The sequence below is a fragment of the Mesoplodon densirostris genome, chromosome 2 (genome assembly GCF_025265405.1).
Source record: "Mesoplodon densirostris isolate mMesDen1 chromosome 2, mMesDen1 primary haplotype, whole genome shotgun sequence".
NCBI lineage: Eukaryota > Metazoa > Chordata > Mammalia > Artiodactyla > Ziphiidae > Mesoplodon > Mesoplodon densirostris.
In genome coordinates this window covers 121,498,660-121,559,607 of record NC_082662.1, presented here as the reverse complement: position 1 = coordinate 121,559,607, position 60,948 = coordinate 121,498,660, and the positions used below count along the sequence as shown (strand labels likewise).

Here is a 60,948-nt window from a genome sequence, read left to right as displayed (position 1 = left end):
AAAATATGCTAGCACAATATTTAAGCCTTAGCACACACATACAAAAATTTTAAATAGATATATCATACAGTCTTCAAAAAAAAAAAGTGATCCTTAAACTTTGTACTTATAAAGAACAAAAGACCCACCCATGACATTCTATCATGTGACAACTTATCAATGGAAAATAAAATTTACTAATCTCTCCTTTAGACATAATTTTTAGAATTTTTCATTTATTCAGATGTCAATTTTTATGCTTTTGGTCAGTACTTAAAGGCTATATAAAATGTATTTATAAAGCTCAACATTTTTATGCAAACTACATGTTAGACATAGAGAATCCTTACTAACAACCAATGATCTATAGCCCATATTTAAAGAACCACCTTTGTCTTTTTTTTTTTAATATGGCATCTTTTAAAAAAAATATTTATTTATTTGGCTGCACTGGGTCTTAGCTGTGGAAACGGATCTTTAGTTGCGGTATGTGGGCTCTTTTAGTTGTGGCATGAGTACACGTATTTGCAGCACACATGTGGGATCTAGTTCCCTGACCAGGGATTCAACCCAGGCCCGCTGCACTGGGAGCATGGAGTCTTAGCCACCAGACCACCAGGGAAGTCCAAAAACCACCTTTGTCGGTTTAATCCTCTAGCTGAAAACACAGAACAAAACTGGAATAGTAGTGATTAACTCACCTGGGGAAATGCAGGAATTATATTCTTTTGAAATCACAAGTGCCACCAAATATTTGAGCAAAAGAGAATAGCCAATGATATACAAGGGTTTTCAAACTTTACAGTTTGGGCCAGATAATTCTTGTTTATAGGTGGTTGTCCTGTGCATTGCAGGATGGGTAGCAATATTCCTGGTCTCTATTCATTAGATGCCAGTACTACTATCCCACCCTCTCAGTTATGACAACAAAAAATGTCTCTAGACATTGCCAAACGTCCCTTGGAGGATGGCAAAACCATCTCTGGTTGAGGGCCACTATTATAAAGTGATAGGAGGATAAAGTTCAAAATTAGATATTCATTAAAAAAAACTAGAAGATTGCAGTCACAGAGGTATCAATTTGATTTTTTGCATTATCTCAAAGTTTCTCCAAAGATTCACATTTTCCCAATGGAATAATTCCCTCAAGGTACAAATGACACTCCAGAGACAAGAAGAAAAGTTCATTTTATTGTCCAATCATTTTCTTAAAAAAATTTAATTTTTGATAAAATAAAACAAACTTTTAGTACCATAGAAACCTTTCAACATGTACAATGACATATTATTACTATGTACAACTTCAAAAACAAACGCTGCCAGCTCCAAGTAAAGTGATGTTGAACACCCTGACTACACGTAAGCTGTAGGAAATTTCCTAGATGGCCAATGTTTTCCTTAGCTTGGAAAAAAAAGTATACAATTGAAAAATATAAATAAGACCTTCAATCAGTTGAGAATCATAAAAACACTTTCTGAAGTTCAGTCATCTGGATCTTGGGGAATATGTAGTAGTTACGAGAGTTCAACAATTAAAATGAAAGCCTGTGGATATGGAAAACTGAGTATTCCAGGAGAGGTCCTGTAGGTTCACAGTCGGTCTATCAAAAATAAAAGCTATTCTTATTGTGGTGGAACTTGGTATCTGGCTCATATACCATTCTTCACCAGCTCATGGACTCCATTCTCATCAATGATTAAAGGTGCATGGAATTCTTTATCTGCCACATAACTTTCTAGTCCCTACAAGAAGGGTTGAAATGAAACACAGTTAGAAAACTGGTGGACACTAGTCATGTAATGCTGGACTTAATGGCTATAATAATGATATAAAGCATGAATGCCAAGTTGGGTTGAGATACAGAATTTACAAGTCAATAAAAAATCTACTTAGTATACTTTTTAAACTGGGCTTAATGACCTATTTATGGAAGCATAAAACGAACAACAAAAAGAGGGAAAGTTATTCTGATTATAATAAAAGTTTTAAAGTTAATAAGATGATAATCATTCTTCCTTATAATCATCACTCAGTAGAGTTAACATTCTAAGCAAGGTGGCTGTTTCTGATGCTAGAAGTGAACAATCTGACAAGGATCTCCAGAAAAAAATATTACATATTAGAATAAAGGGGTCCCTACATCCCCCAGTCTTAAAGGTGAAAGTACTAAGCATATGAACAAAACAGGCCCACTGAAAGGAAAAATTACATCACACTAAAAAATGACAGATGATTTACCTAAAAAACAAGGTTTATTTTTTAAAAGCCCATTGCATTTCAATGTGTAGGTGAAATGAAGTAAACATTAAACATTCTGTTCATGGCAACTAATGGACAGATGCAAAGCCATAACAGGAACTCTCAAAGAGAAGGTTTCTCATTCCCAGGACGAGCTCCTCAGGGCAGGGCCACTGGAAAATGACGTATTTTCTCTAAGGACAACTCTACTTCAACATAAAACAATATCACAATCCTACTTCTAAAAGAATAGGGAAAAAAGCAAAAAGCAAACTTACTTCTCCAGCATAGGAGATAAGAGGAGAGATTTCACATTGTATTGGTACATCATTGGCATCCTTCAAGCTAAGAAAAAAAAATCAGACACGGTCAAGATTCTGCTTCCCATGTTACTTGCCAGAGCGAAGATACAGACCATAATTTCCCTCTGAGAAACCTGCAGATAACAAAATTCTCCTAAACAAATAGAACAGATCCTACCCTCATGATCACTTAATTCCCTGAGGAGTAAGTTAACATGAAATCATCATGGTCCAAAAGACACTATCTGGGGTAATCACCAGTAGCTCTTCAAAGTACTTTGCCAACATTGACATACTTATCCCTTAATGTACATATCATTTTTTATCATTTCCAAATTTTAAGTTCATAGAGAAGGGACTAATTACTGAGTACGCACTGTGTTCCAGGCTCACTGTGAGGCATTTTGAATCCTTCGTATTTCATTTTAACCCTGCCACAGCCTTGCATGTTACGTACTAACGTTGACCGACATTCTAAAGCTGCACTGTCCAAGACAGTGGCCACTAGCCACATATGGTTATTTAAACTTAGATTAATAAAAAATTTAAAAATTAATTAAAAATTTAAAATTCAGTACCTCAGTCATAATAACCACACTTCCAGTGCTCTGTAGCCATGAATGGCTAACGACTACCAAATTGGATAGCACAGATATAGAACATTTCCTTCATTACAGAAAATTCCATTGGACTAAAAGGTCAGTTAAATTATTTCCCAGTACAGCCCAAATCTCCTAGATTAGATTAGCTGAGCTGATTTATTCAATGTTTCAAGGTGCTTCTCGGTTACTTTCACCAAGGTCCCTTTTTTAAGAGCTAAGGCAGAATGCACCCAAGTGAAGGCAAGACCAAAGTCACCACTTGCTTCCTCTAGATCACGTTCTAACATTTACAGCCACCTGCGATCCTGAGTTTCTAAATTACGTAACACAAAAGTCAATAAATAGTGCTTTTAATATGCTTAAAGTCACTAACTTCAAGGTTTTTCACCATTTCAAGAATTTTACCAGTAAGATACAGGGCACACAAAAATCTACTCTTTTGCAGGCTCAAAACATATTGTCCTTTGTTTTACCAAATATGTAGTCTGAAGCTTTGGTGGGGTCAATAAAATCAGAGGGCTTCTGACGTTAGCCACACCCAATCTTTCTGTCAACAGAACCATTTAGTGAGCCTTCAAGGCACTCTATACCCTACTCCAACTCACTTGTCCTGCTACTTCCCACTCAAACCAGGCCAGACACATGTACGTTAGATTATTCCAAGTCATTCTCAACTATGGTCCCTTTAACTATCCAAATCATACCCACCCTCCAAGACATAACTCAAGCCCCAACCTTCCTTTGACCACTGCATTTCATAGTGATTGCTCTCATTCAGTTATTTATAAAAAAATAAATAAATTTATTAGACCTGTGATAAGTCACTGCCTCCTAGGGTAATTATTATTTATACCACACACTTAATACATACTGCCTGATGATGTTACTTTACCTTTATGTATGTGCATCTTGAATCTCACAGTAGGCTGTAAGAAATGACTTATTTCTCTTGTGTAAGCTACTTCAGCACCTGGGATACTAACAGTACCTGAAGGTCTGTGTGCAGGCCTACAAATGCTTGCTGGCTGAATGAATAAACGAACTATTGAGGGTAGATGGATGGCAGACTAATTCAGGTAAAAGATGAACTAAAAAGATGGAGCACATATCTCTCCAGCCAGAGATGTAGATATGTATCAGATTCTATCAAAAGAGCTCAAGAGATCTGGTCCAGACCCTCTTGGAGTCCTATAAAACCAAATGGGAAAATGAGGACCCATTCCATTGATAAGATGTATATAACCTAGCCCCACCTGAACCCCTAAAGGATTTGGTGTGCCAGGAACTGAAGGTGTTTTTGAACCGGAGGAACACATAGCCAACCTGAATATAACTTCCCTTCTAATACCACAAAGATACCAAAAAAAAACTAAGAAAGTTGGATGCCCGAGAAGAGAAAACAGAGGAACTCCTGTCACCAAATGTAAAATCTCAGGAGATAGGCAAATCAGCCCCACACAGCTCTGTCCCCTAATTCTTTAGTCAAGCATCTTTCTGGTAGCTAACACTGTTGAGTAGGTATTCAGGTAAAAAATAAAAATAATGTCATTTTGTCAAAATTCAGCATCCTTGCTTCCATTCTTTCAGAATACCTCCAAGCTGTTTCTTCCCTCTTTTATAAAAAAATACTTTCGGGCTTCCCTGGTGGCGCAGTGGTTGAGAGTCCGCCTGCCGATGCAGGGGACACGGGTTCGTGCCCCGATCCCGGAGGATCCCACATGCCGCGGAGCGGCTGGGCCCGCGAGCCATGGCCGCGGAGCCTGTGTGTCCGGAGCCTGTGCTCCGCGGCGGGAGAGGCCACGGCGGTGAGAGGCCCGCGTACAGCAAAAAAAAAAAAAAAAAAAAATACTTTCTTTTCATCTCCCATTTTTAAGTAATCTTTTTCTACTCTATGAGGGCATCCTTTAGTCCTAAGAATTTCAGCAGGACCTATTTCTAATTCCATGATCTCATTTGGGGCCAAACTTTGATTTCAGTTTAACTATTCAACAAATGGTTAAAATGAAGTAAATGGGGATGGGGGGAGTGTGAAATAAAAGAACTCAAACAAGAACTAAATAATGTTTAAAACTTTTTGTATCTTAACTGAGATAGCTGGATGTTGTTTTCAGTTGTATAATTAAGAAGCTGTTTCACTTTACAGGTTAAAAGCTGTGGTTCAATCAGAAGGAAATTTAGGGTCAAAAATTTATTTTTTTAATTGTAAAAGCAGCTTGCTTCCACATATTAAAGACGATGGATGGGACAGACAATGACAAAGGGCACTGCGTCCCAGCTGCTATGGCATGAGGGGCAATAGTTAGCTATGGCTGCTATAAGAAACTAGCCAGCTCTGTGAGTCCACTTCCTTGTCTCCAGGGCCACATCCCAGAAACACTGACACTCACAGGGACTTGTCTCTACAGGGCAAAGATGAGTGGCACAGGCAGGAAAAAACACACAGATGAAACTGACATCACTGCTACTCTATTTCTGAGAAAACTCCCATCTCCAGATCCTTGCTATGTACACATTTCCCAAATTATCTTAAAAACTTAAAACTCAAACTAAACCTTATTACTTTTAAAGTGTAACAAGAATACCAAGCTGTCTCTTTAGCTATAAAGATAATGGCTTTTTCAAACTCTGTCAGTACCCAAACAAGAGAAGATACATGCTACTTCTAGCTAAAAATTATCAACCATTAAGACAAAAAGACACTTTCTTTAGGAGCTAAAATTAACACAGAGAGACCAAAAATGGAGCTGTTACTATGAGAATAAATCAGAAGAACAGTTTTCTCCACGTTAAGAGCCATCAAATATGTCAAGAGCAGTTAGCCTTTATACTGACAGCATATATCCAATTTGATAAGACACATCTGCAGAATGTTATTTTTATCTAGCTTATGCTAAAAGGGGTATGCTAGGATCCAAATTTGTTCTCCCTGGCCTGTAACCTGCTCTAGATTTTATCTTTTACTTGTTAACTTGTCACTACAGGCTCAAATACCTATGGTCAAATTTTTTAGAAAAGCATGCTCCCCATTTCCAGCATGCACTGAGATTCTGAGTTAGTGTCATCCAGCGAGATACCTGCCACCAAATAAGCAGTACCCCCACCAAAGCTTCAACCATCCACCCCGCAGACCACCAAAAGGCAGAGAGCACTAAACTACAATGCCAGTTAGTATGGAGGGAAGCACAGCCCCATCACCATGCACTGCAGGCAGGCTGGTATATTTACTTGTGATTGACATCAGCTGTGATGGTCTCTGACTTTCCATTTGTAGCACTGCTATGTAGGAACAAATAAGCATTAATGGGAAAGGAAACATACCAAACAATAAAAATGAAGTGGAACTGCAAAATATACTTGACTGAAAGGCATGTATTTATGATAAATTATAAACTTGGCAAAGGAGATCTGTGCGGGTAAAAAAAATGAAAAACAACTCAGTGGTCAAAGATGAAGCATGAGGACAATCTGACATGGCACAGAGCAAGCCTGTTGACAAGACAGAGCCTGAAAGTAGCCTTGGACTGCGAGACAGTCTACCACTGCTCCTTTTTGTAAAAACATAGTTATGGACCAGTAAGTTCCAATGCCCAATGTTCTAACCTTTACCAAGGCATTCTAGAGCTTTTGTGCATACAAACAGTCTTTTTATCCCTTAAGAATATAAATTCTATGGCAGAATGTTTTTTACAGAAGTATAGAAACATCGAATGATTTAGAAAGGGGGAATTCTAGGTGCCAAAAGGGGTTTTATCAAAAAACATAAGACATAGCTTAAAAGTGCTTTATCTCACATTTGAATAGCCCCAAGGATCTTCTTTTTTTTTTTTTTTAATTCTAAAATCCTAAAACGTTTCCAAAGTTTGAGTATCAGTGAATGTAAGTAGCATGCACATCCCTTCCTGGCACCTCCCTCAGCAATCTGAAAGTGCCATGATGAGAACTGAAGTATGCCTATGTCTCATAGGCAGCCTGTGGGTGGCAGGTCTTTTGTGGGTTGGAGGGCAGGGGCTCGTAGATAGCACTTAAGTGAGGCCACAGATATATGGGCAGCAAAAATCAATCCTCTTGCGCTGTGGCATAGTGGCCTCTGATGGACTTTAACCATGGGGCACACCAGAAGAATTACCTACTGACCATTATTCAGTAGGAGTCAGTTCACTGACACAGTAGAGAGGCATCCAAAAAACCAAGAGCTTTAGAAGATTCCTCTTTAAGGGGAAGTAAAGCTATTGTTCTCTTTGTAACAGGCCAAGCCTTCATTACTTCACATCAGGATCTGCCCACATCAATGCTTTGCTTTTTTAAAAGTTCTAGGAATACATCAGAGATAGAGGAAAAAGAAGTCCAAGAGGAGAAGCCCAGGAAGCATCCACACAGAAGAGAAAAGGCATCAACCTACCGCGGAATTGCTGGGAGGCGAGAGCCATTTTCATCTATGAAGTGGCCCCCGGCATTGAGGACCCAGCAATGATGAAGGGACATCAAAGCATGCCTTGCAGTAGTGGGGTTGTCCTTCCCGTTCTGACTGTCTGCATTCTTCAGTGGGGAAAACTCATCTTCCCGTAATACTTCATACACCACAAACTTCCTAGAGTAGAACCATACAAACACTGCTTTATTATGAAATAAAACTGTGCACACAGCTTCTGACTCCTCTCTATATAGCTAAGCCTTTGGTCTTCAATTACAGTCTCTCTTAATCCAATTTCAAACGAATGCTGAAAGAAATAATGTTCATCCCTGGATGAAATAAAGTTGGAATTCTCTTCTCTCTGCAAAATGAAAAATTATTTCCAACCCCAACAATAAAATACTTCATCTTAAGTCAGATTAGAAATGTTAATACAAAAAGATCATATTAGTATCTATTCTGAAACAAAAAAAACAGGCAAAAAGGATGATTTAGAAATGTATATAGGAAGATGACTTCTGCATTTTCATATTGGTCAAATTCTGAGACACAAATCTCAACATCAATGTGATCTTTAACAGAGAGCTGTATAAGATAAAAACATGTTCACTGAAACATTTACTCATAGATCAGTAAGACATCCTAAACACAAATGGGCCAATTCTCTATCTCAACCTTTTCTGTCTCTCAGACAAAATAAGTGACTTTAACAATTCTGCAGGAGAGTCAGATAATAAACTAACTGAAATTTTTTAAAAAGTACCCACAGGCAACACAAACCATATTCTTGGATTGGTGGTTTCACACTAGAGGATGATAATGAGTCAAAACTATACACTCACAATCAAAATGCCATAACTGACAATATACACTGTCAACTGTTTTCTGAAAAGAGTGTTCTGCCTAGAAGAGTAAAGGGCAACATTTCAAGACATACTTAATCTTACTGATGTTATTCGAAACATACTTTGCAAACTGGAAGATGTCAAAGACAAATTTTTCCATCTTTATTCCATTTGGTTTGTCTGGCTTAATTAACTGCCCCTGGGAATCCACATATGGAATCTTCTTCTGAGCCACATGGTGCTGCAACTGAGGTTCATAAATACTAAGTAGGAAAAGAAAAAAAAAAACATAATCACTTTCCAAATTTAAAATGCCAGAGAATCTGATAATCATACTCAGGAGCAAACGCACCAACAATGAGTACTAAGATTTCAAAGGGAAAAGCATTTGTTAAATTTCAGTTCAAGTTTAAATATTAAATGAATAGATTTCCCTATTCATTTCCATAAATTAAAAAAAAATCAAATCATGATCTCCAAAATAAAAAAACACACACACAGCTCACACCAACATCTCTCCCATGATTTCCATGTCTTTTATAAAATGTTCCACTCTTTGCCCCAACTTTCCCAACTGAGATACCATCAAGTGTTAGATGGAAAGAAGAGTATTTATAATTACTTTGGATGAATTAATAACACAGCTGCAAAAAGCATAGTGGAATGGGAAATATTTTGGAACTGGAGTTGAAATTCTAAAGTAAACCTGAAAATGGAAATCAGAAGAAAGCTGGAGTAGCAATTCTCATATCAGACAAAACAGACTTTAAAGACTATTACAAAAGACAAAGAAGGACACTACATAATGATCAAGGGATCAATCCAAGAAGATATAACAATTGTAAATATTTATGCACCCAACATAGGAGCACGTCAGTACATAAGGCAAATGCTAACAGCCATAAAAGGGGAAATCAACTGTAACACAGTAACAGTAGTGGACTTTAACACCGCACTTTCATCAATGGACAGATCATCCAAAATGAAAAAAAATAAGGAAACACAAGCTTTAAATGACACACCAAACAAGATGGATATGACTGATATTTATAGGACATTCCATCCAAAAACAACAGAATACACTTTCTTCTCAAGTGCTCATGGAACATTCTCCAGGATAGACCATATCTTGGTCACAAATCAAGCCTTGGTAAATTTAAGAAAATTGAAATCATATCAAGAATCTTTTCCAACAACAATGCTATGAGACTAGATATCAATTACAGGAAAAAAAACTGTAAAAAAATACAAACACATGGAAGCTAAACAATATGCTACTAAATAACCAAGAGATCACTGAAGACATCAAAGACAAAATCAAAACATACCTATAAACAAATGCCAATGAAAAGATAACAACCCAAAACCTATGGGATGCAGCAAAAGCAGTCCTAAGAGGGAAGTTTATAGCAATACAGTTCTACCTCAAGAGACAAGAAAAATCTCAAATAAACAACCAAAACTTACACCTAAAGCAATAGAGAAAGAAGAACAAAAAAACCCAAAGTTAACAGCAGTAAAGAAATCATAAAGATCAGATCAGAAATAAATGAAAAAGAAATGAAGGAAACAACAGCAAAGATCAATAAAACTAAAAGCTGGTTCTTTGAGAAGTTAAACAAAATTGATAAATCATTAGCCAGACTCATCAAGAAAAAAGGGAGAAAAGTAAAATCAACAGAATTAGAAATGAAAAAGGAAAATAACAACTGACACGGAAGAAACACAAAGGATCATGAGAGATTACTACAAGCAATTATATGCCGATAAAATGGACAACCTGGAAGAAATGGACAAATCCTCAGTAAAGCACAACCTTCTGAGACTGAACCAGGGAGAAATAGAAAATATAAACAGACCAATCACAAGCACTGTAATTAAAACTGTGATTAAAAGTCTTCCAATTAACAAAAGTTCAGGACCAGATGGCTTCACAGGTGAATTCTACCAAACATTTAGAGAAGAGCTAACACCCACCCTTCTCAAACTCTTCCAAAATACAGCGGAGGGAGGAACACTCCCAAACTCATTCTATGAGGCCACCATCACCCTGATACCCAAACCAGACAAAGATATCACAAAAAAGAAAAACTACAGGCCAATATCACTGATTAACATAGATGCAAAAATCCTCAACAAAATACTAGCAAACAGAATCCAACAGCAGATTAAAAGGATCATACAACATGATCAAGTGGGGTTTATCCCAGGAATGCAAGGATTCTTCAATATACACAAATCAATCAATGTGATACACAATATTAACAAATTGAAGGACAAAAACCATATGATAATCTCAATAGATGCAGAAAAAACTTTTGCCAAAATTCAACACCCATTTATGATAAAAACTCTCCAGAAAGTAGGCACAGAGGTAACCTACCTCAACATAATAAAGGCCATATATGACAAACCCACAGCCAACATCACTCTCAATGGTGAAGAACTGAAACCATTTCCTCTAAGATCAAGAACAAGACAAGGTTGCCCACTCTCACCACTATTATTCAACATAGTTTTGGAAGTTTTAGCCACAGCAATCAGAGAAGAAAAAGAAGTAAAAGGAATCCAAACCAGAAAAGAAGAAGTAAAACTGTCACTGTTTGCAGATGACATGATACTATACATAGAGAATCCTAAAGATGCTACCAAAAAACTACTAGAGCTAACCAATGAATATGGTAGAGTAGCAAGATACAAAATTAATGCACAGAAATCTCTGGCATTCCTATACACTACTGATGAAAAATATGAAAGAAAAATTAAGGAAACACTCCCATTTACCATGCAACAAAAAGAATAAAATACCTAGGAATAAACCTACCTAAGGAGACAAAAGACCTGTACACAGAAAACTATGAGACACTGATGAAAGAAATTAAAGATGATAAAAACAGATGGAGAGATTTACCATGTTCTTGGATTAGAAGAAACAACACTGTGAAAATGACTCTACTACCCAAAGCAATCTACAGATTCAGTGCAATCCCTATCAAACTACCAACTTCATTTTTCACAGAACTAGAACAAAAAATTTCACAATTTGTATGGAAACACAAAAGACCCCGAATAGCCAAAGCAATCTTGAGAAAGAAAAATGGAGCTGGAGGAATCAGCCTCCTGGACTTCAGACTATACTACAAAGCTACAGTAATCAAGGCAGTATGGTACTGGCACAAAAATAGAAATATAGATCAGTGGAACAGTATAGAAAGCCCAGAGATAGACCCATGCATCTATGGTCACCTTATCTTTGATAAAAGGAGGCAAGAGAATACAATGGAGAAAAGACAGCCTCTTCAATAAAGTGGTGCTGGGAAAACTGCACAGCTACATGTAAAAGAATGAAATTAGAACACTTCCTTACACAAAAATAAACTCCAAATGGACTAAATGTAAGGCCAGGCACTATAAAACTCTTACAGGAAAACATTGGCAGAACACTCTATGACATAAGTAACAGCAAGATCCTTTTTGACCCACCTCCTAGAGAAATGGAAATAAAAACAAAAAAATGGGATCTAATGAAACTTAAAAGCTTTTGTACAGCAAAGGAAACTACAAACAAGATGAAAAGACAACCCTCAGAATGGGAGAAAATATTTGCAAATGAAGCAACTGACAAAGGATTAATCTCCAAAATATACAAGCAGCTCATGCAGCTCAATATCAAAAAAACAAACAACCCAATCCAAAAATGGGCAGAAGACCTAAATAGACATTTCTCCAAAGAAGATATACAGATTGCCAACAAACACATGAAAGGATGCTCAACATCACTAATCATTAGAGAAATGCAAATCAAAACTACAATGAGGTATCACCTCACACAGGTCAGAATGGCCATCATCAAAAAATCTACAAACAGTAAATGCTGGAGAGGGTGTGGGGAAAAGGGAACCCTCTTGCATTGTTGGTGGAATGTAAATTGATATAGCCATTATGGAGAATAGTATGGAGATTCCTTAAAAAACTAAAAAGAGAACTACCATATGACCCAGCAATCCCACTACCGGCCATATACCCTAAGAAAACCATAATTCAAAGGGTCTTGTACCACAATGTTCACTGCAGCACTATTTACAATAGCCAGGACATGGAAGCATCCTAAGTGTCCATCGACAGATGAATGGATAAAGAAGATGTGGCACATATATACAATGGAATATTACTCAGCCATAAGAAGAAATGAAATTGAGTTATTTGTAGTGAGGTGGATGGACCTAAAGTCTGTCATACAGAGCGAACTAAGTCAGAAAGAGAAAAACAAATATCGTATGCTAACATATATATATGGAATCTAAAAAAAAAAGGTTCCGATGAACCAAAGGGCAGGACAGGAATAAAGGCAGAGACATACAGAATGGACTTGAGGACATGGGGAGGGTGAAGGGTAAGCTGGGACGAAGTGAGAGAGTGGCATGGACATATAGACACTACCAAATGTAAAACAGATAGCTAGTGGGAAGCAGCTGCATAGCACAGGCAGATCAGCTCGGTGCTTTGTGACCACCTAGAGGGGTGGGATAAGGAGGGTGGGAGGGAGACACAAGAGGGAGGGGAAATGGGGATATACATATGCATATAGCTGATTCACTTTGTTATACAGCAGAAACTAACACAACACTGTAAAGCAATTATACTCCAGTAAAGATGTTAAAAAAAAAAAAGTAAAGCTGAGTAACTTTTTAAAAAGTAGATAGTCATCTTAAATGTCTAAAAAGCAATCAAGTGAAGAATCAGATATTGAGAATGTCCTTCATTTTAAAATCTGGTGTGATAAAATAGCTCTTATTTTATCCTTAGTTGGCACTACTATGCTGATTTCCATCCTTGTCTCAAGTTCTTTTTTCTTTACTTTCTAATGCACTAGTTCCTAAATGCTAGTCTGAGAACCAGCTAAATTAAATGGTGTGGACAGCTTGTTAAAAATATGGATGTCTGCATCCACCTCCAGAAATTCTGATTCAGTAGATGTAGGGTAGACATCTGTATTTTTTAAGGTTTCCAGTTGTGGTAGAGAGAGGGTATTCCCTTTCTTATTCTTTGCTTCTCCAGAACCTAGCACAGCTGGAGGGAGGGAAGTAAGAGAAGAGCGAGAACTGCTTTGGACTCCAGTTAATGCACTGAGGAGAATGGACTACTACAAATTTGCACTCGATGATATATCTTACTAAAAACAACTACAATGTCAGGTAAACTTCCATTTGATAAAGATGCTCCTCAGAAAGGAAGATGAATCATGTACGATATGGACTTGAAGTTTCTTCCTACTTCTCAAGTGACTTAGCTTCAGATTAACAAATAAAAATTTTTAAAAGCCCCCATCTTGCCCATACTTGACAACATCTCTCAGAAATGGTACAGTGAAGAAATGGTTGGCAATGTTCCCCGCATTGAACAGCAGTCGTCCATCTGAGCTTCGTTTTTGAGCTGTAGACAGAGAAATCTCACTATATTCCACCACCTGGTATACTCCATCCACTCGGCAAACCACTCCAACTGGTTCTGTAGGGTTCGTTTTCTCTACCACCTGCCCACCAAAGGAAGACAACAGTAGAGAAAGAAATTCAATCAGGCACTGCATTGGAGATCTGTCATTTTCCAAGACCACATTTACAATTTTACTTATTTTATCTTTAAGGTATTAAGTCAAGAGGAATCTTTAGATAATCATCTATCTGGGAAGAGGTAAATTATCTCCCTCCAATTTATCATCTAACTAAACTGTACAGCAGAAATTCCAGCATATACATAGGGCCCAGAAGAAATCACATTGGACTGGGAATAACTAAATAAGGAGTCTATGTTCCCCCAAATATGTTTTTATTATGGAATTTATCCTTAACCACACTCAACTACTTTGAGAATAAATGAAACAAAATCTCTCTGAGATTCACAAAACAAAAGAAGTAAGGCATTTTGCCTCTCATTTTGCACAAACCAATATTTCATTTGAAAATGGTGTTTCTTTCATTTTCGTTCATGAATACAGCAAATTCCTTATTTTTCAGGGACTTGGCTAGGAGGTAGGAGGGTTAGAGCAGGCAGGTCACAGTGTTCCACTCCAACTTCAATCAGAAAAGCCCACTCATATTTATGTTTTGCAGGCTAGGTTTTGTTTGAAGTAAGAGGTTCTATGCTTTTTTAAAAAGTTGAAAACCAGTGATTTGATAATCTAGCAAAGACTCTAGGATGATCAGGGAGCTGAGAGAAAAGTATTTGGTCAAAATCAGAGGGAAAACATAAGAGTATGTAATTTTAAAAAACCTCACAGGTGATTCTGATACCCCACTACCCTAAGCATATATCACTGACCTAAATTAAGTGTTTAGAATAAAATTATGAAACAACTGTATGCAATGCACTAACAGAAAACTCAAGCCTCAGATGAGATGAATATCCAGCAGAAAATCAAACAATTAAAATATATGAAGATATTATTTTTGCCCTGTTCGATTAACAATTCAGCATATTTCAGAGTATTTTGAAAAATCTGTCCCCACTTTGAAAAGTCTATGCAAACTATACATGAAATTATATCAATAAAATTAAAGCTTTTCTTCAGCAACTGATCTCTTAAAATAAATACAGCCAGTGGCAGTCCCTTCCAGACAACTAAAGCCACTATTGAGCACTTAGTTTACACAGCAATTAGAGATATAGGCACTGAGTGTAGCTCAGTGAGGCTGGGCTACTGGATACGTAGGCCTGCTGTGTAGTTTCACAGTTTGCTGCCCTGAAAGGAGTACAGTATTCAATGAAAAGAAACCTTCTACCACAGAAGTGGATTAAACTGGAGGGAAACATACAGCAAAATTATTTAAACCAATCATGGACCTATTTGCAATTCTAGTCTATCACTTCACATTCTCTACAGTAGGTATCTCAGTAGACAGGGAATCTGGAATAGATTCCTCCCATTCCCATTAAAACACACACACACACACACATGAGGTTTGTTTTCCAATCACTTCTATACAACCCTACTCCTAACCAGCCATAGAAAATAAAAATAAGCGTATTCACACTTTACTTCCCAAGTGTTAATCTGCCAGTAAAAGGTTTACTTTTATAACAACTATGAACCTCCAAATACTATAAAAGGCCAGATTACAAAAGAAAGCATTTGTAAAGTACATGAAGTTGGAAGTCAGTTTATATTCTACAGAAAAGATTTACAGCATAAAATTAAGAGGTCTCTTGATTTCCTACAAGTTAAATCCTGAAAAGCTGAGTTCAAAGTAACACTTTAACCTCAAAGTTACTGCAACTGCTTTACAAAATTATCTTTTCTTTTTTAAAACACTTTTTAAAGGAATTTTTTTCTTTTATTTTTTAAATTTAATTTATGTATTTATTTATTTATTTTTGGCTGCATTGGGTCTTCATTGCTGCGTGTGGGCTTTCTCTAGTTGCGGTGAGCGGGGGCTACTCTTTGTTGCGGTATGTGGGCTTCTCATTGCAGTGGCTTCTCTTGCTGCGGAGCACAGGCTCTAGGCACGCGAGCTTCAGTAGTTGTGGCACGCAGGCTTCAGTAGTTGTGGCTCGCGGGCTCTAGAGCGCAGGCTCAGTAGTTGTGGCACACAGGCTTAGTTGCTCCACGGCATGTGGGATCTTTCCAGACCAGGGATCAAACCCATGTCCCCTGCACCGGCAGATGGATTCTTAACCTCTGTGCCACCAGGGAAGCCCTAAAGTTATCTTTAATTAACAATCATTCCTACTCTCTCAGCTACGTACTTTTGTAAACCACTCCACTAAGTCTTTTCTCAAGGCTCTCACTCCATAAAAAATACTTAATTCACCAAGACAGGAGCCTATTAAAGAATTAAAAAAGAATTCCCTGCATAGAATTCTACTACACACTATGCATCACTCCCTAATTTAGGTGTTTTTAAAAATATATTTTAACATCTTGATTTTTTAAATTAAAAGGTGGGAGGACAGATTACATAGATGATTTCTACTATTTCTAAAAGTTTTTAACGTATACCAGTCTTGTAATATTTCGGTTCCATCTGAATATGTATTTATGCATTCATTGAGTGACTGTTACATTATATGCCAGACACAGAACTAGGCAGGAAGACTGAGGCAGGATTTGTCCTAGAGGACCCAGGGGAAATGGAGAAGAGAGAATGGTTGTATTTATATCCCTGCATGATTAATATACTCATAAAAGTTGGCATACCAATTCAATGTTTTTTGAGCTGCCAGCAAAAACATAATTAATCTAAAGAATTTGGCTTTATAAATGTGATATAATACTAAAACCAAGAGTTGGGAAACAGTTCTAATCCTGCCTCTGCTAATGTGATGAAGGACCTTGAGCCTGGAACTTATTTAGTACTGGAACTCAGAGTGTCCATTTCTGAGATCAAAGGGGTTGACCAGATAGATGATCTCTGAGGTCCCTCCCAGGTTCAATATTCTCTAATCATTTAGAATTTAAATTGATTCTGAAGCTCAGAGCAGTAAAATTTTAAGTTTCTATTTTAGAAAGAAGAGTGACACCAAGTGGAACAAAGTCAGAAATACAGTTTTGTTTTGTTTTTTAAAGCTTAGTAGCTATGTAATTAAAATCCAATGCACTATTTCTATTACAGTTTAGTAGCTATTTACAATACAGCACAGATACTCATAGAGTACTGAAATGGATAGAGGTCTTCAATCAATGAACTAAACCAACCCTTTACTTTCAGAGTCAGGAGGAGTCTTCTTAGGTCTACCAGCTTAATCTCTCAAAACTTGTACTAGTAAATTTAAGACTTCAGCTTCTGTGACTTTGCATTAGATTTGTAGATTAATTTGGAGAGAAATGACATCTTTATAATAGAAAATTTCCAACCAAGGATATGATATGTCTCTTATGGCAGCTCTTCTTTTTAAATTCATATAGTTAAAATTTATATGTAGTTTAATTTGCTTTTGTCAGAAGCCTATACGGTTTTTGCTTCTGGGAAATAGGTCTTCCCTTCATGTCGATTTTAAAATTATTCTAACACAACACTGTAAATCAACTAAACTCAAATAAAAAAAATAAATAAATAAAATTATTCTAAACTTTCTTCTATCATCTTTATGGTTTTTTACTTGGTAATGCATTTGAAATTGATTTTGGTATGAGCTCTGAGGGAGACATCTTACTTTATTTTTAGCCAGTTATCCCATTCATTTCCCCCCAGTGAGTTGAAATGCCATCTTTACGTGAGTTTGTTTCTGACTGATCTGTTCCATTAACCTGTCATTCTATTCTGGTTTCAGTACTACACTCCTAGTTACTTTTTATTTACAACCCATTTTAATATCTGATAGATTGTCTTCAACCCTCTTCCTTCCTTATCATCATCTTTTTTCAACATTTTCCTGGTCATCTTTACAATCTAAACTTTATTTATTTATTCTAAACTTTACCATCATTTTGTCAAATGTCCCCAAAATAGTCTCACTAAGACTTTGATCAGGATTGTGTTACACTTTAATTCTGTGAGAACTGATACCTTTACAGATTTCCAGGAAAGTAATATTTACATTAATATTTTCAAATCTTCCAAAGTGTTATTAAGGTCTTTGATGTCATAAAGGCAAGTCTCTTATATTATCATCTATGAAACCAAAAAAAATGCTAAAAAGAACTATGCCAAGGACAGCCATATTATATGGCATTACAAACCTCCCTCTGTCTCAATATCAGTATGTTTGTGGTCATTCATGCAGTTATTTAATCTCTTTAATTGTCCTTATCCCCTATCTGTGTATTTCCAACTTATTCACAAGACTATCATGAGTTACCCTGTCAAATGCCTTACTGAAGTCTACATCTGCTATTTCTACCATATTTCCTTTACCTACTACTCCAGTAACTTTGTCATAGGAAGAAACTGGGTTAATCTGATCAAATACAACTTGATATTAATGAATCCAACAACTTGATATTAATAAGCCCATCCCAGGCCTAGTGATGACCATTCACTTTCCCAGGTACTTACAAATCATCCACGCATATTTTAAACTCTTACTTGTGATGGACTAAGCATACATCATTACTTCTAGAATCAAATGTTGCCAATTTAAGAAAAAAAGTGGGTGCGGGATAGTTTAGTTACTTTCGAAGATGAATGATTCTAAAATATCCAAATCACCCTAATAAATCTAGTTTGACTCCTGGAATGTATATACTGACAAGAGAAAGACCACTTAAAGCCTAATTATAGTTGAGAAAGGCATTACCTTTGCTCCACAGTCTGCTCCTTTCTGAATGCAAAATCCAATGAACCGTGGGTCTGCCACTTTTACTAATATGTTGTCAACACAATAGACATGAATGCTCCAAATGCCTCTTTGCTCCATATCCTCCACAATATTCTGGGCTGCAAGAGCCCGATAAAGACCACCATTCCCATCTGGGAAATAAAATAGCCTGTTAGTAGCACACCAGAACTCAGTGTGACGGCAACCCAAAGATTGTTTAATGTTTCTCAACTGGGATGAAGATCTCTGAAAACCAGTTTTACATTACAGGGCCAAGAAAACTGAATGTCCATAAGGAAGGATCCAGGTGTCAAAAAGTTATACTACGTGATTTTGAAGGTAATTTAGCATAAGTATAATAACATTATTAATGTAGGGCTAGGCAACCCCAAAGAACATACTTTTCTTTTTAACTCAGCCCTTTTAACAATTTGGCCTATAATATATTGTGAAACATAAAATTCTTTAACAGGCAATAATGATTTTATAACATTTCAAGTTTTATTTGTATGATTCAAGTTAGCTCTGTATTTATAGCCCCAACACTGACAATTTCATCCATCTCAACAATAAAAATACATGAGTATTGATACCAAATGATTTGTTAAGAAACCAGATTAATATGAAGGTCTATGGTGATTTAAACTAAATATATGTAAAAGCCTCTTCTTTCCCCATCTATTTTTAGTGCTGCTTTAATGTACTTCTTCCAACAACAACCTCAGCTACAATTTAAATGACAAAAAATTAGACAACTTCACAAAACAAAGCTAAAAATAGTAAACTCTTCTATTAATTAAAAAGAATTGAGTGGGGGGGGGAAGAGTTGAGATTAAATAAAAGCCTACACCTGCAAAGCACCACTGTAAATAATGTTTTTATTTCCTTTCAGCCTTTCCTTCAAGAAGAGCTTCACAGAGATGAGAATCTGTTGACACATTTACTTTTATAGTGGGATCATACTTATGGTCACTATATGTGGCTACACAGGCAGCACACTGCCCAATCCTAGGGATGCCATTAGCAAACTACAACTGTGCATGCAGCTCTGTATTTTTCATTCTCTTACTTAACCTACTGAAACTATTTCGCTTTGTCAATTAATATCTCCACACAATTATTTCAATACTGTTTAAGAATTAATGCTACAGGTAAACTATAATCTAGCCTCTTATTTTTTAAGCAGCAGATGGTTTCCAATTTTTCACTACAATAAACAATGTAGCCATGAACAATACTGTATATAAAATACTGGGTAAAGAGAATAAATACTCTGAATGCTGCTCAAATTGCTCTCAAGAGCAGACATCCACAGCAAGTATAAAAGCATATCCATTTCACCCATGGGCATTTCCATTTTTTTTAATCATTGCCAAATTTAAAAATAATTAAAATATTAATTTTTAACATCCAAATCACCATATTAAAAAAATCAAAACTTAAAGAGCTACATATCGTAAATCAACCGTACTTTAAAAAAACAATTTAATGAGTTGTGTTACTACCACTTCTAGTCACCATTAAATAAGAATGGTTACAAACCTGGAGCCATAGAAACCTTGTTCTTCTCTTCCAAAATAATTTTCCCATCAAAACTCATAGCAGGCAGCATTCCCTGCCGAAAAAAGATTACATTCTCTTTTTTTAAACCAAAGTACTTGTGCTTTGTGAAGAATTCCTTTGTAGATTCCATTGTTCTGCCACTGGTCATTATATACCTTGCAAGAGAAAAGTAAATCTTCTAAGCCATAGCGCTATGTGAATTAGGGCAAAGTCAAGTCTTGTCTATTTCCTAAACTAAAGAAAATTTTTGAGAGCACTGTTTATTGTTTTCACTTCCTTCATCCTCTTCCTGGATAAGGCAGCATTAGCTGCTACCCAAGGGGAATTTCTTCCAGTAACTTCATCAATCCTTATGTATAAAATAAATCTGTAACAATATTAAAACATATCTCCTGCAACAGAAAGCCTACAGCTGGCTCAAGTAAGCATTTTAGAACTCTGAAAAGTGTATTCTAGGTTGAAATCTCCTATTCTAGTAATAGGGAGAAAAGGGTAAATGTAATACATTCTAATTATCTCTTATGGTTCTTTTTACAAAAATTTTGAAATGGTATCTGGGCTCTGCTCACCCTTTATTTAAAATCATAAAAGTGTAATTATACTCTCTGTTGTCACAAAACTCCAACCCATGTCACCATAGCAAAAGAGAAAAAAATTCTATCTATAACCATAATTAGTGACTACAATAGCTTTTCCCATTACTAAAATGTAAACCATATATAAGTAGGGATTTTTGTCTGTTTTGGTTCTGTCTGTCTCGGTTCCCAGCACCCAGAAGTAGGTACTCAATTAATATCTGTTAAATGAAGAACATTATATCATTTCCCAGCATAGTCAATATCTGTCTGATTAACAAATTATCCTGGGCATTATGAGTATTATGAAGCCTGGGCACAAAAACTTTGGGCATCATGATTTAGATGACAAAAGAAGTGACTAAACTGTTCCACATAAGAAAAATAAATTCTGAGCTGTGAGGAGAAAGAAAAAGAAGAAAATCCAACATGATAGTGGGAGGCCAGGGCTGTAGGTAGAATTTTGGCCACTTAGAACACAGACGTCCTTCAAAAATCCCCAAGGGAATCAAAATGAAGAAAATAGTTCGCAGCTGGCCAATACCATCCTTAATAGCTAGAAAAGCTGAGGAAATTACAAAAAGCCTATTTTTAAAGGCATCAGAGAGCTACAAAAGCAACATGGATTAGAACTAAAATTCAAGGGAGTGAGAATCTTTCAAAGGAGAGCTGAAGATATGCAGCTGCCTTTTCCTGGGGGTATTTGCTGATGGGGGTAAAGGCTAGTGGTAGAGAATCTGAGCTTGGACCAGGCAGAAGGACAGAGAAACCAGCAGAGTTTTTGTTGGTCACCTGGGGCTAAAATAACAACATTAGGGACTTGAGGGATTTCAAACGCACAGCTGGTTTCCCCCTCAAAACATGCTAACTTCCAAAGCTGCTCTGAGAAACAGATTCAAGAGCTAAATCAAAACCTTTTAAAAAACAGAGCAGAATTTCCTGTAATCTCTTGGTGTTTAGAAGATGAACACTGGCCGAGGTAGGCCCTGGTGACCTGACATACTATCAGAGACTGAGAATCCCAGTTTGGCCCACAGCAGCGAAATCAATGGGGCTTTCAGCTGGTGTGTATGGGAGAAGGGTGAGGTTTCAGGAGGACTAGATAACCCAATTATTTAAGGATATGAGTTTCTAGAGTGAGAGAACCCACGGAGTGCCCACAGCAGTGACTGAAAATAGATCCATACCACGTCGTCATGAAATTTCAGTTACTAAAGATAAAAAGAGACCCCAAATTCTTTCAGAGCAAAAGGGGGAAAAAAAAAAAGATTGGGAATCAGAGTGGCAATGGACCTCTCCAAAGCAATGCTGAAACAACGGAGCAATGCTTTCAAATTTCAGAGGGAAACTGATTTTCAATCAGAAATTCTATACATAAACAAACTACCAATCAATATGAAGTTTCTAGACCTAGAGAACCCTCTGAGTACCCAAAGGTACTCAGGTAGGGAGTAAAAGTTGGAGGTGAGTATATATTGCTCATTAAGGCTACAGTGATTATCTATCTAGCTGTAACACATATTATTTTAACATATATGGTAAATTATAGCTCCCAAGAAAATCTGTAGTAACAGGAAACACATCTGCCTATGAATAAAGTACATATGCATTTTGAAGATTATAAACCAATATATGTTCAGACACTGTCCCATAATGAGAAATATCTTACCACGGAATGATGCATTTGTTGCCATGATATTTTTCAGCTAACTGTTGAAGCTTCAGGATACGCTCTGCTTGAATCTGAAAAAGTGTCTTATGGGATGGCAAACCAACATCATACATCCCCTTGGGATATGCAACACCAAGTCTTGTCCCCTGCCCACCAGCTAGAAGAAGAACTGCCACTTTGTTCTGAGAAATCTGGAAAAGTCCTAAAAAAGAAAATACGTGTATCACTCTATAGTTCAACACTTTAGGATTACAAATACAAAGGTAGCTGCAAAGAGTCACCCTATCTGCATAAGCCATAAAGACAAGGAATTCACAAGTAATCATGGATGACTATCTTGTTAATAAAAACATTTTTATTATTAAAAAATTAAATTTATATAACCCAACCAAACACCAAACAATTAATAATATACTTTAATGAACTAATAATTTTTATTCTAATAAGGTTGGAAGGCAAAGACCAAGAGATGTTATAAATGTTTTAAAAGCACTTGAGGGCCTCCCTGGTGGCGCAAGTGGTTGAGAGTCCGCCTGCCGATGCAGGGGATACGGGTTCGTGCCCCGGTCTGGGAGGATCCCATATGCCGCGGAGCGGCTGGGCCCGTGAGCCATGGCCGCTGAGCCTGCGCGTCCGGAGCCTGCGCGTCCGGAGCCTGTGCTCCGCAACGGGGGAGGCCACAACAGTGAGAGGCCCGCATACCGAAAAAATAAATAAATAAATAAAAAATAAAAGCACTTGACAACTTATCACATGTGGCAAGTTAAGAAAAAGATAGGATAAAAGCAGATCCCTAGGCTTCAGGATGAATGATGATGCTATTAAATTACCTCCAGCTGATAAATCAATCAATAACAATTAATCAATCAATGAGCATATAAAAATATAGACAAGCTACCATCCAGTAAATGTAAAGAAAAGAAACCCTGAGTTGGGAAAGCAGTGTAGTCCAACGGTTAAGAAGCCGGGCTCTGAAGTCAGGACACCTGGGTTTGAAACCCAACTCAAGTGAATGAGCTTAGGGGATGTGCCTGCAAAAGGGCATCAGGAGACTTTGTGGAATGATGGAAATGTTGTATATCTGATTGGGGTGGTAGTTACATGGGTGTGTAAATTTGCTAAAAACTCATAAAACTAGTGCATTTTATTGTATGTAATTATACTTCAGTACAATTTATTAAAATGCCTTCTTTTTTTTTAAATAGGCCATCTATTGCAGCTCAGAAGGATGTGACATGGAGTTTTTTTGAAACTGTAAGTGAAACTATAAATGTTATTAAGAGACAGAGGCTCTCAGTTTGGATTAAAAATAAAATAAAATAAAATCTTGCCATGTACCATTTCTAAGAGCTACCTCATAACTCTAAGGTAGACAGCTTCAGCACCAGAAGGTAGAGTAGCTTGTGGGAAGAGGCAACAAAGAAACTGGATCTCTGGGAAGCTAGAAAAGCTGTAAAAGCTCAGATGTGATAAAGCAATGGTTGATGGGTTTTGTTCTATTTTCTGAATTTCATACTTTCATTAAAATTCTCAGAAATTCTATGAATAAGGCAGGCCACTATCCACAATTGTAGGCCAAGCCAGAGGGGGCAGTGGTGGCCAGTATCAATTATTATTATTTTTCACATCTTCAGGGAATGCGGGTTTGTCTAATTTACCAGCTTTATGCTTTATGTTTTTGATATATTGGGGCTTTCCTAAAGCTAATATACTAGTACATTGTGAACTTAAAGAAATATTCTTAATAAATCCATTATAAAATGAGAACTGTCCTGATTCTACAATCTGTCTTCACTAGTAACTAAGTACAGCCAAGGATGTTATGCAAGAACTTTCTAGCAATTTTTTCAATCAAAAAATTTAAAAGTGGGCCTCCCTGGTGGCGCAGTGGTTGAGAGTCCGCCTGCCGATGCAGGGGATACGGGTTCGTGCCCCGGTCTGGGAGGATCCCATATGCCGCGGAGCGGCTGGGCCCGTGAGCCATGGCCGCTGAGCCTGCGCGTCCGGAGCCTGTGCTCCGCAACGGGAGAGGCCACAACAGTGAGAGGCCCGCGTACCGCAAAAAAAAAAAAAAAAAAAAAAAAAATTAAAAGTACATTAGATATTTCCATAATTCTCACCTTTGATGTAAAGCTGAGAGCTTAGCTATCTGAGAATTAATTTTCTCTCGTTCTTCCTTGCCTATAACTAGATTGTCCTTGTCCTTTTCTCCATGGAATTTCATTGTACCTTATCAGAGTTTGAAAATAAAATACCAGGGGTAATGTTAGACTCCAAAATAGTAACTAAAATCTAAAAGGTAGGTATAATTTTCCCCATTTTAGAGATAATAGGCTCAGATGAGTTAATGATCTTGCTCAAGGTCACACAACTAAAAAGTGTGAATCAGGATTAGAACTTGACCTATTCACCAGCACTGCACTGCCTACAGCAGTCTCTTATCACACCCAAACATTTAACAGATAAATTATACAGTACCATAATTTTTAGGGGTGTAAACTGTCCTTCCTATTTCCTTCTTGCCCTTCCTTCTCTTTTCCACTGAATTCATGAGAGGTTGTGCTGCCTTTTCTTATCTATCTTACCCATCACCCTACATGGAAAAGCTGCTGAGCTGGGAAGAGCCCATATTCTCCAAAACTTGCCAAACACTGAATTTCTAACAGCATTCCAGCTCCGTGTTGTGTTTAAACACTCCCCACAACCACCATGTAACAAAGACTGGCTGAGATGAAGCAATCTGAAGGGAACAGGGAACCATATAAAGCAGTTTTGAAAACCATTTTACATTTGGTTATTCCTTGAGTTATGAAAGAAACTATGGTTTCTAGGAAATAAATTTAACTCTGCTGTCACTGACCCAAAAAGCATTATTTTAAAATACAGGTCCACAATTCCTTACCTAAACCAGATTTATTTCAGAATTTTATTTCAGAATGCAGAACTCTTCAAAATTTAAAAAGGAATATAGTACACAGACAATATGTTATATTTTACCCCAGCAGATCTGAGACAGTACCTTATAATCACATTAAGTGGGATACAAAAAGTTTATCAATAGTCTCATGTCTGTTCAGGTCAGGTTTTGCACCATTTTAGAATGGCAGATAAATAACTTCAGTCTGTCTGGACCCTCACATACCACCAAAGGTGCTGGAATCAAAAATATTTCTAAACATGTTCCCCAAATGTCCCAGATAAATATTCTGGACACAAAGGTCTTTGTTTTTTTGGTACTATTTATTTTCTTTATAGAGCACATGTGTTTTAAGTTGTACTGTTAATATGGCTCTAATCATCCTTCCTGCCTTCTTACTTTTACCTTCGGTCCAAAAGTAAGTTTCTTCTCTCAGATCCCTTACCTGTAAAAGGTAAGAGCCACACTCCCAGAGTCAGCTCCACATCTGAGCTCCTGCTTGCCAGATGGCCAAGCAACACCAACCAGCACAGATTCTTACTGGTTATCAAAATATCACTGTATAACCTTTTCTCTTCCTTGGATCAGTTCCCTAAACTACTGCTTCATTCCAAATTTCCAAATGTTTCCGTTCTAAAGCTGTGCTAACCAACAGCTGATAGTGGTCTCTTTCTTCACTGAAATAAATGGCATGTGTTTGTTTCCTAAGCCCCCGACAGCCATACGTTCTCCAATTCTTCTTTCCATCTGTGGACCTGATAAGCCATCTAATCACTATGTCTTAAAAGTAGCATTGAGACCATGCTTGCCAGGGGTACATTTCCAGGCAGATCTACATTTACATCTTATCTCCATCTAGCTACAACTATTATAATGAATTATAACACAACCCATAAATATTTGTGATAAAAAGGTGTCTCTGCATTAACTTCTTCCTGCGTATGCATCTCACTTATGGACAGAGAAAAACAAGGGGAAAGAAAGCAGTCCCTAGAGTATCAAAGCCAGCTGCAATTCAAGAACTAAATAAATGTAGCTACAGCTGTTGTTAACAATACCAAATCATGTGGGGCTGAAGTATTCATCCATTTCAACTGTGTTACTACAATAAAACTGCAATGTTTATCAAAAGTGTGTAACATAAATTAGTATCTGTCTTATAATGACAGATAAAATACTTCTTGAAATTAATCAGGCCAATAAAATTCAGTAAGCCTTTTAGTTACATGTCAATATACATGATTTCAAACTGTATGGGTCATACCATAAATTTTATACAGGCAGCACTGCACCTATTTGAAAAATGTTAACTGATTATAAATGTACTTAACCCATGTGACAATTAGGAAATTATGAACTTCTATCCCAAAACTTCTGCAAATATATGGGAAAAAAACCCTGAAAAGTACATTACTATATCATCTTTTCATTACAGGTCACTAGAGTTAATTACCTTCCCACAGAAATCAGGACCTAACACACACTAAATCAGAAGTTTAAAAAAAAAAATCAAGCCAGAATGAGCCATTTCCAGGGCACGGGTATACCTCTCTCCTTGGGGAGTCATGCATGTTAGCCCAACAGAGTCTGAGCACTTTTCCTGATAACATTTACAACAAACAGAGAGAAGAGTTTACAGTGGCCTCTCACAGGTCAACTGCTTCCTGGATAACTTCCTGCTTGGACTAGTTCCTCTCATACATACTTTTTGATTTGAGCATGTGCCTGAAACAAGGAGGATGGCACAGGTGCTTCTGATGCAGAGCATTGCCAGAGCTTTCTATCTAAACTTTCAGGACTGCTGGACAAGGGGTGGGATAAAAGGCTATTCAACTGGTGGAAATGAAGAAAGACTATACACGAGAGAGGAGATATTTTAAGTCTTTAATTTTTAATCACATTTTACAGGTGAAACAATTATTTTATGGATTAACTACTTCCCTAAAATATTAAGCACAAAAAGTAGACTAATAAGGGAAATCTCTATTTGAACTGGTTTTAGATACTGGGGGATTATTGTGAATTTCATTAGGTATAATAATGGCATCATAATTAGGAAGAAAATGTCCTTACACTTAAGAGATGTATACTGAATTTTATGAGGGTAAACAATGTTTGCAAGTTGCCTTAAAATACTACAGCAGAGAAAAATGAAAGAGGGATAAACAAAATTAGCAAAATTTTGATAATTATTTAATTAAGGTAATGCATATATAGAAGTTCATTATACTATTTTTTGTCACCAAATATCTGCTTCCAAATATGCCTGAAATTTTTCATAATAACAATTTCTGGAGCAGGCTATACATAAACTATAATCCTAATGTACGTGTGTATATATATAAGAAAATACTATAAAATATTACTAGCGAATATTTATCTCTGGATTGTGGGACAGCAGAGATTTATCTTTATTCCTTTGTAATTCTTAGTATTTTCCAACTTCTCCAAAATAAGTATGTGTTATTTTTAAAATAAAACAAATCTATTAGAAATATCACTGTCCTAGATTTCAGGAAATGTAGAAGAGGATAATGTTATGAATACATTTTTTCTAAACAATCCATTTACTTTTCTACAGTGCTACATGGATTAATTTTTTAAATGTCTCACAGGTAAAAAAAAAGGGCTAACACTGAATATTAATTTCTTATTATAACACAGAATTACAAGATTGTTTTGTGTTCAGTTTAAGCATGCATTTCTTTTAATAAAGAACGGGATTTTTTTTAAGCAAATATATTTTCCCAGGGTGAATATCTTTTCTAAAATGATATTCTCATTGAAGCTTCTGAATTACTTCTTCCAAGATCTCAGTTTTGTAAGACAGAGGTTTTTCAGTTAGCCCTCTACATTCCATTTTCTACAACTGGCCAGAACACTTCAAGAATTAAATCAAAACAAGATCCCTCTTCAATAAAGAGCACAGTGGTAGCTTAGGTATTTATCCTTCACCAATAATTTTCCACCCTAGGTGTTAAAATTTCTAATGTCAGTAGCCACCAGACCCCTTGAAATTATTATACAATGCTTTTATTTCCCCTATCCTGGGGCAGTGGGATGGGGGCAGGCGCAGCGGGGGCTGGGGGGGAGGTTGTCTTTGATATAATTATCAGGAATTTCCTACTATCTGAAATAAAGCATTGAAATCTTTGCAATGGCAATCTCTTTCCTTTGATAACTTACTGCAGAAACTTCATTTTGTTAGGAATTTGCACACATATGGCAGTTTCTACCTAATGAAAAGGTTGTAATGTCAGTTAAAAAGTCTCCCTCTCCACCCCTATTGCTTAAGCCACAAATAAATATTCTTCCCTTGACAGCAAGCCAAAAGGAAGTTTGCTTTGCACCTTCTTATACTAGACTTGCTTGTAACAGTTCTGGATTTTAATCTAAATGAAAAGTCATAAATGTAGACTTTTGTTCCACAGATTCCAACAAAAAGGCCATAAAGAAGATTCAAACTATAGGAAGTCTTGACTGTTGCTCATGGTCCCCATTATACAAGGCCAAAGCTTTGGCTTTCCCTAAGAGTTAATTCTAAGACTTCATCTCCATAAAATCACAAGGAGAAATACAGGCAGCTGGAATACCAGAGGGTAAGAAGAGGTCCTGTGTGGCTTTTGGTGAAACCCAGGGAGGGAGGGAAAGATTAATGAATCCAAAGTTAGTGAGGGTCACAGTGTCACTACTGTCCTCCATTCAGAAGGATCCATCTGGAAGTCACTCTCTCACATCTTAGTGTCAGAGCCCTGTTCTAAGTAAGAAGCGAGGTTAGCCACTACCAAGCATTTTAAATATGAAAGGGCCCTCATTGAAGATTATCCAATTATTTTCAATGTTTTTAATCTTCAACCCCTTTTAAGTAAAACCTCATGTAAAGAGGTTTATTTGTTTATGTATCAAATACATAAAAACAGGTCAAAGTAGAACTACTCCTGGAGTGGGGAGATGAAGGGGCTGGAGACCTACCTGTTTAGTATCTGTTCCCCCCTCTCCACAGTTTCACCAGCAGTCGAAACCCTAGAGGTCTTTGGAACAGTTTGAAAAACAGTAGATCTGTAAGCCCAGAGAAAGACATGAAGATAATGGCAGAGAAGAAGGTTGATAATGGCAGTTATGTTTCTTTTTTGGGGGGTTGCAGGGAGTGCCAAAAAGCGAAAGACAATAAAAATACCCATAGTGTGGTGCAAATATAGACTATAAATCACACCTATAAAAGTAAATATGTATATAATCAAGTACTAGGTGGCAATGTGGACAAATAAAAACATAGATTTCATGAGGTTATGGGCAATTTCTCTACAGTATATCTGTTACTTTGATATTATTTTTGCGATAAAGTAATGTTTTTTTAAAAAGGAAAAAGTATTAGTCCAATCTGTTCATTCTACAGCTGAGGAAATGAGGTCCAGATTTGACAAGAAGCATGTACAAACACTCAAGGGCCTGCAATATTTAGTCACTTTTACTTATGGAGGAGTAGTAGATTATAAAAACCACAGTTCTTAACCCTACCAAAAAAAGCTAAATTTTAGCTATTTTGCCATTGTCAAAAGCACTCATTAGTACTAGCTCTGGGGACAGATTTTATGATATGCTTTAGAGGAAAAAGCATTGTAGAAATTCAACATTGATCAACCAACATATAACTACAAAACACTGCTCTAAATGCTATGTGACATACATAGACACCTAGGACACAGGCTGCTCTTTAAAAGTTTACAATGTAATGATGAAGACAGACATAAACAACCCTTATGATAAGGAAAAATGAAAGATGAGCACGGACAAATAATTTCAACCTGGGACACTGACAAGAAGATGACAGATCAAAGAGTATGTGTGGTGAACCTTGGAGAATGAGTGTAAGTCTCCCAAGTGGCAGAGCCACCTCACTGCACAGCTCCAGGAGACAGGTGGCATCACAAGGTGATCCAGCTACATGGAGAAGGGGTAAAGGCCAGACCCAGCTAAGGACGAGCATGAGCAAAGGCAGGAAAGGCATACTAGAATGTTCAGAGAAAGGTGAATTACAGGGTCCAGCTGAAAGGTGTGGGGCAGTAGCAGTGGAGAGAAACATAAGAGACAAGATTGGATAGGGCCGTGTTAGGGGAGGGTTTTGGAGTAAGCTAGCATAAACGGAACCATTCAGCTTGTGCTTCAGGAAGGGAAATCTAATAGAAGTATGGACACTGAGAAAGGAAAGAGGCTAGAGGCAAATTATGACTTGAATGAGAAGCGCCTTGAATGAGGCACCAGAAATGAAAAGAGAATGAAGAGACTGGCAACAGGAGCCACTGCGGCCTCTTGGCCACACAATCTGTCACTCTCAGATCAGTCACCTGGTTTAAGGTCTTCAGGAAGTGAAAATATTGTTACTTTAATGGTTTTAGTACATCTCATAATAAGCCTTCGAGCAAATCTTCCCATGCTCAGTACCTTCACTTTCCCAGTCCTGCAGCTGATCTTGATCCCTGGTAGCACTGCCCAACACCTCTCGAGGGACAGGTTCCATCCGTGCGTCCACTTTCTCTGGCTGGGAGGAATGGTTAAATCCTTCAATGGCCTTTTGAAAAAAGAAGTTCAGCTCCTCAAAGTTCATGGCCTGGAGCTCTGTGAAAAGTTCTACCTGTTGGGCTTCTTCCAGCTCATTCCAGAATTGCAACAGGTGTTCTTGCCCAGCTTTGGACAACCTGAGTTTGAGGGCATTAACGTTCATAATGCTCTGGTAGCCAAGTTTTGTGATAACTGGGGTGTAATTTCTGTACCTGTAAACCTGAAAGAGAAAAGAAATGAATAGCAGGTCAAAGTCCAACCTCAAAACCTGAGGAGACTTTTCCTGCTAAAAGTAAGTACATTAAAAAAAAAAAAAAAAAAAAGTCTTGGGAGTTCCCTGTGGTCCAGTGGTTAGAGGACTCAGTGCTTTCACTGCCAGGGCCCGGGTTCAATCCCTGGTTGGGGAAGTAAGATCCTGCAAGCCCCACACTGTGGCCAAAATAAATCTTTAATAAAATAAAAAATAAAAAAATTTTAAAAACCCTTGCTGTTAAGGAAATTCTGCCCTTCCATCATGATCATACTCATAAGAGATCAAACTTGTAAGACAATGCTAATTATTCTTATATACGAGGCACCGCACCAAGTACTTTACCTACATGGTCTCATGTAATTTTCAACAGCTCTATGACATAAATACTATTATTATCATCGCTTTACAGTTGAGGAGAATGAGGCACAGAGAGGCAAAGCAACCCGGCTGACTGGTGGAGCTAGGGTGTGAATGCAGACAGTCTGATCCCAGGGCTCTAGTTGCCTCTATACTACTCCTCTCTGACCACTAAGCTACTACTGAAAGAACACTTGACTGTTTAATATTTCAACCCTTCTCCTTTTATCCCTAAGGACAGAAACACAGAATTCAGAATACAACAATATCAAGAAGACAGGAACCCTATAATTATAAAAAATACATTTTATTTCAAGAGCAACTTCCACAAAGAAGCAATAAAATATGTCCACTGTCTTTACTAAGAATTGAGCCCAGGAGATTGGTTCAAGATGGTGGAACAGAAGGACGTGTGCTCACTCCCTCTTGCGAGAGCACCAGAATCACAATTGCTAAACAATCATCAACAGGAGGACACTGGAACTCACCAAAAAAGATGGCTCACATCCTAAGACAGGGGAGAAACCACAATGAGATGGTAGGAGGGGCGCAATGACAATAAAATCAAATACCATAGCCGCTGGGTGGGTGATGCACCAACTGGAGAACACTTATACCACAGAGGTCGACCCAGTGAAGTGAAGGTTCTGAGCCCCACATCAGGCTTCCCAAACTGTGGGTCGGCAAGAGGAGGTGGAATTCCTAGAGAATCAGACTTTGAAGGCCGGTGGGATTTGATTGCAGGACTTTGACAGGATTGGGGGAAGTGGAGACTCCACTCTTGGAGGGCACACACGAAGTAGTGTGTGCACCGGGACCCAGCAGAGAGAGCGGTGAGCCCAAGGGAGACTGAACTGGACCTACCTGCTAGTGTTGGAGGGCCTACTGCAGAGGTGGGGGGTGGCTGTGACTCACCACAGGGACAAGTACAGTGGCAGCAGAAGTTCTGGGAAATGCTCCTTGGCGTGAGCCCTCCCAGAGTCCACCATTAGCCCCACCAAAGAGCTCCACTGGTAGGCTCCAGTACTGGGTCTTCTCAGGCCAAACAACCAACAGGGAGGGAACCCAGGCCCACCCATCAGCAGACAAGCAGATTAAAGTTTTACTGAGCTCTGCCTACCAGGGCAACACCCAGCTCTACCCACCACCAGTCCCTCCCATCAGGAAACTTGCACAAGCCTCTTAGATAGCCTCATCCACCACAGGGCAGACAACAGAAGCAAGAAGAACTACAATTCTGCAGCCTATGGAAGGAAAACCACATTCACAGAAAAAGAGACAAAATGAAAAGGCAGAGGATGTTGTATCAGATGAAGGACCAAGATAAAACCCCAGAAAAACAACTAAATGAAGTGGAGACAGGCAACCTTCCAGAAAAAGAATTCAGAATAATGATAGTGAAGATGATACAGGACCTCAGAAAAAGAATGGAGGCAAAGATCGAGAAGATGCAAGAAATGTTTAACAAAGTTCTAGAAGAATTAAAGAAAAAACAAACAGATGAACAGTACAATAACTGAAATGAAAAATACACTAGAAGGAAACAATAGCAGCATAACTGAGGAAGAAGAACGGATAAGTGACCTGGAAGACAGAATGGTGGAATTCACTGCTGCGGAACAGAATAAAGAAATGAAGACAGCCTAAGAGACCTCTGGGCCAACATTAAACCAACAACATTTGCATTACAGGGGTCCCAGAAGGAGAAGAGAGAGAGAAAGGACCCAAGAAAATACCTGAAGAGATTATAGTAGAAAACTTCCCTAACACGGGAAAAGAAATAGCCACCCAAATCCAGGAAGCGCAAAGAGTCCCAGGCAGGATAAACCCAAGGAGAAACACGCCAAGACACACAGTAATCAAATTGACAAAAATTAAAGACAAAGAAACATTACTGAAAGCAACAAGGGTAAAACGCCAAATAACATATAAGGGAACTCCCATAAGGTTAACAGCTGATTTCTCAGCAGAAACTCTACAAGCCAGAAAGGAGTGGCACAACTTATTTAAAGTTATGAAAGGGAGAATGTACAACCAAGATTACTCTACCCAGCAAACACATGAGAGGAAAAGGACCTACAAAAGCAAACCCATAACAATTCAGAAAATGGTAAAATGAACATACATGTCAATAATTACCTTAAAAGTGAATGGATTAAATGCTCCAACCAAAAGACACAGGCTCACTGAACAGATACCAAAAAAAGACCAATATATATGCTGTCTACAAGAGACCCACTTCAGACCCAGGGACACATACAGACTGAAAGTGAGGGGATGGAAAAAGATATTCCATGCAAATGGAAATCAAAAGAAAGCTGGAGAATCAATATGCATATCAGACAAAATAGACTTTAAAATAAAGAATGTTACAAGAGACAAGGAAGGAGACTACATAATGATCAAGGGATCAATCCAAGAAGAAGATATAGCAATTATAAATATATATGCACCCAACATAGGAGCACCTCAATACATGAGGCAACTGCTAACAGCTATAAAAGAGGAAATTGACAGTAACACAATAATAGTGGGAGACTTTAGCACCCCACTTTCACCAATGGACAGATCATCCAGACAGAAAATTAATACAGAAACACAAGCTTTAAATGACACAATAGAGCAGACATATTTAATTGATATTTAAAGGACATTCCACCCAAAAGTGGCAGAATACACTTTCTTCTCAAGTGCACATGGAACATTCTCCAGGATAATATCACATCTTGGGTCACAAATCACGTCTTGGAAAATTTAAGAAAACTGAAATATCAAGCATCTTTTCTGACCAAAACGCTATGAGATCAGAAATCAATTACAGGAAAAAAACTGTAAAAAACACAAATACATGGAGGCTAAACAGTGCACTACTAAAAAACCAAGAGATCACTGAAGAAATCAAAGAGGAAATCAAAAAATACCTAGAGACAAATTACAACGACAACATGAAGATCTATAACATATGGGATGCAGCAAAAGCAGTTCTAAGAAGGAAGTTATAGCAATACAATCCTACCTCAAGAAACAAGAAAAATCTCAAATAATGTAACCTTACACCTAAAGGAACTAGAGAAAGAAGAATAAACAAAACCTGAAGTTAGTAGAAGGAAAGAAATCATAAAGATCAGAACAGAAATAAATGAAACAGAAACAAAGAAAACAATAGCAAAGATCAATAAAACTAAAAGATGGTTCTTTGAGAAGATAAACAAAACTGATAAACCTTTAGCTAGACTCAAGAAAAAGAGGGAGAGGACTCAAATCAATAAAATTAGAAATGAAAAAGGAGAAGTTACAGTGGACACCGCAGAAATACAAAGCATCATAAGAGACTAGTACAAGCAACTCTGTGCCAATAAAATGGACAACCTGGAAGAAATGGACAAATTCTTAGAAAGGTATAACCTTCCAACACTGAACCAGGAAGAAATAGAAAATATGAACAGACCAATCACAAGTAATGAAATTGAAACTGTGATTAAAAATCTTCCAACAGTGCTTCCCTGGTGGCACAGTGGTTGAGAGTCCGCCTGCCAATGCAGGTGACACTGGTTCGTGCCCTGGTCCGGGAAGATCCCACATGCCACGGAGCGGCTAGGCCCATGAGCCATGGCCACTGAGCCTGCGCGTCCGGAGCCTGTGCTCCGCAATGGGAGAGGCCACGACAGTGAGAGGCCTGCGTACCACAAAAAAAAAAAAAAAAAAAAAATCTTCCAACAAAGTCCAGGACCAGATGGCTTCACAGGTGAATTCTATCAAACATTTAGAGAAGAGCTAACACCCATCCTTCTCAAACTCTTCCAAAAACTTGCAGAGGAAGGAACACTCCCAAACTCATTCTATGAGGCCACCATCACCCTGATACCAAAACCAGACAAAGAAACTACAAAAAAAGAAAAGTACAGGCCAATATCACTGATGAATATAGATGCAAAAATCCTCAACAAAATACTAGCAAACAGAATCCAACAGCAGATTAAAAGGATCATACACCATGATCAAGTAGGATTTATCCCAGGGATGCAAGGATTCTTCAATATATGCAAATCAATCAATGTGATACACCATATTGACAAATTGAAGAAGAAAAACCATATGATCATCTCAGTAGATGCAGAAAAAGCTTCTGACAAAATTCAACACCCATTTATGATAAAAACTCTCCAGAAAGTGGGCGCAGAGGGAACCTACCTCAACATAATAAAGGCCAAATACGATAAACCCACAGCAAACATCATTCTCAATGGTGAAAAACTGAAAGCATTTCCTCTAAGATCAGGAACAAGACAAGAATGTCCACTCTCACCACTACTATTCCACATAGTTTTGGAAGTCCTAGCCATGGCAATCAGAGAAGAAAAAGAAATAAAAGAAATACAAATTGGAAAAGAAGAAGTAAAACTGTCACTCTTTGCAGATGACATGATACTATATAAAGGGAATCCTAAAGATGCCACCAGAAAACTACTAGAGCTCATCAATGAATTTGGTAAAGTTGCAGGATACAAAATTAATGCACAGAAATCTCTTGCATTCCTAACAACGAAAGATCAGAAAGAGAAATTAAGGAAACAATCCTTAATTTCACCATTGCAACTAAAAGAATAAAATACCTAGGAATAAACCTACCTAAGGAGGTAAAAGACCTGTACTCAGAAACCTATAATACACTGATGAAAGAAATCAAAGATGATACAAACAGATGGAGACATATACTATGCTCTTGGATTGGAAGAATCAATATTGTGAAAATGACTATACTACCCAAAGCAATCTGTACATTCAATGCAATCCCTATCAAAATACCAGTGGCATTTTTTACAGAACTAGAACAAAAAAATCTTAAAATTTGTATGGAGACACAAATGATCCCAAATAGCCAAAGCAGTCTTGAGGGGAAAAAAATGGAGCTGGAGGAATCAGGCTCCCTGACTTCAGACTATACTACAAAGCTACAGTAATCAAGACAATATGGTACTAGCACAAAAACAGAAATATAGATCAATGAAACAGGATAGGAAGCCCAGAGATAAACCCACATACTATGGTCAACTAATCTATGACAAAGGAGACAAGGATATACAATGGAGAAAAGACAGTCTCTTCAATAAGTGGTGCTGGGAAAACTGGACAGCTACACGTAGAAGAATGAAATCAGAACACTCCCTAACACCATACACAAAAATAAACTCAAAATGGATTAGAGACCTAAATGTAAGACTGGACACTATAAAACTCTTAGAGGAAGACATAGGAAGAACACTCTTTGACATAAATCACAGCAAGATCTTTTTTGATCCATCTCCTAGAGTAATGGAAATAAAAACAAAAATAAATAAATGGGACCTAATGAAACTTAAAAGCTTTTGCAAAGCAAAGGAAACTACAAACAAGACGAAAAGACAACACTCAGAATGGGAGAAAATATTTGCAGACGAATCAATGGACAAAGGATTAATCTCCAAAATATGTAAACAGCTCAAGCAGCTCAATATTAAAAAAACAACCCAACCAAAAAATGGGCAGGAGACCTAAATAGACATTTCTCCAAAGAAGACATACATATGGCCAAGAAGCACGTTAAAAGGTGCTCAACATCACTAATTATTAGAGAAATACAAATCAAAACTACAATGAAGTATCACCTCACACCAGTTAGAATAGGCATCATCAGAAAATCTACAAACAACAAATGCTGGAGAGGGTGTGGAGAAAAGGTAACCCTCATACACTGTTAGTGGGAATGTAAATTGATACAGCCACTATGGAGGTTCCTTAAAAAACTAAAAATAGAATTACCATATGACCCAGCAATCTCATTACTGGGCATATACCCAGAGAAAACCATTATTCAAACAGACACATGCAGGGGCTTCCCTGGTGGCGCAGTGGTTGAGAGTCCGCCTGCCGATGCAGGGGATGCGGGTTCGTGCCCCGGTCTGGGAGGATCCCACATGCCGTGGAGCGGCTGGGCCCGTGAGCCATGGCCGCTGAGCCTGCGCGTCCGGAGGCTGTGCTCCACAATGAGAGAGGCCACAACAGTGAGAGGCCCGCATACCGCAAAAAAAAAAAAAAAAAAAAAAAAAAGACACATGCATCCCAATGTTCATTGCAGCACTATTTACAATAGCCAGGTCATGGAAGCAACCTAAATTCCCATTGACAGACGAATGGATAACAAAGATTTGGTACATATATACAATGGAGTATTACTCAGCCATAAAAAGGAACGAAATTGAGTCATTTCTAGAGACGTGGATGGATCTAGAGACTGTCATACAGAGTGAAGTCAGAAAGAGAAAAACAAATATCGTATATTAATGTGTATATGTGGAATCCAGAAAAATGGTACAGATGAACCAGTTTGCATGGCAGAAATAGAGACACAGATGCAGAGAGCAAATGTATGGACACCAAGGGGGGAATGTGGTGGGTGGCAGTGGGATGAACTGGGAGATTGGGATTGACACGTATACACTAATATGTATAAAATAGATAACTAATAAGAACCTGCTGTATAAAAAATAAATGAAATAAAAAAAAAAGAATTGACCCCTAAAGGACAAGCAATACACACATAACAATCAAGTGATAAGGAGATGCTTTTTAAGAGCATTCCATGATAATCCAGCCAAATGTTAATAGTAATAAAAAATAGGAGAATGAGGAAATATTTAATCTACTCAGCTAATACAGATAAATGCAAGAGAAGACAGGCATTGTCCAGAAAGAGTTCACAAAGTAAGTATGATCTAGCTGTGTCTCAAGGGTTGAAGAGATTATATAGACAAGATTAGGAAACAAGCAGAGCCTGGTGGCCATGATAAGTAAACATGTGTAGGATGGAGAGCAGTAAGAAAGTTGAAGTTTTATGTAGAATGATGGGAAATGATGTAGGTTAGGGCTAACCCATGAAGAGCCTTGAAAACTAAGCAAAGGAATTTAGACCAAACAGAGGAGGTAACAGGAAGCCAACACAGATTACTAAACAGGGTCGTTCCACCATGCTTTAGAGAGATGAGAGAAAAGAGCATGGCACAAAACAGACTGTAAGGAGGGACAATTAGAAGCAGGAAAACAAGTTAAAAGACAACTGCAGGTGTGAAAAACCAAAGAGCAACCAGATTTGTTGCAGAGGAAATAAGAGTGAAAGGGATAAATTTGAGACACACTGTAAAGAATCATCACTGCATTGTAATTGCTTAGCTTAGATATAAAGGACAGAGGAAAAGTAGGTACCAAAGAAAAAGCAAGTATCTTCTCCTGTAAGAATAGTAAAAGGCAGTATACAAGGTAGTTGAGAGCAAAATTCTGGAGTTCAGCTTTATTTCCCTATGCCTCCGTTTCCCCACCTGTAAAGTGGGATTAATAATACTCTCTACCTCATGAGGACTATTAAACATCAAACACCACTTACAAACTCAGGTTAAGAGAACCTACATCTGTGGGTCCCTAGAAGGGGCAATAACAACGAACACTAACATATATATGGCAGCACGATTCTTATTGCTTTATAGATAGCTGCTAATCCTCAAAACAACTCTAAGGTACTGTTATTGGGATTGCTTTACAGAGGAAGAAATTGAGCCACAGAGATAACGTGCTCAAGGTCCAAAACCAGTAAAGTGACAGAGCTAGGATTCAAACCCTAACAGCCTGACTCCTAAGTTCACGTTCTTAACCATCATGCTATACTGACCCTCAGGAGAAAGACTCTGTTATCTCCATGTGCGTGTGTATGTGCATGTGTGTATGTGTGTAAAAAGAGAGGGGTGGCAAGAGAAACAGGTGATTTGTACTTTATTCAAAAATACAGACACACTTGATTTTCTTATACCTGACTCACTTTGCAAAACTGAGTTCATAAGCCAACAGAATGGAGAAAGGAAGAAAATGTACAGGACAAGTAGGAGAGGAACTTTACAGGATGAACCAGACATAACCACCTCCATGCCACAAAAATAGTATTATTTTCTCCATTAATTCTGATAAGAGGTGTGTGCATGTGTGTAATGGTAAGCAGTAGTAAATAAGAGAATTAGACAAGGATTTTTACTTTGACAACCAAAGTCTGAAAAAGTTGAAGATCTAGAAATTATGACAGAACTTGCTACATGGCCATAGCAATGCATCTGCATTAAAACAATGACATATTTGGCAATAGCCCACCATTATCAAATATAACTTTATTAGAGTTTAAATTCAAGTTTAAAAGATATTTAGTATTTCCCCCTCCTTTTCTGGTCTCCTTCCTACCTCTATATCTGCGGCTATATTATGTCCCCCAAATTGATAAGTAACCTCTTAGAGCGTTTGAAAAATAGTCATGGGGAGGAGACATGACCATTGAACCCTTTAAATGCTTCACAGCATAGCCTATTAAGTCTTTTTTAGCCCAAGCTAAGTGAGGCAACTCAATAACAGTGAAGGAACAGAAACTGCCTTCGATCCACACCTAGTTAATTTCACCAGAAAACGCTTAAACTAAAGGCACTACATAATAACATACACACATTATCATAATCACTATTCCCTGATTTCAGATTTCATAAACCATGTACAAATAAATATAGCATAGGGTCAGGCCAAACTTAACAAAATCTTCGGGAAGCCATACAGCACATGTGTGCTCTGAACCCTCCAATCCCATGTTTCTGCTTGGCCAAGCCAGGGGAAAGCCAGAAATTTCAACCCTCTTCCATCACCAGTATTAAAACAAAACGAAAGTGGCAAGTAGCCTTTGTCCCACTTTCATGGCCCCCACAAGTATCTCCAATCCTTACCATCAACGCTTTCAGAGTCTTTCCCTCATTTACACAGGACACCCCAACTCACTCCCACCGCACAGTTCCAACGACTTGTCCCCACTGTAGGCCCCCCAAGCTTGGCATAACTGTGCACAAGGCCCTAGCCTGAGAACCTCAAGGCCCCCATCCCAGGTCCTGTCGAGGCTCCGCTCCCAACCGCTTGACAAACCCCTGACTGCAGACATTGCCCATGTGGGCGCCCTCATGCCAGCACTCCCAGCGGGGTCGCCGAGGCTGAGAAGCGCTGCGGGCCACACGGGAGCAGTGTGGGTGGGCAGCGCGCTCCTCGGCGTGTGCCAGGTTGCTGGCTCTTTGCACGTACGTGCGCCGCGTGTCCACGTCGCGCGCGTGGCCGTGGAAGCGTGTGCGTGGCGGCACCAGGCCCCCACCCGCCCCGGGTCCCGAGTCCCGCCATCTCCTCCAGGGTGCCAAGAGTAGACAGCGACTGAGCTGGGAGCCCCTCACCTCTCTCGGCGCGACCACAGCTCCGCCCAGCTCCGGCTCCTTCGGCGCGGCCACTCATCGGCGTCCAGCGCCCGCTCCGAATATATACCCTCATCCAGGGGGCCGGGGCGGCGGGGCGGGCCGGGAGCTGGGGCCAGGGGGAGCGCCGGCCCCGGCCACCCCGCCCCTCAGTCGCCGCGACGAGTGGCTGCCCGCGCGGGGAGGCGTCGCAACCACCCGCCCAGACACGTCAGCGCCCACAGCGCAAGCGACGAGGCGGGCGCGGAGAGGAGCGCCGCGAAGGAGCGGGGCGGGGAGGAGCGGGGCCTCTCGCGTCACTCATTCTCCAGTCCAATGGGGATGGCGCGAGGGTCCTGTCAGTAGGTGGCCCCGCCCCCAGCGTCCTCCCGGCTGGGAGGGGTGTCCTTTGCGTTCGCTGGGTGGGGCGAGTTTCGAGCCCAGCGGAGGTACCACGGCTAGGCCCTAAGATCCCTGACGTCACTGTGTTGTTCCTCGAGGTGCCCTCCTGCGGCTCCTAGTCTTTCCTGTGGCCCCACGGCTCGGGACGCCCCCCTTTTTCCAAAACGGACCGCGGAGCTGGACTGGGAGCTGTGTCATCCGGGTTGCGTTTGTCCGACCACCCACACGGAGGGTTGCGAAAGCGCGGCAGCAGACGTCTCAGCTCAGAACCCCAGGGGCGGGCCTGTCGCGCCCTCTGACCTTGCGCTACTATTTCGTCTCAAGTTGGCCAGGTAGTCAGGGCCCTGACTGTGTTTCTGTTCTATGGTGTTTGGGGTCGCAAGCACGTGAAACCAGACCCATTTACCTTTGCACAAATGGGCACCAAAAAAAAAAAAAAAAAAAAAAAAAACAAGAGAGGAAATGCAAGCAAATGTATTAGGTAACCTGAGAAAATGAAAAGCGCGCGCCATAGAGACTGAGCCCGATGTCAGCTTTGTGTGACTGTGGTCTTAACCTCCCTGGGCGGACTGGTTGACCTCCAAGGCCGTTGCTGTGCGACTGTTTATTATTGCCTGTATACCATATAACCTTGTGTGGATGTGCACATGCGATTATATGCTCGGCACTGTGCCTTTAAAAGCTGTGTTTACGCGTGGCACTTGGCACAGTTTCTGCAAGAAGTCCAAAATGTTGAAATACCAAAACATCTAGATTTAACAAAATACTTAAGAAATTCAGGCATCTCAGTGCCTTTCTTCCACCTTCTTGAGTGCAAGAGCCTTTTAATTTTCTTTATCAATTTCAAAATCATCCACTGCATTAAGTAACTGAAAATTTTACCCTGGATGAGTAATGCTGGTAGTTATACATTCAGGAGATTGAACACTATCTTTCATGATCACAGAATGTCATCCATTTGTTTGAAAGATTTATAGTTGTAGTGGTTATGAACATGAGATCTGCAGAATTCCAGCTTCTTTATTGCTTGGAATCTTTGGCAACTTAACTTTTCTACATCAGTTTTCTCGTCTATAAAATACAGACAATAATAATTATGCCCCTTAGGGGTGTTGTGAGGATTAAACCAGTCAATACAAGAACAATGAACAGAGTAAATACTAAATAAATTGTAATTGTTTTTATGTGAGTGCTTATGCTATGTCAGGCACTGTTCTAGGTCCTGAATACCTTTATATACTTACCATCATCTGGAAAACCTTTTGTTGTTTGGATCCCTGATACTATAAAGAACATTTCCCTCAAACCTTTCATGATAACTAAAAACAAAATTACTCCCATTAATGTTGCTGAGTTCCCACTTGAAGAGACCTAGAAGCCTCCCCACAATAATACAGCTTTGTGACCTTTAAGGAAGGGAAGAGAATGTAAGACAATTGCTTTCTAAAAATATACTGGGTGTCACTCATCTACATTTCTACTCCCTGAGGAAGAAATATATGAGAATTTAGAAAAATTTGACGTAGGAGACCAGATTCAAAATCACAGTTCAACCCTGATTTCTTCCTTTATAAAATGAGGATAATACCTAACTCACATGGGTGTAGTAAAAATTAAAAGATAAAGACTCTGTAATAGTGTCTGGAGTATTATAGGCATTCTATAAATCTTAGATGAATGAATGAATAAAGAGAAAAATCACTATTAAAGAGTTCATTAAAGAAAAAAGGAAGAACTGAGCCCAACACAAGTGTTTTCAACGAACTATTATAAAATCAAATTTTTACTTTTACCCTTTGTGCTAAAAATATTTTTCTAGTTTCTAGGCATAAAAAGGGCCATAATCTCATCTTACCAGATAAATATCCAGAAATGTCTTACCTAAAGAGTTATTTCTGTCTTTTAAAATATTTTTTATATACATAGTCTTTTAAAAACTAACAGCAGTGACTTCCCTGGCAGTCCAGTGGTTAAGACTTCATGCTTCCACTGCATGGGGGTGTGGGTTCAATCCCTGGTTGGGGAACTAAGACCCCGCATGCCACGTGGGGCAGAAAAAATTAATAAAATTAAATTTAAAAATAATGGCAGAGAAGGCGAGGATGCTCACTATCCATGATTATTTAACATTACACTGAAGATCTCTTCTAATGCAATTAAGAGGAATTGTAAGAAACTTAAGAATTAGAAAAGAATAGGCAGAACTACCTTGAATTTCAAATGACATGAGAGTACCTGGAAAACTCTAGAAAATCAATAAGATTAATTCAAACTATGAGAATCAATGATAAGACTAAATCATAAAAGATTTCAGTAAGGCTATAAAATGAACAGAAGTCAATCGTTTTCATATACACAAACAACTAGTTAGAAGACATGATAATAGAGGAAAATCCCATTTACGATAACAACAAAGGACATTAAATGTAACACAAAATGTGCAAAACCTGTATAAAGAAAGCTGTAAAACATTCCTACACAAAAGCCACAAAGATACTTGATAAAAGGAAAAACACCCTTTGTTAGTGTATAAATTACACTCCATCTTATAAATGTATAAACTAGACAAGCTGATACCAAAGTGCTCATGGAAAAAGAACATGAAAGGATAACTAGGAAAACACTGAAAAAAAAAAAAACTACAATAAGAAGCCTACCTCCCAGATACCAAAATTTTCTATGAAACCTCTATAATTAAAACAATGTGGTAGATTGTGAATAGCTGTGAACAACGTGAACAATTGTGAATAGATAGTCAAATGGAATAGACTAGACAGTCCAAAATAGGCCCAAGTACTATATCATAAAGGTGGCATCTCAAACCACTGGACTTTTGAGTAAATGGGACAACTAGGTAGCCACTTGGAAAAAGATGAAACTAGATCCATACTTCACACCGTTCATAAGAATAAACTCCAAACACATCAGAGATCTAAGAGTAAAGTATGAAATCATACAGGTAGTAGAAGAAAATATGGAATACTACATAGCTACATGGAATACTACAAAAAACAAAAAGAGAGACTGATACGAACTGAAAAGGGGTGACTTTCAGGACATTGGTATGTGGGAAAAAAAGCAAAGTGCAAACAAGTATACATAATGAAAGAAGGGGAAATAAGAAAATGTACAAACATCTGCTTATTTTTGGAAACAAAACAAAGCAGGAAAGACAAAACAGAAACCAATAAGATTAGTTACCTGCAGAGGGTGGGTAGGAATCAAGTGGAGGAATGGGGAGGGAAGTCGCACTTTTCTAAATACAACTTTCTGTATAGTTTTGACTTTTGGAACCCTGTTAATGCTTTACATATTCAAAAAATGAAATAAAAATAACAAAGAGGGAGGTTGAACCCTGAAACAGAAACCAAAGAGAAACAAATCAACCTAATTATATCTTAAATAACATAACTTTTTAAGAAGGTTCCTTGGGGGAATTAACCCAAGTAACTTTTGAAGACAGTATTTTTTCACAGCTTTATTGAGGTTGAGTTAAAATAAACTACAGATATTTAAAATGGACAATTTGGTGATTTTGACATGAATATACCTATGGGCACAGTATTTTAACTTTCTACCCTCAATCTAAAGACAAAATGAATTGTAAACAAGTGTTAAACTAGTTAGTAGGTTGGCTTTTCACAGTGGTGTGGGTTAGCAATTCTGAAACTTTTGTTTGTATCGTGGAGGTGAGCAAATGACAATATGTTGAAGATAATGAGAGAGAAGTTACTTCTGGAGAAGAAAATTACACATATGGAAAGGCAGAGAGGCTAGAATTACCTCTTTAGTGCAGATTGGAATTGAAGTTAGTATGAACTCATGATTATTAATCCCAGTACAGCAATTGCATACTTAGGTGTGTATATGTGATAGAAATGCATATTTGGGGGAAAATGCTAGCAATTAGTGAATTTGGGTAACGGGTATATGGAACTTCTTTGTACTGCTCGACAATTTCTCTGTAAGGTTGAAATTATATAAAAATTTTAAAGTTCAAAAAATTAGAATACAACTAATGGTGGAGTTCTTCACTATCAGTCCAAACAAAAAAAGAAAATCTTTAACCCACGGAGCACACAGCTCTGGAGGAAAGGACCGAAGGTGTGAGAGTCAACAGAATCGTTTGCCTGTCCCCTGTCACATGCCCTCAATCACTGGGTCGGAAAGCCTCATCACCTGGGAAACTGTAAATGCCACACAGTGCTGTTTTGGGTGACAGCTGTGCTCCCTTAGGACAGGAATAATGCTAGGAAAGTGTTTTGCTCTAATTCTCAACCTTCCAGTTGAAAACAGTGAGGCTTAGATGAGGAGTATGGAAACGTGTTGTGCAGAGTGGGGAATGGCCTGGAATCCCTGGATATTTATATGGATGTCCCTGGGCTTGAACTATTCTCTTAAGAACAAACTGGCACATTTTTCAGTATTCAATCAAGAACAAATAGATGTTTTTTCAAAATATGTTTATTGGGTTGTTCTGTGCCAGTCCTTGTGATAGATACCAAGGGGAATCAAAAACTAGGGTCTGGGTCCCCAGGGAATATATAAACATGGGGGAGATGTTCCTTTTTCAAGCCAAGGGGCCATAAGTGCCACAGTGAATGCACAAATGAAGGATTTCAGAGCTCAGAGGAGGGAGAGAATAAAATAAAGAAATTTCTTAAAAGGATAGGCCAGGGCTTCCCTGGTGGTGCAGTGGTTGAGAGTCCGCCTGCCGATTCAGGGTACACGGGTTCGTGCCCCGGTCCGGGAAGATCCCACATGCCGCGGAGCGGCTGGGCCCGTGAGCCATGGCCGCTGGGCCTGCGCGTCCGGAGCCTGTGCTCTGCAACGGGAGAGGCCACAACAGTGAGAGGCCCGCGTACCGCAAAAAAAAAAAAAAAAATGGATAGGCCAATAGGGTTTGAGAGAGCCAGGAGGTGAGAAGCCTCACTCTTTAAGGCACCACCCCTTGATCCTCAGCCTTAATAATGGGGCTTCTATGAGCCAGTTATTTGTTTTCACACTGGCAACACCTGATGCCTCCTTAGCAAAAGAAACCAAGGAATTTGTACTCAGAGAACTTAGCAAGAGATCTAGTAGGGTTGGTACTAAATAAACTGTGAAATCAGAAGCATCGAAAAGGGAATATTTACCAAAGGGTATGTATTTTAGGTAGTACGTATGATCCCAGCTTGGCTTTAAAATAAAAATAGATAATACTTTCATTAGTTAGATAGATAGGTAAGATAGATTAGATAGTTGAGATAATAGGTAGGTAGAGGCTGTGAGATTAGGAAAAATCACCCTAATTCACTGAACTTCCGTTTCCTTATCTACAAACTAGAGATAACAATACATGCAATATAAGAGAATTAAAAGAGAAAGGACCTAGCACACAGCAATTATTCAGTAAGTGTTAGGTGAATTAATAAGAGAAGGAAAGAAAAATAAAGAAAATAAGGGAAATGGAGTGGTCCTCTATTAAACAGACAGAATCATGTTGGGATTCCAAGAAAGGTGTTTTAAATGGGCTATTATCAGACACATTCAAAAATTCAGAAGTGTATACCAAAGAAGATCTTATGTTTTGTCTTTTAGGGACAATGGGATTCCGGTGACTTTGGGGTGTTTTCTAAATTTACTAAAGTGAAAAATATTTTACAATTAAGACAATGTATATTTTTTAATTTCAGAAAAGCAGGTATGTTACTTAACAAGTAAAGAGCCTACTTGCTTGCTTGTTTTTCCCTGCAGTTGTATCGGATATGTGCCAGTCTGTCCACACTTCCTTTTGTAGTACAACCAGTGAGGATCCCCACAGACTTTTCAAACAGTGGGCTGGTATTAGTGAGCATACACCAGGAGTCCTCCCTTCACTGTCCTGAATGTGATGGCCTCAGCTAGGCCCCTGAACATCTAAAGGACCCAGGTTATTTCCCAGCAGTTCATCAGATCACCAGGATGTCTGGCTTAGCTCAAGGCTCGCATGAGTGTTTCATGAGATCACTATTTCCAAGAGACAAACAGATGAGTGGTGGAGGAATTAGGGCTTTGACTTTCCTGTTGATATTTTCCTAGAACTTGAGTCATCCTAACTTAATAGCTCATCACTCCTCCCACTCTAAATTTTCTGTAGCTCAGGCTGTGTTTTGAAATATTGTGAAATAACGAATACACCCTGTTTTATATATATATATATATATATATATATATATATATATATATATATATATATATTTACAAGTACAGCCCCTCTAAACTGACTATAATCTAGGAAGTAAATAAATAACAGGAAGAAATGAACCAGGGAGAGAGTAGATGAGTGCTGTGTGTAATCATTACAGAGATACACAGCCTCAGGACTCCAAACTGAGTAGGCTGTTGTGTGGGAGAGTGGACTTTAAATTCCATTCCAGTGCTGTTAGCCAGAGATTGTCTGGTCCATCTCCCTTAATTAATAGAAAAGGAAACAAAACCCACCTAAAGTTAAGTGATTTATTGAAGGATAGAACAGATAATTAAGAAGCAGAACCAAAATGAGAAGCCTAACACTGTATAACAGGGTTTTTCTGGATTTAATGAGTGGAAAAATAATCCAGTCATTAAAAACCTCAACCACCATAATACATGTTTCCAGTGTATTTTCTTCTCTTCAAGCTAAAAGGTTCTCTACCATTCTGAGTCCTGGGTCAAATATTTAAGGCACCCTCTTCGGAGGCCACTTAGCTGGATATTTCTAAAGTACAGGGGGGCTGTCCCCAGGGGAAATTCCTTAGAAACTTAGCCTAGAATGGCATCTGGCCAGCACTGAAACCAGAGCTGCAACATATTTTGTTCTAAACCTGTCTCACCACCTATCTGGTCATTGTTCTCTTATGCCTCTCAACTCAATATGAATGACAAACCAAGGTAGAGCATAAGTTGTTATTGTTGGAGATATCTCCTAGTCACCTATTCCTTCCTTATGAATCTACTACAGCTGAAATTTACTTTATATTTTCCAGGTAATATCTTTAAATAAGGAAAAGATAAAAATGGCATGTCACCTCCGAGAAATCTCAGGCACAGCAAGGAGTTCCACACATTTTTTTTGTTCCAGGCTCCACCTCTCCACTTGGCCTGTGTTACTTAATATTAATAGAAAAAAGACCTAAAATCGCAATAAAAGTCTCAGATAGTGCCAACTGGCTTAGCATCAAAATTGAAATACAAAATGCAGTTTCAAAACTTACTTGGTTCTTAGAGCTGCTGGGTAATTATTTCCTCTACCTCTCAACAGCACTCATTTATTCATTCACTTTGTTTTTGGCCGCTTAGCATAATAGGTAAGAATATGGACTCTGAAGCCAGAGAGCATGAGTTTAAGTGCTGACTATGCAATTACTTAGCTGAATGACCCTGAATTAATTGATGTCTCTGTCCCTCATCCCCCCATCTGTAAAATGGGGATAATGATAGGACCTACCTACTAGGGTTGCTGTGGGGATTAATATTTTTAAAGTGCTTAGAGCAGTTTCTGACTCAGAATAAGACCTTGGTAAGCTTTTGTTTAAAAACTAATATTTACTAAGTTTGGCTTACTGGGTGTCAGGTATTGGGACTAGAATGGTGCAGCAGACAGACTCTAAAGTAAATCCCATGATCCCTGCCTCCTGGATTGTGTAATCCCCTCCCCTCGAAGGTGGGCAGCACCCATGACTCGCTTCCAATAGAATATGGAAAAGGTGAAGAGATAATTATTCCCATGAATACATTATGCTATATGACAAAAGTGATGGGATGTCATGCCAATTATTAGGTTATATTATTTAAGACTTTTTGCTAGCAGACTCACTTTGACTTTTTTTACTGGCCTTGAAGAAACAAACTGCTATGTTGAGAACTGCCTATGGAGAGAGCACATGGCAGGGAACTTCACACATGTTCTAGGAGCTGAGAGTGGCCTCCAGCCAGTAAAAATACAAATAAACAAAAAACCTTGAAGTTTGCAGTCCTACAGCCATCAGGAAATAAATTCTGCCAACAATCTGCCAGCTTGGAAGTGGATTCTACTCCAATCGAGCCTCCAGAAGAGAATGCAGCCCAGCTGACACCTTGATTGCACTGCAGTGAGACCTTGAAGCAGAAAACTAAGCCTTGCCCAATACCTTGATTACAGCCTTTTGAGAGACCCTGAACCAGATGCCCCAGGTAGCTGAATAGGTTGGAGAAAAACACACAACCATTCTGACCGGAGTCACTTTAAATTCATAACTACAATACTATGCAAATACCATATACTATATTTCTATAGTCCACTCATTTTTCAATTCTCCTAGATAACATGTTTCACATCTTTTATTTCTCTCAAAGAGAAACGTTTGTAATAACCTTCTCCTCCATGCTCATTCTCAGCAGATAACCTTGCTTCTCCTTTCACTGAGAAAATAGGAACAATCAGAAAAGAGCTTCCTCAAGCTCCCACCACCACATCCACCCATCTACTGTATCTGTACCTGTATTTTTATCTTGTCTCCAAGTGCTTAGAATAAACTATCATGGTCCAATCCCTCTACCCACGAGCTAGGTCCCATCCCCTTATGCCTCCTTAAGGATATCATGATTCCTAATAGGTATCTCAAAATTGGCATGTCTTTAACTAAGCTCCTGATCTACTCCTATTATCCTCTCCACTCTGCCCCACATACAAACCTACTTCTCTCAGTCTCCTCTATCTCTATAGTAACTACATGCCCCTGGTTTCTCAGGCCAAAAAACTTAGAGTCATCCTTGGCACCTTCTCTCGTCCCAGATCCAATCTACAGTAAATCCCATGCACTCTATCTTCAAAATGTATCCAGAATCCTGCCCGTTTTCACCATCACTTTCTTCCATCCATGTCTAATCCACCATCATCTCTTACTTGAATTGTACACAGCAATAACTCCACAACAGATCTCCTTGCTTTTACCCTTGCCCCTCTGCCAGCCATTCTCAATATAGCAGCCAGGATGATCTCTCGAATTGCATCACTCTTCTGCACGAAACCCTCTAACGGCTTTTTATCTCGCTGGGAGTAAAAGGCAAAATCATCAAAAGACCCGCAAGGTCCTACAAGATCTCCCCCCCACCCCACCCCCACATACAGTCCTTCTCTAACTCTCCCCTTTTATGTTCTCCATATCCTGCCCTGGTTCACCAGACTCCAGCCACACTGGAGCTTAGAATTTGTCCTGAGAGTGGTGGGAAGCCCCTGATGAGTTTTACAAGCCATCTTTCTTTCTTCTCTGCCTATAACATAGGACAAAAGATAGACAACTAATATCACAGACTTGCACTACTACGAAATTGTTGCGATGGGCCTTGTTGCCCCCAGCAAGGGCACAAAGGATCCCTTTGCATAGTTGGTGGGGCTTGAGATACATTTCTTATTTTCCTTTTTGTGCCAAAAGAAAGATTAAAAGCAGAAAATTTAAAGACTGAAACTCTTAATGTTTTTAAAAGTTTTTTCTTAATTTTTTGTATTATGCAAGTATTATAAATATTAAAATTTGGAATGTACAAAAGAGGTAAGGAAGGAAGGAGGGAGAAAGGGAGGAAAGGAGAGGGAGGAAAGAGGAAGGGAGAGAAAAAGAGATAGAAAGGAAGAAAAGGAAGGAAGGAGGGAGGGAGGGAAGGAAGGAAGGAAAGAAGGAAGGAAGGAAGGGAAAGAAAAGAGATGAAAGAGAGAAAGAAAGAAAGAAAGAAAGGGAGAAAGAAAGAAAGAAAAAGAAAGAAAGAGAAAGAAAAAGAAAGAGAAAGAAAGAAAGAAAGAAAGAAAGAAAGAAAGAAAGAAAGAAAGAAGGAAGGAAGGGAGAAAAGGGAAAGAAAATCATCCGAAGAGCCTGCCACACGAAACAGTTCCTATTAACAATTATGTTAAAGTACTTTTTAAATCACCACCACTCCTCCCCTCCCCAGGGAAGTGGGAGGAACAGTGGCTTCTCCTCTGAAGGCCTAACTTCATTTAGGATGCCACACCCTGCCCTGGCTGAGTTCACTTCTCACCCACAAGTTTTCGAAAAGACTTCCTGGGGTTTGCTTATGAGTCCATGACTTTTCTGGCATTTCACTCAAGTAACTTCTGACTAGGTTTTGTCTTGGCCATAAGGCTGTTTTTAAAAGAGATTCTGGATTTTTCTCTTGATAGAAAAACGATAAATTTAGTTGTACTACATTTTCAGCAGTTTTAATGAATGAGTGATAAAATATAAGCAGGCTACCCAAGAATAGAATAAATCTTTTCAAATTGAAATGACCATACAAACTCTCTTTCTTCTCACTAGAATCCCTCATTAAATTATATCAGGATAGAATTCTACTGATCTCTGTGTTTTTTAAAAATTGATTTCTCCTTTTATTTATCTGTCACTGAATATACTATCCTATTAGTGTTAGGTTTTATTAGGTTCTATTGTAACTATTTTAAAAAGTTGTAATATTTTGTTTGGACATCATCATTTTTGTTTAAATAACTCTTTAAAGATTGCTATTTATTGTTAGCCATGAAAGATGAAGCTTTAGGTCACAATTTAGTACACAGAAATAGTAATTGATAAAAAGTAATTTAGAAATTTTAAAATATAAATGAAACTTTCCAAATGGCAGTTGGTGACTCATTGATTACAGCATCCAATTATAGCCAGTTTGGATTATTTTTAGAATGAGGCAAGTACACATTTAATTAACAAACAATATGAAATCTTTCCAATTATGTGCTTAAAAATTTTCTGACCACAAAAATTTAAGAACATTTTCTACTAATTATTTTGGTCATTTTTTCATCACCCATTCTCTTCACAATTGATCCAATAAAAGTATTTATGAACAATGCCCTAAATATGATAGTTACAAGATTGGCAGATTTCCAGAATTTCATTATTAAATATATTGACATTTGTTATGCACAACAAAGTACATTTGGCTAAATTTAGTATAAAATTAATGTATGCAAATCCTTTAGTTATTTATAATTATAGGTAAATTTCCATTATTTCTTAGGTGCATACTGTGAAACAGTAGGCCTAAAATACAACTTTTTTAAAATGTGAAAGTGCCCCTTAAGTGATTCTATGCTGTCATAACTTCTCAGCAATCAACAGTTTCAACAAAAGAAATAAATATCAATCAAGTGAATCATGGCTTAGAAAGCAAGGATGTTTCTAAATCATTGAGCTCTTCTCAAAAACAACTAAGATGTACAGAACAATTTTTATTGAATTTTACATGCATTTTTTTCTTATAGTTTCATTTCATCTTCATAATAATCCACTAGGCTAATTTCAATATCATCTTCATCTTATACATCAAAAACCTTAGGCTTAGAAATGTTAAGTGATTTTTTTTTTTTAAGAAGATGTTGGGGGTAGGAGTTTTTATTAATTAATTAATTTATTTTTGCTGTGTTGCGTCTTCATTTCTGTGTGAGGGCTTTCTCTAGTTGTGGCAAGCGGGGGCCACTCTTCATCACGGTGCGCGGGCCTCTCACTATCACGGCCTCTTGTTGCGGAGCACAGGCTCCAGATGCGCAGGCTCAGTAGTCGTGGCTCACGGGCCTAGTTGCTCCGCGGCATGTGGGATCCTCCCAGACCAGGGCTCTAACCCGTGTCCCCTGCATTAGCAGGCAGATTCTCAACCACTGCGCCACCAGGGAAGCCCCTAAGTGATTTTTTAAAACATTTTTATTGGAGTATAATTGCTTTACAATTTTGTGTTAGTTTCTGCTGTAAAACAAAGTGAATCAGCTATATGTATACATATATCCCCATATCCCCTCCCTCTTGCACCTCCCTCCCACCCTCCCTATCCCGTCCCTCTAGGTGGTCACAAAGCACCGAGCTGATCTCCCTGTGCTATGCAGCTGCTTCCCACTAGCTATCTATTTTACATGAAATGTTAGGTGACTTTTGCAAGGTCTCATACCAGTGGCAGGTTTTGAATTTGAACACATATTTGTCTGACTAAAAATTTCATTCTCTTAATCACAGTTTTAATAAGTCCATATCTCCAACCCTTTAATTTCCAAACCAATAAGTACTCTCCTCATCACTCACACCCATTTAGATATATATTGCTTGGTGATGCCTAAAAAAGGCAATGGTGACAAATTAAATATCTGTGTACTTCTAATCAGTAACGCAGTGATATCTTATTGTTTTAATTTGCATTTCCCTGATGACATAGGATGTGGAGCATCTTTTCATATGCTTCTTTACCAACCATCTGTATATTTTCTTTGGTGAGGTGTTTGTTAAGGTCTTTGGCCCATTTTTTTAACTGAGTTGGTATATTATTTTTTATCTTTTTATTTTCAACGAATTTGTGTCTTTTATTCTGAAGTTTATCTCTTATAGACAGCTTATAGTTGTATCCTGACCTTTTTCCAGTCTGACAACCTCTGCCACTTTATTAGTGTTTAGCCCATTTACATTTAATGTGATTATTAATATGGTTGGATTTATACCTGAAATTTTGCTATTTGTTTTCTTTATGTCTCATGTCTTTTTTGGACCTCCGTTCTTCCTTTATTGCTTTCCTTATGCTAAACAATTATTTTTAGTGTAGCATTTTAATTCCTCTGCTGATTTAACTATAGTTGTTTGGTGTTATTTTCTTATGGTTACTTTAAGAAATACAATATGCCTTGTAAGTTTTCACAATCTACTTTTGGTTAATAATCACAATTCTGGTGAAGTTTAACAAACTTGCTCTAATATAGCTTCATTTTCTCATATATATTACATATTTATATGTTATAAACCCAAAAGTAAAGTGTTAAAGTTATTCTTTTATATGATCTTGGGTCTTTTTTTTTAAGTTAAGAGAAGAAAAGATTAAAATCTATCTTTGTCTTATATTTACACATATTTACCATTTCTGATGCTCTTCATTTCTTTGTGTGGATTCAAACTGCCAACTGGCACCACATCCTGTCAGCCTGAAGTACATCCTTTAGTATTTCTTGAAGGCAGGCCTGCTAGGAATAAATTCCCTAAGATTTTTTTTATCTGGGAATATTTGTAATTTACCCTAATTTTTTGAAGCATGGTTTTCCAGAACATGAAGTTTACTCATTTATTTCTCATCAAATTTGCTATTTTTACTGACAATTCCAATGGATATGGGTTTCTCACTTTCCACCCAGATCAAGCCAGCCCTTCTAGCAGTGAAGCTGCTGGTTTTTACAGCCAGCCCCACCTTGGTAGCACTATCAAGGTATTAGGGTTGGGGAGTTGGAAACATCCCCGGGCAAGAATACCACAGACTCCCACTGCTTGTATAGAAGTTCAGCAGTTTCTCACAAATAAATATTTCTTAATTTGTTGTTTGTCTTTGGTCTTTTCCCAGACTCCTGAAATGATCATTTTTTGAAATTTTTGTCTAGTTTTATACTTGTTTTTTGGGGAGAGCATTTTCTGCCAGAAGTACTGCTCTCTGATTTATATAGATTAAATATTCTCAAAGGATTTAATGCTTAGAACAGCCATTGACTTAAGAACGCTTTATAATTTTGGCTGCTCAGGGCAGTAGGGGTGATTTCCTATCCTATTATAGAAACTTATTGCTCTAGAGTGTCACATTTCAACTTTATTTTTTCCTGTTGGAAGTACAGCTAGTTCCTTTTTATCAGAGATAACAGGGGACTTACATTTACTGAGCATATACCAGGCTACTGGCATGATACACTTTCTCATGCTCTATTTCTCTTTAAAATAATGATTGTGGGCTTTTTATAACTGTAAATGCAACATAAACTGGTTTTTGAAAAATTTAACAATACAGAAAAGATTCGTCTCTCCAGAAATATTTTATAATGTCACCATCTAGAGAAAGACATACTTAATATCAGTCTACTTCCCCTCTCTCCCTCCACCCTTTAAATCTGTGTGGGTGTGTGTTTTGAAATTAGTTGCAGAAGGTGGTAATTAAATCTCCTACTGCTCTCAAGATCATAGCCCTCTTCCAAGGTTCTAAGATTTGTAAAAGTCTTTTTCTCATACCAACTACTGGGGTAGAAGAGAAAGCCATAGTCCTTTGAACTTGAACAGTGCCTAAGACATACATTTTGGTTATACAAAGATAAGCAAAGATTCTGTTCTTTAAGGAGAAACCAGATGTTTAGCTCCAAAAACTATATTGCCCTCTATATGCAAGATTTTTTTTCCTTGTGGGTGCATATTTTATCCTCTAAGAATTTTTAAAATATAAATATGGATTGATACTGCTTTGCTCTTAAAAATTATTGTTAACAGTAGGATAGACTGCCATCAGGAGAAAACTTGGACTAGAGAAGAAAATAATCTTAATTTGAGCTGGTGCTTCCCCCTTTTTTTCTTTTTTTTTTTTTAATAGGAATCAAAATGTAATTTACAGCCAGGCCCAGGAAAAAGCAAATCTTCAATAATCAAGGGTATGTTGGTTGAAAGGAGCAGCCAAATCAATAGCAATCTTTAATGTCTTGTCTTTTTTCTCCCAGGAGGGAAAAAATAAATGCTGTTCTTGGTTAGTTTGAGTTTTACTCATTTTTTTTAGGTGAAGTGAGTAGGAAATCGTTGGCTGCTCTCATTGATGGGGAAACAAATAGAACTGGAGTATCCCCATAACTCTCACTCCAGAAAGGACAGCTAGTTCCTCTTTTCCCAGGAGCTGACACAGTCTGAGTGGAAGGGAGTCATCATTACCATCTAACCAAAGCCTGAGGCATTCCCCTGAAATGCTGAGAAAGAGAGAGGAAAAAGTTCCTTCTCCAGTAGATAGGACTGGAATCTCCCAAGAGAACAGAAGCCGTGAGGCCACTCAGTTGAGGGAGTTTGATGGCAGAGGCTGTGAGAGAACAGGGAACTGAGGGAAGAGGGGGTTGTGGAAGAAGAGATTGATTGATCAGTCAGTGCAGACTCTGAAAACCCATTTGGTAGCCATGGTGAGGATCTGCTCTTGACTCAGTTCTAGGGAAGCTATCAGATGCATGTGGGTACTGCACCAGAGTTCCAAACTATCTCAAATGGACCCAATATGTAGTCCATCTGCACTGTAGTTTTTTAGCTTCTGAGAGCAAGATATTTTTGAAATCCAAATAAGATAATCCCAATTTCATGTCTTTGGGTTCCCCACAAGCAGAAAATCAGGTGACCACTCAACATGCTCTGTACCCAAGGAACACAACCTTTGACATACAAAGCAGTTGGGCTCCTTATTTCCACACACTCATCTGTGAGAACTATCTTTACATAGCCCAAATGCCCATTAAATTGCTCCCCCAAAGAAAAGATGAATTCTCTTTGGAGCTATAAAATGCAGCTTGTGAAATCATAATAGTTTTTCAATCTGTGAAAGCCACCCCAAAACTCTGCTAAAATGATCAGGGATTCCCTGGTTTCTTGTTCAGAACTTATATCTAGGATCTTAATTATTCCATCTAGATTTTTTTTAACATGGTGCCTGCTTTTTTACGAACAATGTCTTTGGATTGGAAAAATATAGCTTCCTATATCATACTAATTCCTTAGATTAGAAAGAGAAGGGTTATGTTACCCATCAGGCTTGGCTGCTAACGCAGCATAGTCGGGCAAACCTGCCCTTTTCTGTAGACGGGCTATGAGCATTTGTTGAGTTGTTCTAACAGAGATCCCAGTTATTGTACTTACCCTTGACTGAGAACTTCGTTTTTCCGTAAACAAAGTTTCGAGAGTCTATGTTGCTAAGGAACTTCAGAAGGGCTGAAGATGTGGTAGTGGTGGTTCAGGGCAAGAATAATGAAAGGCCTATGAACTCAGGCAACTGGAAGGCTGAGACATGTCATAGTCCGAGTCCATTCATATCCATGAGGTCAGTCATTACTAGTGTAATTTTTGTTTTCTCTTGAAAAAGTAGAAAATTAGTGTCCCAGATCATGTTCCTGGAACTCAAAAGAAATATCATGAGCAATGAATGAAGTGTGATTTTATCCAAGCACTGTAGTCTGTCTACATAGAACATATGTATGTGGGGCATATCTACAAAATTGTTCAGCTTTATTGAAGCTAACTGTGAAAAGTGTAATTAAAGAGAGACTTAAGGCTAGAAATTCTGGCTACGCTGGGGATAGACTGAATTAGGCCACAAAACTTTACTCTTGGCATATTAAATCAATAGCTTAAGAAAAAATTAGCCCACATGGGCCCTCACCTACATTAATAGTAAAATATCCTTTGTAAATTAATCATCAGCCAACTAACCCAGCTTTTCATCCTGAAGTAATAATCCTCTTTGAGCTAGTCACACAGCTATAAACTATAAGCAAAATGAAGAGCTCATAATCTTTGGAAGAAAAAGATAATATTAAAATACCAAACAAAACTCTTGCCCAAATCTTCATTTAGACCTGCCTGACAGCAAAATTGTATTAATGAGGTTAACTTTAATATAATAATTTTATGTGAAACAAAAATTTGATGGTTGCAATATTTATTTTTTGCCCACAACATCAAAGGGTAAAGAATATATAGTTTATACTTAATCATCCTTACACAGGCTTAAGAACCTAAAAGAATAATAACAGTAATAACAAGGAAGAAGGAAAAAACCTTAATAACTATACACTGGATCCATCATAGTTGACACATTTTCCAACAATTGCAAGTAGAAATGAGTTTTCCAAACGTAAACTTGATAGAAATAAAAAGTATGGATTTGCCAAATAATCCTGCTATTTGGGATGTTTCTTACATCAAACGTAGTCAGGATGAACTATGTACTAAACCAACACGGTCAGAGAAATGGAGATAATACTGAAAGGAAAAAGCTTTGAAAAGTTCAACCTGCAGCATGACGTGATCAGAATAATTAGGATGATGATGAGAACAAAGCAAAAGTACAGAAAAAACTCTTAATGGGGCGTTTCATGTGAATTAGCTCATTTAGTCATCATAACAATTTTATGATGTAACTACAACTATTATCTCTGTTACAAATGAGAAAACCAAGGCTTGTAGAGTTTAAGCAGCTGCTTCAGTCATAGAATTAACATGTGAGGAAGTCTCTCCAACTCTAAAACTGCGATGGTGAGTCATACAATCCCTTATCACTCAAACTTACCTGTCTGTCTGCATTTCCAAGTCACTTCCTTTGCCTGGTCTTTAAATCTCTAATTCTGTCTCTGTCTGTCTTTCTCTCTGTCTCTCTCTCTCACACACACATATGGCATCTGATTATCTCTGTCTCTTACCCTAGTAATTTGGCCTTTGTAAGCAGGCAAGTGGCCCTGATGTTCTGTCCAAAAAGATATTGGGGAAGATACAGCATTAAAAAGAACAGATATTAAAAAGGAAAAAAACCTTCTGTTCCTTAACCCTTGGCCATTATGTCCACTTGTGATACCAACCAATGTTGCACCATCAACAGCCTTGCCAGATCTTCCCTATTCCTAAAGGTTAGCCAATTAGCTGATTTTCCTTTGGATTGGAAGAAGAAAATGATTATGTGCATGAATAGATAATATGAATAAGTGGCTGGAAGCCATTCTGAGTGGCAGAATTCCAATTTGCCGAAACCAAGAAAGTGACACCAAGTCACCACTTTGAAGCAGCCTAGGTCAGGGGGGCTATAGCTCCATGTTACCTATCATCATAGCACCAACCTCCAAGTTCTCTTTCTTGGCTACAATCTAAGTCAGATGCTGAGGCCCCTGATGGATATGCAGCAATGATAAGAAGAGAGTGCTTTACCACAAGCTGGGAGCCATCTCTGATTCAAAGTGCTGAGTGAACACTTAGTCCCCACCCCTGCTGCTCCATGTGGAAAGAGCACCTTTAGAGTCTCACTCTTGCCATCACTCCATGTGCTTATCTATTCATTGTCAGAGGACCACGAGGGAACCGACGGGTAAATTTGGGCATAGGAACTGGGCTTTCATAACCCATCTTTTCTTTGGTTCTGCAGAAAGCATAGGTTTTCTGCAAATGTCAGCCTTTTGGTAAGCTTAGTAGTAAATCCTCTGCACTCACTGTCACTGGGTGTTAAGTCTAATTCTATGGTGCAGTATTAGGAAGCTTATTGTAGTCATGCACCTGAACTGCGTTCTCCAGCTGTGCTATCAGTAAACAGTAGTCATTTGAGCTCCAATTGCCTGACTTCTTTATCTCAGTAAGTTCAGGACCTGGTTCAGAGAAGAGGGGTATCATTTTTTTAAATTATTTTATTTTATTTTTTTTGGCTATGTTGGGTCTTCATTGCTGTGCACAGGCTTTCTCTAGTTGTGGCGAGTGGGGGCTACTCTTTGTTGCGGTGCTCGGGCTTCTCATTGCGATGGCTTCTCTTGTTGCAGAGCACGGGCTCTAGGCACGCAGGCCCCAACAGTTGTGGCGTGCAGGCTCAGTAGTTGTGGCTCACGGGCTCTAGAGCACAGGCTCGGTAGTTGTACAGCACAGGCTTAGTTGCTCCATGGCATGCAGGATCCTCCCAGACCAGGGGTGGAACCCATGTCCCCTGCATTGGCATGCAGACTCCTAACCACTGCACCACCAGGGAAGCCCAGTATCATTTTTTTTTAACTCTCTCTTTCCCTGAAAGAAATAATGTAGTGTTCCTATTAAAACACATGTCCTTTTAGATGCAAGACAAATAAAACTCAGTTACTGCTCTTAAAGTTCTCAAATGTAATGGGGAGAAACAGAAAAGTTATTTAGCGTGAAGAAATTCTAACAGAGGTGGAGCACAAGATTCACTGGAGCACCAAGGAAAAGAGTAGTTGAGTCAAGCCACAGACCATAGCTTTACAAAGATGGTGGTGGTGCACAGGCTGATTCTTAAAGGATGAGTAGTTGTTTGCCAAGTACTGATGCACAGAAATGGACAAAGTACTCTGAGCAGATTTTGGAACACTGGATCCAACGTCCAATACAGAGTTGGGGAGGAGAAGACAGGGTATATGTTGAAGAGTTTGGTAAACATTGGAAGCAACTGGAGTGCTTGTTAAAAACACAAATGGGGGCTTCCCCGGTGGCACAGTGGTTGAGAGTCCGCCTGCCGATGCAGGGGACGTGGGTTCATACCCCGGTCCGGAAGGATCCCACATGCCACGGAGCGGCTGGGCCCGTGAGCCATGGCCACTGAGCCTGCGCGTCTGGAGCCTGTGCTCTGCAACGGGAGAGGCCACAACAGTGAGAGGACCGTGTACCGCAAAAAAAAAAAAAAAAAAAAAAAAAACCACAAATGACCAGGTTATACCACAAATTTACTGATCCAGAGGGAGGAGTAACCTGGGAATCTGTATTTTTAACCATCACCCCAGGTAATTTTTTGATCAGGAAAGTTTGGGAAACACTAACTAAACTTGGGGAGCCATTGAAGAGCTTCAAGAAATGGAGGAATCTACTAAGAACAGAATTTTTAGCTGTTGATAGAGTGGAGCTTGAAGGCAGGGAGCTCACTATAATAGTTTGAGGCTCTGGTGGTCCCAAATGTGCAGTTGACAATGGGCATAAAGGTCAAGGACTAAATTTAAAAGATATTTAAGGTGTAGGATGGGCAGGACTTAACTGACTGCATACTGACAATGATGGAGAAACTGGGTGGCTCCTGTTTCCGACATAGGTCACTGGGTGGATAGGCTATAAGCAGGAAAGAGAATACAGTCAAGGTAGGTTTTGAGGTATCTCCTTAGCTAATGAGCAACTGTCCCTTCTGTAAGCACTGCCCCCTCTCCAAAGGAAGAGTCCACAATAGTCTTTGCACAGTGTAGACTGGTCGTATCTTATTGATCTAGTATGGACA

At 38.5% G+C, this 60,948-nt stretch overlaps 1 protein-coding gene across 4 annotated transcripts; it reads right to left on the bottom strand.

Moving 5' to 3' along the window:
- Positions 1 to 1,148: 1,148 nt before the first annotated feature.
- On the bottom strand, positions 1,149 to 41,005 carry UAP1 (UDP-N-acetylglucosamine pyrophosphorylase 1). 4 transcript variants are annotated; one of them, XM_060090844.1, is made up of 11 exons: positions 40,801 to 41,004; positions 30,802 to 31,138; positions 22,440 to 22,644; positions 20,175 to 20,350; positions 18,612 to 18,784; positions 13,718 to 13,911; positions 8,501 to 8,641; positions 7,522 to 7,710; positions 6,348 to 6,398; positions 2,497 to 2,563; positions 1,149 to 1,722 (listed from the first exon to the last, which is right to left on the bottom strand). In XM_060090844.1, the coding sequence occupies exons 2-11, from the start codon at positions 31,079 to 31,081 to the stop codon at positions 1,630 to 1,632; spliced, it is 1,569 nt and encodes a 522-aa protein (XP_059946827.1). In that variant the 5' UTR covers positions 31,082 to 31,138; positions 40,801 to 41,004; the 3' UTR covers positions 1,149 to 1,629. The 4 variants fall into 4 exon arrangements, with proteins under 4 accessions (XP_059946827.1, XP_059946828.1, XP_059946829.1 ...); XM_060090845.1 differs by having other exon boundaries at positions 6,348 to 6,395; XM_060090846.1 differs by lacking the exon at positions 6,348 to 6,398.
- Between the last annotated feature and the right edge of the window lie 19,943 nt (positions 41,006 to 60,948).

Excerpts from the sequence above, each read along its gene's own strand:
- UAP1 (XM_060090844.1), bottom strand. The coding sequence starts at position 31,081 with ATGAACGTTAATGCCCTCAAACTCAGGTTGTCCAAAGCTGGGCAAGAA. Across the intron at positions 8,642-13,717 it reads TTTCTGAGAGATGTTGTCAA|TATTTATGAACCTCAGTTGC; the intron begins GTATGGGCAAGA and ends TTTCCTACTTAG. Across the intron at positions 7,711-8,500 it reads GACATCTTCCAGTTTGCAAA|GAAGTTTGTGGTGTATGAAG; the intron begins GTATGTTTCGAA and ends GTTCTACTCTAG.